Source organism: Heloderma suspectum, chromosome 2, assembly GCF_057233095.1.
Source record: "Heloderma suspectum isolate Gila_16-S chromosome 2, 16-S_ref, whole genome shotgun sequence".
In the NCBI taxonomy this organism is placed as follows: domain Eukaryota; kingdom Metazoa; phylum Chordata; class Lepidosauria; order Squamata; family Helodermatidae; genus Heloderma; species Heloderma suspectum.
This window is the reverse complement of record NC_139459.1, coordinates 33,263,295-33,335,383: the sequence shown is the minus strand read 5'-3', so window position 1 is coordinate 33,335,383 and position 72,089 is coordinate 33,263,295. Positions and strand designations below refer to the sequence as shown.

The following is a 72,089-nucleotide window of genomic DNA, read 5'->3' as shown; positions in this document are numbered from 1 at the left end:
CTTTTTAAATGAACAATGCAAAGAAATCGAGGAAAACAACAGAATGGGAAAGACTAGAGATCTCTTCAAGAAAATCGGAGATCTCAAAGGAACGTTTTGTGCAAAGATGGGCATGATAAAGGACAAAGAAGGCAGGGACCTAGCAGAAGCAGATGAGATTAAGAAGAGGTGGAAAGAATACATAGAAGAACTATACAGGAAAGATCTCAATGTCCCTGATAGCCATGATAGTGTGGTCACTGAACTTGAGCCGGACATCCTAGAGAGTGAAGTCAAGTGGGCCTTAGGAAGCATTACTAACAACAAAGCTAGCAGAGATGACAGTCTTCCAGCTGAGCTATTTAAAATCCTAGAAGATGATGCTGTTAAAGTGCTGCACTCAATATGCCAACAAATTTGGAACACTCAACAGTGGCCACAAGACTGGAAAAGGTCAGTTTACATTCCAATTCCAAAGAAGGGCAATGCCAAAGAGTGTTCAAACTACCGTACAATTGCGCTCATTTCACATGCCAGCAAGGTTATGCTCAAAATCCTACAAGCTAGGCTTCAGCAGTATGCGAACCGAGAACTACTGGAAGTGCAAGCTGGGTTTCGAAGAGGCAGAGGAACTAGAGATCAAATCGCCAACTTTCGCTGGATCATGGAGAAAGCAAGAGAATTCCAGAAAAACGTCTATTTCTGCTTCATTGACTACAGTAAAGCCTTTGATTGTGTGGATCACAACAAAATGTGGCAAATTCTGAAAGAGATGGGGGTACCAGACCACCTTACCTGTCTCCTGAGAAACCTGTACGAGGGTCAAGAAGCAACATTAAGAACCAGACATGGAACAACCGAGTGGTTCAAAATTGGGAAAGGAGTACGACAAGGCTGCATATTGTCACCCTGCTCATTTAACTTATATGCAGAGTACATCATGAGAAACGCCGGGTTGGATGAATCACAGGTCGGAATTAAGATTGCCAGGAGAATTATCAACAACCTCCGATATGCAGACGATACCACCCTAATGGCAGACAGCGAAGAGGATCTAAAGAGCCTCTTGTTGAGGGTGAAAGAGGAGAGTGCAAAAGCTGGTTTGAAACTCAACATTAAAAAAATGAAGATCATGGCATCTGGCCCCATCACTTCCTGGCATATGGAAGGGGAAGAAATGGAAGCAGTGACAGATTTTATTTTCTTGGGCTCCAAGATCACCGCAGACGGTGACTGTAGCCATGAAATTAAAAGACGCTTGCTCCTTGGGAGGAAAGCTATGGCAAACCTAGACAGCATAGTAAGAAGCAGAGACATCACCTTGCCGACAAAGGTCCGTCTAATCAAAGCTATGGTTTTCCCAGTAGGAACGTATGGCTGTGAGAGCTGGACTATAAGGAAGGCTGAGTGCCAGAGAATGGATGCTTTCGAACTGTGGTGTTGGAGAAGATTCTTATGAGTCCCCTGGACTGCAAGGAGGTCAAATCAGTCCATCCTAAAGGAAATCAACCCTGAGTGCTCATTGGAAGGACAGATACTGAAGCTGAAGCTCAAATATTTTGGCCACCTAATGCGAAGAGAAAACTCTCTGGAAAAGACCCTGATGCTGGGAAAGACTGAAGGCAAAAGGAGAAGGGGACAGCAGAGGATGAGATGGCTAGATAGCATCACTGATGCAATGAATATGGACTTGAGCATGCTCCGGGAGAGAATGCAGGACAGGAAGGCCTGGCGTGCTATGGTACATGGGGTCACGAAGAGTTGGACACAACTGAACGACTGAACAACAACAAAACCCCCAGGTCAGAGCCCTGTTGGGCATGCTGGGGTATTGCAGAGCTTGGATCCCTAGCTTCTCTGAAATTGTGAAGCCACTGTTAGAAAAAAACAAAGGCTGCAGCCCCAGAAGAGTGTGAATGGACAAAGCTTGACTCCCAGGCTTGGGACCAAGTAAAGCCTCTCCTTGTATCCGCTCCAGCTTTAGGTCTCCAAGATTATGCTAAACCTTTTATTCTATTTGTACATGAGAAAGGTGGAGTAGCTTCTGGGATTCTCTGTCAACATTTTGGACCTCATAGGAGGCCATTAGGATATTACTCCGGGCAATTAGACAGCACTGCGAAAGGCTATGCCTCTTGTTTGCACAGTGTCGCAGCCATGGCACTCATGTTGAAGAAAGTCCAAGACATCGTACTTGATCACCCTTTGTAACTCTGGGTGCCCCATGCAGTATCCGCCTTGTTAACCCAGTGAAATACCCAGCATTTTTCCAATGCCTGTTATACCAAATATGAGACTTTGTTGCTCCAAACTCCAGAATTAACTATTTCACAGTGTAACGTGTTAAACCCCACAACTCTTATGCCTGAGCAAGTTCCAGATCTCCCACATGTCTGTAAAGCAGTTATTCGTGAAGGACAAATGCCTAGAGATGATCTGAAAGACACACCTTTGCAAGGTTCTGAACTCATTTGGTTTGTTGATGGGTCTTCCGGGCTGGTGAATGGACTCTGTAAGACAGGCTGTGCAGTAGTGTCAAACACAGAAGTAATTGACTCTGGACCCCTGCCATGAAATAAAAGTGCACAAGCCGCAGAACTGACTGCTTTAGCCAGAGCTTATGAAAAAGCAGGAGAGAGATCTCTGACTGTCTACATTGATTCTAAATATGTCTTTGGAGTTTCTCATGCTACAGGTGCCCTATGGAAAGAGAGAGGATTCATCACAGCAGTGGGGAAACCAATTTCCAATGGCCCTGAAATCTACAGGCTGCTGAATGCAATCCATTTGCCTCAAGAATTAGCAGTAGTACATTGCAAAGCTCATGGGACTGATAATGACCCTGTCACCCAAGGGAATGCCAGGGCAGATAAGGAGGCAAAATCAGCCGCCCTTCATCCACTGCCTCCTGAACACCAACTCTGCACTGCAATACCAGCCCCACCCTTATTAACATGGTGGTAACTTGCCAGTGCAGAGGAGAAGGAAGTGTGGCAAGTGGCTAGAGCTACACAAGATAGCACTGGAGCCTGAGCTGTCCCAAATGGCAGGCTTGTTTTACCAAAAGCAGGTCTAAGGCCAGTATTACAACAGCACCACAGCCAGGGGCATGTGGGTAGTACTGGGTTGGCAAAGGGAATTTGCACAGAATGGTTTGCCCCAAGTATACATCCAATGGCTAAGCGGGTGGTTTCTGCCTGCCCTCAGTGTGTGAAGGAGAATGCAAAAGTCATACCGCCTGGGCCCCAAGGTGGAAGACCATGGGTGTAATGGCCATTTAAATCCATTCAAATTGATTTCGCTCATTTGCCCAAACCACAAGGATTCCAGTGGCTGTTAGTCATTGTAGATAAATTATCGAGATGGGTGGAGGCTTTCCCCTGCAGGAAAGCCACAGCCCTAGAGGTAGGGAAACATTTAATGAAGGACATTGTCCCGAGATTTGGCCCACCTTGGTGTGTGTTCTCAGATTAGGATCACATTTCACTGCTGCACTAACACAGGCCTTGTCAAAATGTTTAGGGGTCACCTGGCATCTCCATACCCCCTACCACCCCTAAAGCGTTGGGCAAGTAAAAAGAATGAATGCCACTCTCAAAAGGAGGCTGGCTAAGATCTGCAAAACTTCCCACCTCACCTGGCCTACTGCACTTCTTCTAGTCTCACTATCAGTAAGGACTACCCCACGACAGCCCATGGGTCTGTCTCCTTATAAGATTTTATTTGGAAGGCCACCACCAGCTAGCCGAGAATTAGCTGTTCCTCATGTCACACTGCTAGGAGGGGATGAAGACTTAATTGCTTCTATTATTCAGCTCCAGGACCAGTTCCAGCGTATCTGCAGACACGTGGGCGACACGCAACCGCTGCCCCTTGATGTGCCAGCTCATCCATTCCTACCTGGAGACAAGGTCTACATTTGCGCAGAGACAGCCGAAGGCCTCCAAGAACGTTAAACCGGTCCCCATCTTGTTTCGCTGACCACTCACACAGCAGTAAAGGTGAAAAGAAAGTCCACTTGGATCCACTGCACCTATTGCTCAAAGGGTCCGTTAAAAGGCTCTTCTGATCCTGCACTTGCAGGAGGGAGCGAAGGTGAGGACCACGCGCAGCAGGGGAACAGCACCGCTAGCCTTTCTCCGGACCCTGTGGATGAAGCAAGGCCAGAAGTAGAAGAAGAGAGAAACAGGCTCATCACGCAAGTACTGACCTGTCTGACTTTTCACAACTCACACATGCAGTGAACCATTGGGAAGCTGCACACGCCCCACTGTCTGACAGAGCTTGGTCAGCTCTGCCAGACTATCTGAGGGTCCACCCACAAACTCAGTGGGTGATTGAACATTATAACCAGCAGGATCAACCTTTAACATTTTAAATCAAAAGGAAGTAATAAAAATTGAACCTATGTGGTGATACTAGGTACTAGTTGAATTTGAGTTGCTAGTAGGGTTAAGCGTTACAGCGTGCATGTTAGAGAAGAGCTTGTATTGGCAGACTGTTTAGATGTGTTGTTTTAATCTACCTTCTATCTTCTTGTATAGGTAGTCTTCGTGAGCCAGTATTACGGACTGATCCTTCCCCCAAGTAGCGTTCTGAGTATAACTCAGAGCATCCAACAGACCTTTGCACTTTCAGACTGTTGGATCTGTTTAGCGGCCTCTAAGGCTACCTTGGCTCCAATGCCCTGGGAGGCCAAACCTTTTTTTTTTTTTAATATATTTTTATTTATCTTTATAAATGAAATATACAATACCAAACATACCAACAACCTGATCAATACTAGAATTTCCCAACAATACAATATTCTGATGAGGACAACATAACAACAAAAAGAGAAAGGAAAAGAAAGGGGGGGGGAGGAAAAAAGACAAAGGGAGGAGGAAAGGAGGTGAAGAAAAAGGAAAAAGATTCTTTCCCCTTCCCCCCCTCTCCCTCTCCCTCCCCTTAAAGAATTAAATTTAAACTCCAATACCCCCCAGCCTCCGATGCCATTCTATTTTACAAACTATATCTATAACCTTAACAATCTTACAGTTTAATAAACAACCTTACATTTCAATATCATATCATCAATCTTATATCCAAGAAACAGGTCTATGGTTCATTCCCAGCAGCCTAGATTACTACTACTACTACTACTACTACTACTACTAACTTTTAAAAAAGCAATATAGTGTTATATAATAATAAAACTTAAAATAAACCTTCAACAGTCAGTAATATATTTTATATTTTATACTAGATATATAATTACACATTGTACCCTCAAACAATTAATTTAAATATAGCATACCATATCTATTTTGAAATAAAGAATATAAAGAAAAGAAAAAAACAAAAGATGAAAGAGAATGAATATATATATATACATATATACACATACATACATACATACATATAATCATTTATCTTCTGACCTAGCCCGGATCATGTAGACTAAACCCAAACAGTTGACAAAGCTTGTTTAAAGATTCCAGTTCATGGGGTTGTAACAGGAATCTCGCACATTTTTACATTCAGCCATGCCTCCGCCATTTAATGATTTAGAAACTTCTTCATCTGACCTTCAGACACAATACAAAGTGTAGCAGGATATTTTAAGTAATATTGTAAGTTCATTTGTTTTGCCATATTTTTTGCTTTGATAAATTGCCTTCTTTTATTCGCCACCTCTTTGATGTAATCTGGAAATAACATAACTTTATCTTGTTTCCAGGAAAGGCTTCCACCCTCTCTTGCCAAACACAGGATATAATTCTTTGTGGAGACTTTTGCAAATTGGACTATGACCGTGTAATCAGTAGTTGAAGTATTTGACAATCGTACTGCAGATGCCTTAAGCCTGGTTGCTACTCAGATGACTCAAATGCAGGAAGCTGTCATCCAGAACAGAATGGGTTTAGACTACCTGCTGGCAGCCGAAGGCGATCTGTGTGAAAAATTTAATTGGTCTGACTGTTGTCTAAAGACTGATGACGATGAAAAAACTGTAAAACAATTGGCGGCAGACATTAGAGAACTAGTGCATGTACCTGTACAAGCCTGGAAAGGATGACATCCTATAGACTGGCTAACCGGATGGCTCCCAAACCTTGCCTGGTTGAGGCAAGGCTTTCTCGTTGTGTTGGGTATTCCATTTGTGGTATTGTTCTTACCCTGTATCTTTGTATGCTTCACGTCTTGTATAAAAAGACAAGTCAGCCAGCAATTTTTTGCTATGTATCAAGGCTTGCCACAAGAAGAGGTAAAAAATCGGAAAGAACTGCTGAAGCAGGGGCTGACAGCGCTATCTAGGTGATCCAGTATGAAGAATTCAGCTCCTGTTGGATCAAATGAGGGAATGTGGAAAATAACTAAGGCAAGGCTATGTTGTCTTGGCGTTTTTCGTGCCTATGTGGCAGATTCCTTAAAAGCCTATAACTGTTGTCTTTGTTTCTTTCGTACAAAAGAAGAAACTGTTAGGACAGTAGAGATAAGTTATCTTGTCTGCACAGCAACTCACCCCAGACCTAAGAGTCATTGTCCTTGCAAAAGTTGCAGGGCTCTGAGAAGAAGCCAGGGGTGGTGGTCCAGAAAACGTTTAGTTGATAATAAGCAGACATGAGCGCTAGGCTTGGCTGATGTCACTTATTTAGCCACATTATGATTATAAACATAACTGGTGAGTGTTGATCTGTGCTGCCTCTGGGTTGACAGAGCTGCCTTCGTTGTACACGAATAAACTCGAGTTGAATCTTACCCGTGTAACCAGAGCTTAATTGGAGGGCAGCTGGGCACGGACCTCCAAGTCCAGTTTGGACTTTTACCACAGTGGCGGTGCAAGAGATTTGGATTCTGGAACCATGGGCTATACTTCCTGGAAGATGGACTGTTGGCAAGGGATGGGATGCACCTCACAAAGGAGGGGAAGAATGTGTTTGGCCACAGCATGAAGAACTTGGGAGTTTTTAAAAAAGGAAATTCTCAAGGCACAATTACAAACAATTCCAACAAGAAAAAAAGGTGGAAGACAACAAAAGAAGCCAATGTGGCTTCACAAAAAGCTTAGATATGACCTGAAAACAAAAAAGCACACACATAGGAAGTAGAAGGAAGGCCAGGCAACAAAGGAAGAGTACAGGCAGGTAGCACAAAACTGCAGGGATGGCGTCAAGAAGGCTAAAGCTGAGAACGAGCTGAGGTTAGCGAGGGATGCTAAAAGCAACAAAAAGGCTTACTTCAGATATGTGCATAGTAAGACAGAGGAAGGAAATGGTGGTTCAGCTATTAAATAAGGATGGCAAAATGATAACAGATGACAAGGAAAAGGCAGAAGTGCTCCATTCCTACTTTGCCTCAGTCTTCTCCTGAAAGAGGGTCTATGACCCACCTGGCAAAGGTGAAGTACAGGCTGAAGGGGCAGGATTGCAGCTTGTGATTGATAGGCATATGGTCAAGGAACACCTAATTACTTTGAATGAGTTCAAATCTCCAGGACCAGATGAACTGCATCCTAGAGTATAAAGGAACTGGCAGAATTGCTCTCAGAACCACTGTCTATTATCTTGGAGAAATCATGGAGGATGGGTGAAGTGCCAGATGACTGGAGGAGGGCTAATGTTGTCCCTCTCTTCAAAAAAGAGGAACCTGGGAACTACAGACCACTCAGCCTGACATCAATCCCTGGGAAAATTCTGGAGCAGACGATAAAGCAATCCATCTGGAAGCACCTTGAAAACAATGCAGTGATTACTCAAAGCCCACATGGATTTGTCAAGAACAAATCCTGCCAGACAAATCTGATCTCATTTTTGGATCAAGTAACCTCCCTTGTGGACTGTGGGAATGCTGTGGACATCATGTTGTTTCCCGCCTCCCAGCTGAGCAAGCTGCTCCAGCTGGTCCAGGGACTACAGAAGCAAGCAAGCTCCCAGAGAGCAAGCAACCAGAGCGAGTGAACAGCGGGAGCAAACAGGAGTTGGCCAGGGGAGTTGCAGTGGTTGAAGAGACAAAGGAGACAAAGGAGATAAAGGAGACAGAGGCTAAGAGGTAAGTGGGCTGCAGGAAGCCCAGGGGGCTGTCCTTTATCCTTCTGATTGGCTGTGAGCTCACCAGGTGCTTCTGAGAGCTCCAACTGAATTGGGGGTGTGTGGCCTGAGTACTCCCAGCAGCTGAGTGGGCGGGAAGCTTCAGTCTGTTTCCCGCCTCCCAGCTGAGAAGAGCAGAGCAGAGCAAGCTGCTCCAGCTGGTCCAGGGACTACAGAAGCAAGCAAGCTCCCAGAGAGCGAGCGACCAGAGCGAGCGCACAGGGGGAGCAAACAGGAGTTGGCCAGGGGACTTCAGCAGGAGAGGTCAAGGGGGAGGCCCCTAACATTTTTAAAAATTATTTTTCTTGTAACACACACTTTCATACCAGTGGGACTCTGCTTTTAACCTCCAGTGAGTAGAGGACCAGGCACAGGCTAGTCTAGAACAATCAGAAAGCTAGATACAAAAAGGGAATAGAGGCTATGGAAGGACAAGACACTCCAGTGGTGGTGACCTGTAAGGTGTGTGCAATGTTTGTTTTCTTGCCTGAGAACAACATGGCCTACACCTGCAACAAGTGCAAGTTGATCACGCTGCTGGAAGAAAAAGTAAGTGGACTGGAGTGGCGACTGTCGACCCTCCGGGGAATAAGAGAACACGAAGAGTTCTTGGACAGAATGGGGGAACTACAGCAGCACAGGGAAGACCAGAAGCTTGAAGAGTAACAGCAAGATGAGGCAGTGGGAAATGCTGAGGTGAAGAAAAATGGAGTAGAGGATACTCCTTGGAAAAGGGTGACTGTTAGGAGAAGAAGAACTAGACGCCACTCTGCACCAGTGGAAGCAGTGGAACTGTGGAACCGATTCCAGGTACTTGCGGATGAGACTGGAGGACAGTCTACAGAGGGAGAATCACAGGGGAACCTACATGAGAGTGAGCAAGAGGCTGAAGGTCAGTCAAACAGAAGCGATGAAACCCAGGCCTACAACAACAAGAAGAGAAGAGTGGTAGTAGTGGGAGACTCCTTGCTGCGTGGCATCGAGACCCAAATATGTCGCGAAGACCCGTGGACTCGCCAGGTATGTTGTCTCGCGGGAGGACGAATTAGAGACGTGACTGAAAGGTTGCCTGCACTCATAAAGCCCACTGACAGGTATCCCTTTCTTCTCATCCATGTGGGAACAAATGATACCGCCAAGCAGAGGTACGAAGAAATCACGTCAGACTTTGAAGCTCTGGGAAGGAAACTCAAGAACTTTGGGGCCCAGATAGTTTTCTCATCCATCCTTCCAGTACTTAGAAGAGGGATAGAAAGGGAACGAAAAATACTCAGGGTGAATGACTGGCTACAAAGGTGGTGCCGACGAGAAAGATTTGGATTCTGGGACCATGGTCTATACTTCCTGGAAGATGGGCTGTTGGCAAGGGACGGGTTGTACCTCACAAAGGATGGGAAAAATGTGTTTGGCCACAGCATGAAGAACTTCATCAGGAGGGCTTTAAACTGAATCCTACGGGGAAGGGAGATGTAATGTTGGGGGTAACAATGGACGTAGGCGCATGCACGGCAATGGAGAGAACAGCTCTGATAGCACCCAATAATAGTCTTCAGACACATGTAAGAAGAAAGCCAGACTATGAAGCACATGGTCTTCAGTGTCTGTATACTAATGCCCAGAGTATGGGAAACAAACAGAATGAACTTGAACTCTTAATACAGGAGGGAAATTATGACTTGATAGGTATAACTGAGACTTGGTGGGATGACTCTCATGACTGTAATACAGCAGTTGAAGGATATAACTTGTTCAAAAAGAACAGGAGGAACAGAAAGGGAGGTGGGGTTGCACTGTATGTGAAAAATACATATCTCTGCACAGAAATACAGGAGGATGAGCTTGATAGCCCCATCTAGAGCATCTGGATCAAAATAAATGGAGCAAAGAATAAAAGGAACCTGGTGGTCGGAGTCTACTACCAGCCACCCAATCAAGGAGAAGACGAGGATGAAACTTTTGAAAAGCAAATTGCTAATGTTTCAAGGAAGCATGATGTAGTAGTAATGGGGGACTTCAATTTCCCTGATATTTGTTGGGAGACAAATTCTGCAAAACATGGCCCCTCCAAGAGATTCCTGACTTGTGTTGCTGATAATTTCCTCCTACAGAAAGTGGAGGAAGGAACTAGAGGATCGGTTATCCTTGACTTGATCCTAACCAACAGAGATGACTTAATGGATAAAGTAGCCATTATGGGACCTCTGGGGGAAAGTGACCATGTTATACTTGAGTCCTTGCTTCTAAAGGAAGCAAAAGCTGAGTGTAGCTGAACATGTACCCTGGATTTTAGGAAAGCAAATTTAATTACCTCAGAACAATGATCAGTAAGGTCCCATGGCAAGTGACTCTAATGAGAAAAGGAGTACAAGATGGGTGGGAGTTTTTAAAAAAGGAAATTCTCAAGGCACAATTACAAACAATTCCAACAAGAAAAAAAGGCGGAAGACAACAAAAGAAGCCAATGTGGCTTCATAAAAAGCTTAGATATGACCTGAAAACAAAAAAGCACACACATAGGAAGTAGAAGGAAGGCCGGGCAACAAAGGAAGAGTACAGGCAGGAAGCACAGAATTGCAGGGGTGGCGTCAGGAAGGCTAAAGCTGAGAACGAGCTGAGGTTAGCGCGGGATGCTAAAAGCAACAAAAAGGCTTACTTCAGATATGTGCATAGTAAGACAGAGGAAGGAAATGGTGGTTCAGCTATTAAATAAGGATGGCAAAATAATAACAGATGACAAGGAAAAGGCAGAAGTGCTCCATTCCTACTTTGCCTCAGTCTTCTCCTGAAAGAGGGTCTATAAGCCCCCTGGCAAAGGTGAAGTACAGGATGAAGGGGCAGGACTGCAGCTTGAGATCAATAGGCATATGGTCAAGGAACACCTAATTACTTTGAATGAGTTCAAATCTCCAGGGCCAGATGAACTGCATCCTAGAGTAATAAAGGAAATGGCAGAAGAACTCTCAGAACCACTGTCTATTATCTTGGAGAAATCATGGAGGACGGGGGAAGTGCCAGATGACTGGAGGAGGGCTAATGTTGTCCCTATCTTCGAAAAGGGCAAAAAGGAGGAACCTGGGAACTACAGAACAGTCAGTCTGACATCAATCCCTGGGAAAGTTCTGGAACAGATGATAAAGCAATCCATCTGGAAGCACCTTGAAAACAATGCCGTGATTACTTGAAGCCAACATGGATTTGTCAAAAACAAGTCCTGCCAGACAAATCTGATCTCATTTTTGGATCAAGTAACCTCCCTTGTAGACCGTGGGAATGCTGTAGACATCATATACCTCGACTTCAGCAAAGCTTTCAAAAAGTGCCCCATGATATCCTGATGAGCAAACTAGCTCAAAGTGGGCTAGATGAAACAATGATCCAGCGGATCCACAGTTGGCTACAGAATCGGACTCAAAGAGTGCTTATCAATGGGACCTTCTCAAACTGGGGAGAGGTAACGAGTGGGGTACCGCAGGGCTCAGTCCTGGACCTAGTGCTCTTCAATTTATTTATTTATTTATTTATTTAATTTATTTATTAATCGCCCATCTGGGTGGTCACCCAGCCACTCTGGGCGATGTACAACATACAATAAAACAATAAAATTCTACAATAAAAACATTTTCTAAAATACCCTAACCCACCCCAAATGCCTGCCTGAACAGCCATGTTTTTAATGCACAACGGAAGCTCATTAAAGAGGGGGCATGACGGAGTTCCCTAGGGAGGGAGTTCCACAGAGTGGGGGCCACTACAGAAAAGGCCCTCTCCCTCATCCCCACCAGTCTAGCTGTCCTGGCTGATGGGACAGAGAGAAGGCCATCCGAGGCTGATCTTGTTAAGCGGCCTGTCTGGTGTTGCTGGAGGCGCTCCTTAAGATAGGCTGGGCCGGAACCATATAGGGTTTTAAAGGTCAAAACTAACACCTTGAATTTGGCCCGGAAAACAACTGGTAACCAGTGCAACTCCTTCAGCACTGGAGTGATGTGATCTCGCCGGCAGCTGCCTTTAATCAGGTGAGCCGCCGCATTCTGTACCAGCTGCAGCTTCCGAACCGTCTTCAAGGGTAACCCCACGTAGAGTGCATTACAGTAGTCTAAACGAGAGGAGACCAAGGCATGTACTACCGATGGGAGCAGATGGTCGGGAAGGAAGGGGCGCAGCCGCCTTATCAGATGGAGTTGATACAGCGCTGTCCGGCTCACAGCTGACACCTGAGACTCCATGGGCAGCTGGGAGTCCAAAATGACCCCCAGGCTGCGGACCTGGTCTTTCAAGGGTAGCCGTACCCCATTCAACACCAGGTCAACATCCCCTAGCCTCCTCTTGTCTCCCACCAAAAGTACCTCGGTCTTGTCAGGGTTCAGCTTTAGCTTATTCCTCCCCATCCAGCCACTCACCGTCTCCAGACATTTGGACAGGGATTCTACGGCCAACCTTGGTGAAGATTTGAATGAGAGGTAGAGCTGCGTGTCATCCGCATATTGATGACACCACACCCCAAACCTCCTGATGATAGCCCCCAGCGGCTTCACATAGATGTTAAATAGCATCGGGGAGAGGATGGAACCCTGTGGCACCCCACAAGTGAGTGGCCACAGGTCCGAAACCTCCTCTACCAGTGCTACCCTCTGGTACCTGCCGGAGAGGAAGGACCGGAACCACCGCAATACGGTGTCTCCAATGCCCAACCCCTCCAGGCGATCCAGGAGGATACCGTGGTCAATGGTATCAAAAGCCGCTGAGAGGTCGAGGAGAACAAGGAAGGAGCATTCACCCCTATCCAGAGCCCTCCTCATATCATCTACCAAGGCGACCAAGGCCGTTTCTGTCCCATGCCCAGGCCTGAAGCCCGACTGAAATGGGTCTAGATAATCAGTTTCTTCCAAGTGTGCCTTCAACTGCACCGCCACCACCCGCTCAATCACCTTGCCCAAAAATGGCAGATTTGAGACTGGGCGAAAGTTGTTCAGAACTTGAGGATCCAAGGAGAGCTTCTTTAAGAGCGGTCTTATCACTGCCTCCTTGAGGGCTGATGGCATCACTCCCTCCTCAAGGGAGGCGTTCACCACCTCCCTGATCCCCTCACCCAGTCTCTCTCTGCAGCCCATAATGAGCCAAGATGGGCAAGGATCAAGTAAGCAGGTGGTCAGCCTTACAGATGAAAGCACCTTGTCCACTTCATCAGGAGGAAGAAGCTGGAACCGATCCCACAAAACCGGTTTGTCACTGGCCGCCTCTTGCTCACTAACTGTATCCACAGTGTGCAGAGTAACACACCTAATCTGATCAATTTTATCTACAAAGTGCCTTGCCAAGGCCTTCAACATTTTTATTAATGACTTGGAGGAGGAGGTGCAGGGAATGCTGATCAAATTTGCAGATGACACAAAATTGGGCAGGATAGCTAATACTTTGGAAGACAGAAACAAAATTCAAAGTGATCTGGATAGACTGGAGTGCTGGGCAGAAAACAACAGAATGACATTTAATAGGGATAAATGCCAAGTTCTGCACCTAGGAAAAAGAAACCAAATGCACAGTTACAAGATGGGGGATACGTGGCTCAACAACACTACAAGCGAGAAAGATCTTGGAATTGTTGTCGATCACAAGCTGAATATGAGCCAACAATGTGATGTGGCTGCAAAAAAGGCCAATGCTATTTTGGGCTGCATTAATAGAAGCATAGCTTCCAAAGCCTGGGAAGTACTAGTTCCCCTCTACTCAGCACTGGTTAGGCCTCATCTGGAGTCCTGTGTCCAGTTCTGGGCACCACACTTTAAGAAGGATGCAGACAAACTGGACAGGGTTCAGAGGAGGGCAACAAAGATGATCAGAGGACTGGAAACAAAGCCCTATGAAGAGAGACTAAAAGAACTGGGCATGTTTAGCCTTGAGAAGAGAAGACTGAGGGGAGATATGATAGCACTCTTCAAGTACTTGAAAGTTTGTCACAGAGAAGAAGGCCAGGATCTCTTCTTGATCATCCCAGAGTGCAGGATACGGAATAATGGGCTCAAGTTCCAGGAAGCCAGATTCCGGCTGAATATCAGGAAAAACGTCCTGACTGTTAGAGCAATACGACAATGGAACCAATTATCTAGGGAGGTGGTGGGCTCTCCCACACTGGAGGCATTCAAGACGAGGTTGGACAGCCATCTGTCAGGGATGCTCTGACTTGGATTCCTGCATTGAGCAGGGGGTTGGACTCGATGGCCTTGTAGGCCCCTTCCAACCCTTCTATTCTATTCTATTCTATTCTATTCTATTCTATTCTATTCTATTCTATTCTATCATATACCTCGACTTCAGCAAAGCTTTCGACAAAGTGCCCCATAATATCCTGATGAGCAAACTAGCTCAAAGTGGGCTAGATGAAACAGCTATCAGGTGGATGCACAGTTGGCTATAGAACTGGACTCAAAGAGTGCTTATCAATGGGAACTTCTCAAACTAGGGATAGGTAACAAGCGGGGTACCACAAGGCTCAGTCCTGGGTCCAGTGCTCTTTAACATTTTTATTAATGACTTGGATGAGGAGGTGCAGGGAATACTTATCAAATTTGCAGATGACACAAAATTGGGCAGGATAACTAATACCCTGGAAGACAGAAACAAAATTCAAAGTGATCTTGATAGGCTGCAGTGCTGGGCAGAAAACAAAAGAATGAAATTTAATAGGGATAAATGCCAAGTTCTGCACCTAGGAAAAAGAAACCAAATGCACAGTTACAAGATGGGGGATACTTGGCTCAACAATACTACAAGTGAGAAGGATCTTGAAATTGTTGTCTATCACAAGCTGAATATTAGCCAACAATGTGATATGGCTGCAAAAAAGGTAAATGCTATGTTGGGCTGCATTAATAGCTTCCAAATCCCTGGAAGTATTAGTTCCCCTATAGTCAGCACTGGTTAGGCCTCATCTTGAGTACTGTGTCCAGTTCTGGGCGCCACACTTTAAGAAGGATGAAGACAAACTGGAGAGGGTTCAGAGGAGGGCAGTGAAGATGATCAGGGGACTGGAAACAAAGCCCCATGAAGAGAGATTGAAAGAACTGGGCATGTTTAGCCTTGAGAAGAGAAGACTGAGGGGAGATAGGACAGCACTCTTCAAGTACTTGAAAGGTTGTCCCAGAGAGGAAGACCAGGATCTCTTCTCAATCATCCCAGAGTGCAGGACATGGAATAATGGGCTCAAGTTACTGGAATCCAGATTATGGCTGAACATCCAGAAAAACTTCCTGACTGTTAGAGCAATACAACAATGGAACAAATTATATAGGGAGGTAGTGGGCTCTCCCACACTGGAGGCATTCAAGATGAAACTGGACAGCCATTTGTCATTGACGTGGATTCCTGCATTGAGCAGGGGGTTGGACTTGATGGTCTTATAGGCCCCTTCCATCCCTACTATTCTATGATTCTATGTGCTTCCTTCCTACTTCCCCAAGTGGTGAGATGTTCCAGATGCAGCACAATCAGATTTAGGGCACAATCCTATGTGTGTTTAGACAGAAAAAAGTCATATAACTCCCAGCATTCCCCAGCCAGCTTGGGTCCTGATCTGGATTGGGGGCCCTGTACCTACTGTAGAGTAAAACTGAAAAGAAAGAAAAAGATGTAGCTACTAGACACAGATTTAAAGCCATGTATGTTTTGGCCCATGGTCTCTTGCCAAAACTGTGAACTGCTTCCTCATCCTCCAAGCTCTGATGGCTATCTCATTGATAAACACAGTGAGATCCCCCGGCTATTTAGGGGACCATCTCCTAACCATTAACTCTCATTGATGAAACATCAACACCCACTGCCCACTGCCTGTCCCCCGCCCCATCCGGACTGTTAATCAGCAATCTGCTTATCAATAGGAATGGTCATCCTGAGCAAAGCCACGTCTATTTAACCTGAATGTTGCCTGTCCAAAATTAGCGTGCATAGTTAATCTTCAGTTTTGCTGCACAGGATGGGACATTATTTTGTTAATTACTGGAAGGGACAAAAGAGAGGAATACCAGAAACCAAAATCTGCCTAAACACAGTTCGCTCTAAGGGCTATTTTGTACAATGCATAGCACAGCACCAAACCCAGGTTTGTCACTGACAATACACTCACCAGAGAGTCACAGCTAACTCTAGCAATCTGTTAAGCGAACCTATGTTTTACACAAATTTTCAAACACTTGTTTCTCACATTTTAGCTGACATATTAAAACAAAAATGAAACCTGCGTGAGGAGGCCCTAACTTGAAAGTCCTGCCTTATAAATCTAAATGAAGGGATAAAACAAGAGTTACTCTGCAAGGAGGGTAAATCATTCTGCACATGCTCAAGAGACATGCATGTTCAGGGCTTAAAACAGGTGTCAGAGTTTAATCCTGGTGAGCCCTTGGAATAAACTAAGTCTTGTGGTTTTGATATCCAGTAGAAAGTCTATCTGTCTTTACCTTTGGTGAGGGTTCTTAAGAACTGGAAGGTTGCCATCGTTGATCTTCTAATAATGATATGCAACTTGTCAGTAAAATCAACCTCTTTCCCAAAGGACTAATTGGAATCCAGCCAATGTTATTCTGAGTTTAAACTTGGGGTCCAAGGGGATCTGGGAAATTACAAGGCCATTAATTTTGGGGGTTGGAATCGATGGTCTTATAGGCCCCTTCCAACTCTACTATTGTATTATTCTAATTTAACATTTGTTCAGATAAATGTATTTATTTATTTTATTTATATAGAAATTTCTATCCTGCCCTTTTAGTGCAGCTTCCAGCAATTTAGGGCACAATCCAATGGGGATAGTCGGCCGCCTCCGAACTCGGAGGTGACCGACTATCCATCGCAGGGTGGGTGGAGCGCAGAGGGGATCTTCTCCTCCGTGCTATGGCCACCCCTCATTAGAGGCTGGACAGCTTATAGGAAGCAGCATAATGACATTTCCGCCGCCCCCAGGAAAGCCCCGTTTTCCCTGCCCCGTGCGGGGACAAACCGTGCCTCTTATGAGGCAGTGGGGGCGGGGACAGGGAGGTGGTTTTGGGGAACTGACCTCAGAGTGCTGGTTCCGAGGTCAGTTCCCATAAACTGAAAAATCCTACGGCTGTCTAGCGGCTGTTTAGTGGCCATAGAATTGTGTCCTTATTACTATAATAACATAAAAAACAAAATGTACATTTGATAAAAACACAGATATATATCAGAGAGAGGCAGAAACCAGAGATATAACAAAAGCTTTAAAGAAAACATCCAAAATTTAGCAATGCAAAAGCATGCCAGAATAAAAATGCCTTCCACAACTGTTGAAAGTCAGCCAAAGAATGAGCTGCCTGTACTTCATGGGGCAAGGTGTTTCATGGTATTGGTGCAGCGGAGGGTCGGACTAGATGATTCCCAATGCTAAGATTCTATGAAAAGGAAGCAGGAAAAGGTTGCTGTTGAACAGATGGTGCCTCACAGTGAACGATGCCTTACTGAACCTGCCATGGTTTTATCTAGACCTTCGTTTCCGCTCATGCCCTGTGCCTTATGTGGATCCATTTATTGATTCATTCCTAAACACATTTACTAGAGAACGTGGTCCACATTGGGCACTCCAGTAAAGATGGTACTGGACGGCAGCACTTTGCTTTGCAGCATGCCTGCCTCCCAGTTAAAAAATAGTAATTGAAAACATCTTAAGAAATAAATTTAAAATCAAGAGGGGTGGGGAGCCTAGCAGGTGCCAAAAGAAGTGCCCATGAGCACATAGGTGACTCTGAGCATCACATCAGAGACCCCAGATCCAGGGTTTCCATGCAGTATATCAACTTAGGGTGGCCCAGTGCCCTCTGATACTGAGGACAGTTCTCTATTTAAATGGCTGCCAGATGGCTGTCCTCTATTTGAAAGTGTCCTCTCTTTGAAGGGCCTTCTGTCCAATACTAGTTTAAAGATAAAGAACCAGAAGAACTGTTACCCATCACTGGTTTGCACCTGAACAGCAGACTGAACAGGCAGGTAAGATGTACTGTATTTCTACTGAAACGACAATAATTATTTCTAAATTTGCATCTCTATATTAGCATATATACATGTTATGCAAATGTTGCGCAAATCGCTGTCCTCTTTTTTTGGCGACACATTTCCTTTTTTTAGGCAGTTCATAGGGGGTCAACCTAGGCACAGGAGAATTTACTTCCAAGTAAGTATGCACAGAATATCAACATAAGAACCTGCCTTATATCTGGTCAGATTATTTGCCCAAATATCCTAGTATTGTCTACCGCAGCCTTGCCCAACCTAATGCCTTCCTGATGCATTGGACTATAACCTCCATCATCCCTGGCTGGGGATGATAGGGACTGTAGTTCAACACACCTGGAGGTCACTAGGTTCACTCCCTTATTCATTTATTTCATTTCTACACCACCCAATAGCCAAAGTTCTCTGGGCGGTTCGCAGAAATTACAACTCAAAAATACAACATCACAAAAACATAATATAAAATATTTCACATACATTTAAGACCAATTTAAAACAGCTAAAAACCAGTAAGATACCATGACCGGATAAAACAACTCATATTAAAAAAACAAACAAACACACCCATCATCTGTCATCAAATGCCTGGGAGTTGGGGAAAGCCTTAACCTGGTACCAAAAACATGACAATGTTAGTGCCAGGCAGACCTCAGTGGGGACAGCATTCCACAATCAGGGGGCTACCACTGAGAAGACCCTCTTCCTTGTTGCCCTTCTCTAAGCTTCCCTTGGAGGAAGCACTCGGAGGAGGGCCTCAGATGATGTATAGGTTCATCTCAGGAGAGGCGCTCCATCAGGTATTGAGGTCCCAAGCCATATAAAGTTTTCTAGGTCAAAACCAGCACCTTGAATTGGGCTTGGAAACATACAGGCAGGCAGCACAGGCAAGCCAGAATCCATGTTACATGTTCAGCCTTTCTGGTCCCTGCTATCAATCTGGCCGCTGCATTTTGCCCAAGCTGCAGCTTCCGAACCATCTTCAAAGGCAGCCCCAGGTAGAGCTCACGGCAGTAATCTCACCTGGAGGTCGGGCAAGGCCGACTGCCGGCCGCCCTCCATCACCTCCTCCCTGACCCTTTTTGCTGGGCATGCCAGAGACAGCCCCTGGGACCGCCCGCGCGGAAAAGCCCACCGGGCCACAACTCCTCGCCCATTCAGTCCCTCCGGCATTTCGCGTCAGGAAAGGCCCTGGGCTCCTCCTGCCCAACGGGAGAAGGGGAAGGCGGATTGGTTTTCCCCTCCCTCTGCGGCTCACGGGCCCAGCCGAGCGAACGATTCGCTGCTGCTGCTGCGGCTTCGCTCCGATTGACGTCAGGATCCTGTTATTAGCCCAGCCGCGTCAGGACAGCGGCAGCTTCAGAGACCGGCAGAGCGTCTGCTGCTGGCGCGGCGAGTAGCCAGTAGGGGCGCTGCGGAGGAAGGTGCCAACCCCGATTGCGGCGCGATCGCAGGCTCGTTCCGGCAGCGGCATGAGCTTCCCGGGGGCGCGCTCGGTCCCGCTCGTCCTGCTCCTGGCCGCGCTGCGCTTCTCGGGGGTCCGGAGCAGCACCCCAGGTAACGCGCCTCATGTCGCCGCCTCGGCTTCCGCCGCCCCGCGCCCCCGTTTGTCTGGGCGGCTGGCAAGGCTGCGCGAGCAGCAGCCGGGCGGGGAGGATCGCCGGGTCGCCTTCCAGGGTGCTCAAGCCACCTTGGGAAGGTTTGTTTCGAGCCCCCCGCCCCAAAGAAGCCTTATTAATCCCCCTCCTCTCGCGGGGGCAGGGGTTCGGGAGGAGGGGGCGCGTGCGGGAATTGATCTGGCGGTGCGGAGCACCATTCATCCAGCCTGCCTCCTTCGCGGCGTTCTGAGACCACCCCGCCCGCCGCTTGAAAGCTGCAAAGCATAGAGTAGTAGCCAACGCCAGCCCTACTCGGAGTAGACCCATTGCAATGAATGGGACTAACCGAAGCCCCATTCATTTCAATGGGTCTACTCTGAGTAGGGCTAACAGTGGATACGACCCGTGTGAGCATTTTTTAAATCACTTTGAGCCCTGCTTTCTTCTTCTTCTTCTTCTTCTTCTTCTTCTAAAATATTATTACTTTTACACGCCGCTTTTCTTCCAAAGAGCTTAAGGCTGCATGCGGGATTCTCACCCCGCCCCCTCTCCTCGTTTTATCCTCCGAACAACCCTGTGAGGTACGTGAGGCTGAAAGACATTGCCGGGGCCAAGGTTACCCAGTGAGTTTCCTGGCTGAGTGGGGATTTGAACCTCTGTCTCCCCGACCCTGGGCCAATACTTTAACCGCCAGGCCAAACGCGACCCCAGCCAGGTGCCTTCCAAATGTATCGGACTACAACTTCCATCCCGCACCAGCAGGCTTGGAACGGTGGAGGTTGTAGCCCGACGCATCTGGAGGGCACCAGGTTGGGGAAGACTGGTGTAAGAAGAGAGCCCCAAACCTCCCGCACCCCCCAAGGAACATTATTCATGAGTTCTTTGCAAAAATCTTGCTTGCCTTGTCTTAACTAGATTAATAGAGAAAGAAGGGAAGATGCCAGCAGGAGCAGGAGCAGACAGTACTTGTTTGGGGAAATCGAAGGGGGTACCCTGGAGGAACCATTTCCTGGGGGGTTAACTTGGCAATGTAAAGGGGATGATTGCTGTTGTGAATAGTCACTCTGCTGACTTCGCACACATTCAGGCACAGTCCTCCTGTTTCCTCAGAAGTAAGTCCTACTGAGTTCAGCTGGGGCCGATTGCCAGGTATTATGTGCGTAGGATTGAAGCCTTAAGCCTTAATTGAACTGCCACAGGGTATAACATTTTCGACATTTTCACTCGCTGCACCCCTAGTTTTCAACCCTCCCTGTACCTGCCAACAGAGGATAACACTTCATGCCTCTGATGAAATGGACCCTAGTCCATGAAAGGTTATGCGGTGCAGATGTGTTAGACTTTAAGGGTGCAATCCTATGCATGTTTCCACAGAAAAGAGCCCAACAACTCTCAGCATGCTGGGAACTGAAGGACTTTTTTTCTGTCTAAACATGCAGAGGATTATGTCTTAAGGTGCTTGAAGATTCCTTGTTATTTCCTGTGAAGTATGTTCTCGCTTTTTGGCCCCACTGTCTGCTGTAGTCAAATAGGCATTGCAGGTTTTGGAAGCACCACAAAACTCTTGTCCACTCCAGTAGGTGGTGCTTGGAGGGGGCAGGGAAATGCTGGTGATCATAATACCAAGCGTTCTTTGTACTAGACATTACTGGGGAGATACAGGCCCGAGACAGCCCCCCCCCCCCCCCGGACTGAAAACCAAGTCCTATGAGAAAAGGTTGAAGGAGTTGGGTATGTTTAGCCCAGAGGAGACAGACAATGAAGACAAGACATGGTGGCGATCCACAAATGTTTGGAGGGCTGCCACAAAGATGATGGAACACATTTGCTTTCTGTTGCATCTGAAATGGGACACAAACCAATAGGTAGAAATTACAAGAAGGGATGGATAGTTTATTTAAAATGAGTCCACAGACCATTTGTTTCTTTACCCATAAAAGGAAAATGCACACACAAACAAAACTACATGCTCTAGGAAGAACTTTCTGATGGAACAAGCTGCTTGATAGGGAACAGAGTACTTCAGATGGTGGTGGTCACTCCTTCAGTAGCAGTTTTTAAGTAGAGGTTGGGTGGCAGCCTATGAGGGATGCTGTAGTAGTGGATTTCTTGCATCAGAAGGGGGTTGGACTAGATGACCTTTGAGGCACCTTCCAAATCTATAATGCTATGATAATGTCTACTTTAGCCTCCCACTGTGCACTGAGGGCACTGCAGAACAAGGGCTTGAATGGATTTCAGTCCTGGGACATGCCAGAGTTTGGTACAGGTGCATGGGATTCATGAGGATAAAGACGTCTTGATGAGTCCCCTTAGTAAGAGTTCTTACAGTCTCTCTCTCCCCACCCACCCCCACCCCGCCCCAGTGCATTAATTGCAAACAGAAACTCTGCTTTCTTACATTAAGATGCCTCCGAGTCGGGACTCTTTAAGACGAACAGATTTTACTATGGCGTAAGTATTTGTGGACCAGAGTCCACAACAACAGATACATGAAGCATATTATCTACAGTTGGCATATGCGCACGCGTGCACGCGCGCGCACACACACACACACACACACACACACACAAACTATATACAGTGTACCTTGTATTCCTCTTGCATTTATGGCCATTTGACCCTACAGTGTACACAATGATTCTCTATACCCATTTGTGAATGTCTATAAATATATATGCCAACTGAAGTTAACAGTCCACAAAAGCTTCTGCTAAAATACATCTGTTACTTTCAGGTGCCTCAAGACACCTTTATGTCCTCCCCTCCCCCACAGTTTAACATTGCTTCATTTCATGTTGGGCTCCTTTGGTACACCCATTGTTTGCTCGATATCTGGCAATCTCACCCCCCCCCCGCCCCCGTTTGCATCATAATGCAACTCCTACTGGCAATCTCCCCCCCCCCCTTTGCATCATAATGCAACTCCTAAAAAAGTCTCATTAGTGCTGGTCTGAAAGTGAATTGAGAAAACCTGTCCCTGAATCACTCATTAAGTGATACAAAATAAAACAGTTCCCCCCCTTTATGGACCAAGGTCTGTTAGAATTAGCTTTATGAAGTCATTATCGGACCACTGGGAGGGAAATTATGTGCACCAAAGCAGGTGTACACCCCTCCCGCCCATGCCTGCCTCCCCCCCCATCTCATTGTGTGTGTCTGGGGACCGGGAACCCTCATTGCCAGAAAAAGCTGAGAATAAAAGAATATGGAAGAGGGGGAGTAATAATGGCTCATTTCATAATCTGAAATATCTCAATTGTTCCAATTTTTCACCTCCCCAAAAAAAGTATTTTTGGGTAAAAAACAGACCCTCCCCTTCCCCCATTTTTTCCTGTTTTGCCCCTGGCCTTCTCAATTCTACTTCTGAGTAATCATGTATAGGATTATGCTGTTTATTCATGTTGAAATCAACGGGGCTTAAATTAGTCACCAATTTAGCCCCATTTATTTTAATGGGAACAAAGTTGGATCCAGCTTCAGAATTTCTGAGAGGGGATGGGATTAGACTTGCCCTTGATCCAGTTGCTGCTGAAAGTCCCACCAGTTGGATCACTGTCCCAAACCACAACTTTTCTGTTGGGGGAATGGGTGAGCTAGAATGGTGCTAGCAAGTAATATTTTTCTAACAGTTGTATTTTTAAAATCAGGGTTGTTTGTCAAAAATTCAGCACTGCATCTGGGTTCAGTTATAGAATTGTTGGCCATCTTAAGGTTCAAAGTCTCAAAACGATTCATCAGGCAGCATTGAAAGATAGCTGTTGAGTCTGTGCTAAAAGGCATAATACAGGCAAAAAATAAGCATGTGCCTAATTCTTCCATTTGGACTAAGGTTTTTTTTTTTAAATGCCCAATTTTGACTGGATCATGTCCACAGACAGCAAAGCTATTGAGAAATTGCTCATCAGTCTTCAGATTATCCTAAACAGTCAAACCTGGAAATACTTTTAGGTGGGAAGCATGGAGGGGAATTAACTACTTATTAACTACGAGGACGTAAAGTGTGGTTCAGGGGCTATCTAGCTTAGAAAGAAAATGACCAGGGATTGGGACACCATGGAAGTTTATGAAATTATACATGGTATGGGCGGAGAGTGGACAGAGAGATGCTTTTCCCTGTCTCCCATACAATACTAGAACTCAGGGTTATCCAATGAAAACAAAATTGATTGGCAGCAGATTCAGGATGGAGTACTTCTTTATAAAAGTGATAATTCATTGATGGGATCAGTAGATTTTCTCTCCACCCCCTTGTTTTGTTTTTGCTCCTTCTGCAAACCAAGCCCGCTGACACCTTCCTGTTGTGTGTGTTTGTGGATATAGTGCTGTTTTGGCTACATATAAAGATGCACACTTGGTGAATGAGTTCACAAGTGGTATAAAAGGGGATTAGACAGATTCGTGGATGATAATTCTATGACTATGACTCATTTTATTTCATTTATTATATTTCTATACCGCCCCATAGCCAAAGCTCTCTGGGAAGTCCACAAAAATTGAAACCATTAAAATACATTATATAAAATATAAAACCATTCATGTAATAACATAGAACAAACAACACACACACACACACACTGAAATATATCTAAAACAAAACAATCAGCCAGAGACAATCAAGAAACTCACTATACACAGCCAAATGCCTGAAAGAAGAGGGCAGTTTTAACCAGTTGCTGAAAAGATGGCAATGTTGACGCCAGGCGGGCCTTGTCAGGGAGATTATTCCATAAACGGGAAGTCACCACTGAGAAGGCCCCCTCCCTCATTGTCATTCTCCGAGCCACCTTCGGAAGAAGCTCCCGGAAAAGGGCCTTAGATGCAGAGTGTAGTGTGCAGGTCGGTTCATGCCAGGAGAGGCGTTCCATCAGATACTGTGGTCCTGAGCTGTGTAGGGCTTTGTAGGTCAAAACCAGCACTTTGACCTGGAAGCATATAGGCAGCCAGTGCAAGCGGGTCATGATGGCTATATGGAGGCAACACACCGCTGAATTCCAGTTTCTGAGGAGCACGAGTGGGCAGGGTTATTGTCTTCATGCCCTGCCTACAGGCAGCCCAGGGGCGTCTGGCTGGCCACAGTGGAAACAGGATGATGGACTAGATCAGGGGTGCAGAACCTCAGGCACAAAAGCCAAATCCAGCCCTCTTAAGATCCTAATTTGGCCCTTGGAGGTTGCCCAGATGACCTCAACCCCTCTCCCCCAACCACTGATCACTTGATGGTTTCCTGACTTTTGTGCAGGTTTTCCCCCATTCTACATATTGTAATGCCTCTCCTAAGTCTTAGTCTCTGGCAAGAAGAGCTTTAACCTAAAACAGGCTGGTATTTTATAGTATCTGGTATTTTTGGCCCTGCCTCTTTTGCCTTCACTTCCCACCCACCACTGGAACGTGGTCCCCGAAAGCTTCTCTGAAATGGAACTCAGCCCTCGAGCTGAAAGAGGTTCTGCACCCCTGGAACTAGATGGACCTTTGATCAGTACCCAAATTATGTGGGTGGAAAAGGTAAAGTAATCTACAAGCCCCATCCCCACCTAATTCCCCTCAATTTGACTCAAATAATGAGCTCATAGCCTTTTAAGAACAGTAGCTAAGGGTTCAGTCACAATAGCTGAGCCCCTCTCCAGCCCCCACTAATCTGAGCCCTGCCTTTGGTGTGATCCAGCAGGATTTTCCCTAGTAAGAACCTAAGAACAGCCCTGCCTGATAAGACTAAATACCTATCTAGTCCAGCATTTTGTTCCAAACAGAAGCCCATGGGAAGCCTACAAGCAGGACAGGAACATGATAGCACCCTCCTCCTCATGTTCCCCAGCAACTGGTATTCAGAGGCTTAACTCTAACCTGTTTTGTTTTTTTGGTTGTTTGTTTTGGAACAGTTCGCCTTTTTATTTTAAAGGAATGCATTTTAAATAAGAGCTGTGGGTGAAATAAGATCCGAGGCTTACAGGCTGTGTTTTGCCTCTAATGACACATTAATTTCAGCAGCTTTAGGTAAGGCCAAGATAATCTGAGGAAAATCATTCACCTTGCTGTGCAATGGCCTTTGTGTTAGACTGTAGCTACAATCCATAAACCAGTAAAGTATTTGGGTTTAAGGCATTATAATCCCACTATTCCAATGTTAACAATGCCCAAACCTTAAAACACTTAGTTGTTGTTAAGTCGTGTCTGACTCTTCGTGACCCCATGGACCATAGCACGCCAGGCCTTCCTGTCTTCCGCTCTCTCCCGGAGTGTGCTCAAGTTCATATTCATTGTATCCGTGATGCTATCTAGCCATCTCATCCTCTGCCATCCCCTTCTCCTTTTGCCTTCAGTCTTTCCCAGCATCAGGGTCTTTTCCAGTGACTTCTCTTCACATTAGGTGGCCAAAATATTGGAGCTTCAGCTTCAATATCTGTTCTTCCAATGAGCAGTCAGGGTTGATTTCCTTTAGGATGGACTGATTTGACCTCCTTGCAGTCCAGGGGACTCGTAAGAGTCTTCTCCAGCACCACAGTTCGAAAGCATCAATTCTTCGGCGCTCAGCCTTCCATATAGTCCAGCTCTCACAGCCATACATTACTACTGGGAAAACCATAGCTTTGACTAGACGGACCTTTGTCGGCAAGGCGATGTCTCTGCTTCTTGGCTGTCTAGGTTTGCCATAGCTTTCCTCCCAAGGAGCAAGCGTCTTTTAATTTCATGGCTACAGTCACCGTCTGCATCTTGGAGCCCAAGAAAGTAAAATCTGTCACTGCTTCCATTTCCTCCCCTTCTATATGCCAGGAAGTGATGAGGCCAGATGCCACAATCTTAGTTGTTTTAATGTTGAGTTTCAAACCAGCTTTTGCACTCTCCACTTTCACCCTCAACAAGAGGCTCTTTAGATCCTCTTTGCTTTCTGCCATTAGGGTGGTGTCGTCTGCATATCGGAGGTTGTTGATAATTCTCCCAGCAATCTTAATTCCGACCTGTGATTCATCCAACCCGGCGTTTCTCATGATGTACTCTGCATATAAGTTAAATAAGCAGGGCGACAATATGCAGCCTTGTCATACTCCTTTCCCAATTTTGAACCAATCGGTTGTTCCATGTCTGGTTCTTACTGTTGCTTTTTGACCCTCATACAGGTTTCTCAGGAGACAGGTAAGGTGGCCTGGTACTCCCATCTCTTTAAGAATTTGCCACAGTTTGTTGTGATCCACACAATCAAAGGCTTTAGCATAGTCGAAGCAGAAATAGACATTCTTCTGGAATTCTCTTGCTTTCTCCATGATCCAGCAAACGTTGGCGATTTGATCTCTAGTTCCTTTGCCTCTTCAAAACCCTGCTTGTATATCCGGTAGTTCTTGGTTCATATGCTGCTAAAGCCTAGCTTGTAGGATTTTGAGCATCACCTTGCTGGCATGTGAAATGAGCACAATTGTGCGGTAGTTTGAACACTCTTTGACATTGCCCTTCTTTGGAATTGGAATGTAAACTGACCTTTTCCAGTCTTGTGGCCACTGTTGAGTGTTCCAAATTGGTTGGCATACTGAGTGCAGCACTTTAAAAGCATCATCTTTTAGGATTTTAAATAGCTCAGCTGGAATACTGTCATCTCCACTAGCTTTGTTGTTACTAATGCTTCCTAAGGCCCACTTGACTTCACTCTCTAGGATGTCCGGCTCAAGTTCAGTGACCACACTATCATGGCTATCAGGGACATTCAGATCTTTCCTGTATAGTTCTTCTGTGTATTCTTTCCACCTCTTCTTAATCTCATCTGCTTCTGTTAGGTTCCTGCCTTCTTTGTCCTTTATCATGCCCGTCTTTGCACAAAACGTTCCCTTGAGATCTCTGATTTTCTTGAAGAGATCTCTAGTCTTTCCCATTCTGTTGTTTTCCTCGATTTCTTTGCATTGTTCATTTAAAAAGGCCTTCTTGTCTCTCCCTGCTGTTCTCTGCAACTCTGCATTCAGTTCGATATATCTTCCCCTTTCTCCCTTGCTTTTTGCTTCCCTTCTTTCCTCAGCTACTTGTAAAGCCTCCTCAGACAGCCACTTTGCTTTCTTGCATTTCTTTTTCTTTGGGATGGATTGAGTTGCTGCCTCCTGAACAATGTTACGGACCTCCGTCCATAGTTCCTCAGGCACTCTGTCTATCAGGTCTAATCCCTGAAATCTATTCCTCACCTCCACTGTATATTCATCAGGGATATGATTTAGGGCATACCTGAATGGTTTAGTGGTTTTCCCTACGTTCCTCAATTTAAGCCGGAATTTTGCAAGAAGAAGCTCATGATCTGAGCCACAGTCAGCTCCAGGTAGTTTTTACTGACTGTATAGAGCTTCTCCGTCTTTGGCTGTAAAGGACATAATCAATCTGATCTCGATATTGACCATCTGGTGATATCCATGTGTAGAGTCGCCTCTTGTGCTGTTGGAAAAGAGTGTTTGCTATGATCAGCATGTTCTCTTGGCAAAACTCTATTAGCCTTTATCCTGCTTCATGTTGTACACCAAGGCCATGCTTGCCTTTTATCCCGATGATTTCTTGACTTCCTACTTTAGCATTCCAATCCCCTATGATGAAAATGACATCTTTTTTTGGTGTTAGTTCTAGAAAGTGTTGTAGGTTGTCTTAGAACTGATCAACCTCAGCTTCTTTGGCCTCAGTGGTGGGGCATAGACTTGAATTACTGTGATGTTGAATGGTTTGCCTTGGATTCATACTGAGATCATTCTATCATTTTTGAGATTGTACACCAGTACTGCTTTTCCCACCCTTTTGTTGACTATGAGTGCTACTCCATTTCTTCTAGGGATTCTTGCTCACAGTAGTAGATATAATGGTCACCTGAATTAAATTCGCCCATGCCTGTCCATTTTAGTTCGCTGATTCCCAAGATGTCAATGTTCAGTCTTGCCATCTCATGTTTGACCACCTCCAGCTTACCTTGATTCATTGATCTTACATTCCAGGTTCCTAAACAACATTGTTCTTTACAGCATCGGACTTCCTTTCACCACCAGACACATCCACAGCTGATTGTCCTTTTGGCTTTGGCCCAGCAGCTTCACTCTTTCTGGCACTACTTGGAAATTCCCTCTGCTCTTCTCCAGTAGTATACTGGACACCTTCCGACCTGAGGGGCTCATCTTCCGGCGTCATATCTTTTAGCCTTGTGATACGTTCCATGGGGTTTTCTTGCCATGAATACTGGAGTGAGTTGCCATTTCCTTCTCCAGTGGACCACATTTTGTCAGAACTCTCCACCATGACCTGTCCATCTTGGGTGGCCCTGCATGGCATAGCTTATGGCTTCACTGAGTTACGCAAGCCCCTTCACCACAACAAGGCAGTGATCCATGAAGGGGTAAAACACTTTACAGGAGAATAAAACCCATTGGGGTTTATTCATCTGAATAATGTATTTAACCAAGGGAGCAATCCTATGGACACTAGTCAGTGGCTAGACAGCCATAGGATACATCAGTTTCCAAGAACCAACCTTGGAGCCTGTGCTCCTGAAAACCGACCTTCCCCCGATCCTGCGCTGCCTTGTAGGCAGCACAGAGCAGTGAAAAAGGGGCATTCCTTGGGGTGTTCCGGGTTGGGGAAGGTGGAAATGCTGGTATGACATATCCAACGTGTTGTCCAGCAGTCACTTCCCCCGCTCCACCTTCCTGCGGCTAGACAGCTGAAATCGGCTGTCTAGCCGCAAATGCCGGGCGGCTGAAGCGTGGAGGGGATGATCCCCTCTGTGCTTCTCCTGCCCTGCGTTGGATAGGCGGTCGCCTCTGAGTTCAGAGGCAGCTGTCTACCCTGGTAGGATTGCGCCTTAAGTGGCATGAACCAGTTCAAATACAAGAGAAACACAATGCATTGTGACTCATGCATCTTTATTGGTTACAGGGCCTACATTTCCATTATGTTGGGTCTTCACTTTGGGCACGATTCAATAGGACATTATCCTGAGGACAGATCTCATTTGAAGTGAATAGCATCTCTGCAAAAGGTTACAGGGTTGGGTTTTGCTGTTCACTTCTCTTATATAAAAAGAAAGCTATTCACTTTGGATTAGAGGGAAATGTGTATTTTGAAATTAACATTTCAGATGTTCTTAAATGAGTCAGCATACCCCCATGGAAGTGGCATGGTTCTAGACTTCATAGCGTGGCCACTTATGAATCGCCAACAAAGAGGACAAAAGAGGACAGTGGTTTGCATAACATGTGTATATGCTAGTTTATTTGCATAATGCAAATTGAGAAATTATTGTAATTTAAATAGAAATACAGTGGATCTCACTATAGTGTGGAAGACTGTGATGAGGTGACCTGTGTGCCTGCCTCTTCAGCCTTCTGTCCAGGCGCTAACTGCTGATGGGCAACAGTTCTTATGGTTCATTATCATTAAACTGGAATTGGATAGTTCAGCCCATCAAATAGAGGACTGTCCTCTGTAAAAGTGGACATCCGGCCATCCTGTCAGTCAGCATACCAACTCTTATCATCCCTTAGCCCAGCCTTCCCCAACCTGGTGCTCTCCAGATGTTTTAGAACATTAGCCATGCAGACTGGGGCCGATGGGAGTTGCAGTCCAAAACATCCGAAGGGCACCAGGTTGGGGAAGGTGGCCTTAGTTTATTCAGATGTTATGACTGGTACAGCGAATCCACTGGGGAGCAGGTCTGTCATGGCAGGACTTGCCTCCAATGTAGGCATGTTCAGTTGGCCACCTGAACAGGCCCTACGCATGCACATGCATGCTGCAAACCCTGTTTGTTTTTTGCATTTTTACCCTGCTCTTCCCCTAATGTACTCATGGTGGCAGACATGGTTTCTCCCTTTCAGTTGCCTCCTCTGGGCCTTAACTGTACCTGCTTACAGTCTGTTGTGGGGCTAGAAAGTACCTCTGCAGCGTTAATGGGATGGAGTGTGGGCAGACCTCCTAGAGCAGTTGCTCTAAGATGGCACCATATTGGACAAAGCAATGCCACCTAGAGCAAGCCCTCTGCATGCAATATCCATGCCTTGTGCCATCTTGGAAGCACTTCCCTGCTTGAGGAAGCCAGCTAATGTGTGGGAGCAGAGGAGGAGGCCAACCTGATGAACTGCAGCAATAGCGTGAGAGGTGTTTTTGTTGTTGTTGTTATGTTCTTATGTTTTTTAAAAGTTAAGTGTTGCTCAGTGATTATTAATTATCTCTCTCACAAGGCTGTCATGGGGATGAACATGTTGCAGACTGTAAAGCAGTTGTGTACTACTAATACTGTAGAAATGGTAAATAGGAATCACTAACACAGAACTATACATACAACTTGGTTTCTTCACATTCCATCTCTCCTGTATGTTATGTCAATCCTAATAGTTTTGTGTAGTGCAACCCTATACATATCTACTCAGAAGTAAGCCCCATTACGTTCAATAGGACTTACTTGTATATAGTAAGTACATATAGGATTGCAGCCTTAATCAACACTCCGCAAGACATTCTGTTCCTGAAAAAATACCGCTAGTGTTACAGGGAGTAATGAATTATTAAAAGGTGGCCTTTAATATCTTTCAGCTGAAGCATTTTAAAATCTCTACTAAACTTCAGTTTCTTGCAGAAAGCTATTGTTCATAATAATTTAAGTTTGGTGTTTTTTTTTCTGGATCTCTGTACTTCATATTCATATATATATATATATATATATATATATATATATATATATATACCCACACACACATACACACACACACACACATATATATGTGTGTGTGTGTATGTGTTTGTGTGCGTGCCATTTCCTGGGTTTCATCTGCTCATCATACAGATGATGTATGTATCACCAAGAAGCAAAACACAGGATGTGGTTATGAAGATGAAGATATAGGACGATGCAAATAGAAGTCAGTTTAATTCTAAATGGATCATATTAAGATCTATGGGACTTGCAGTAAGCAAAACATTTGGGGAAAAGGAAAAACTTACCATCCTCACCCACAGCCTCCACAAGAAACTGTAGTCACCAGGAATAGAGGTAAGGTTAAAATCTTGTTTGCATGTAACAACAAAACATAGTTTAATTAACCATGGTTGAGCAGTGGGTTGTGTTATGTGTGAGCACAGAACCATGAGAACTGTGGGTTGTTAACCATGAACAACCCATGACAAGAACCCCTAGTTTGTTATTCAGTGTGAACTTTGGGTTGCTTAAACCATGGGTTGTCATTATGTGTGAACCCAGAATTGTGGGTTGTTTATTGGTTGTTTTGCCTGGCTACAGAGGCAGTAGGCAAGAGTAGTAAAAAAAAAAAAACACCAGCCTCTTTACATGCCTATAGTGCAGTGCTGCAAAGGCAGTTGGGATACAGAGAGGGAGTGCAAAGGCAGAGGGAAACAAACTACCCAGGGACTGAGAAAACAAATAGTGTTATGTGCAAACCAGTCTTAAGTCTCTTCTCCAGTATTTGTTACATATGTAATATGCATTGATGTTCATAAAGTCATCTCATTTCCCTCTAGCCAGATCCCTAGAATATATACAGCCTTCTTTCCATCCCCCCATCATAATAAACACGTCGACCCAGTTTGCACGTAATGCCAATTCATGGGTTGTATAACTCATGAATTGGTGGGGCCGCACAGAAGTGAGCAAGTGCTCTGTCTCTCATGTGCTCACTGCTTCCCCTTTTAATGTGCTTTCAACAACAACCCAGGAATGCCCTGTTCCTGGGTTGTTTGATGTGACATGTGAACCCAGATCTCTGGGTTGTTGAGGGACAAACAACCCAGAGTTTGAACCCAGGGTTTGTTGTTAGGTTAAAAGTCTGGGTTGTTTGTCATTCAACAACCCAGAGTTCTGGGTTCACATGTTGCATCAAGCACCAAAGGAATGGGGCGTTTCTACGTTGATGATGAAAGTGGATGCAAAGTGGAGGGCGGGTGGGAGGCAGCATGCGTGCACACTCCAACGCAGCCCCAACAACTCACAGTTTAAACAACCCATAGGTTCTTATTACATGCAAACTGGGCCACTGTCGCCATTAATAATGCAAAAGCTATTTATTTCAGACCTCTAATATGTATCAGAATGAAGCCAGTATATAAGAGCTGTAAACAACAACGACAAAACAAATAAAATCACAACACATCCTTAATACAGCAATTTGATCATCATATCTTAATTTATGTATTACCTTTTTAATGCTTCTTGAAAGCCTCTCAGTTATTCTAGTAATGTACCGAGCTCTTAGGAAAACAACGTATGAACTATTCTGAGATGCCCTTCTGGTTTCCTCTATTTTTATTTTCTTTTTATTACTCTGTTTTTTCCAAGGCTGGTTCACATGTTTCACCCAACATTCATAGCAGTGAATCCTTTGGGCTTGCCCATCAGTTCATGAGGGCTGTCTGCTTTTATATTTGAAAGTGTGAAATGTATCTATTTACCCATTTATTTGTTGCCTTATATATTTAAATGAAACCATAAAGTACAAAGCAGCTGGGGAGGAGTGTCTTCGTGACATCATGGGCACCAGCCAATCAGTGCCAGGCACAGCCAGATTCTGCTACAAACTAGTAGAACTATTGTTTTTACAAAAACTGACCCCAGAATTGAATGGGATTCATGTGGCCTGAATGCAGCAAGGAACTTCTGAAGCAGCCACACTGCTTAAAATATATCGTGACTGTCTTCACATTTTCAGACACATGAGTACAGGTCTGTAAAATCAGAGCCAGCTGTCTGACTATATACCTCAGCGTCCCCAAGCTGGCAGCCTCTGGATGAGTTGTGAATAGTGGGACTTGTAGTCCAGCACATCCAGAGAGTGCCAACTTCGGGAAGGCTGGTGGTACCTAGTTACCTACTATGCCCAGCTTGGTTAATTCTTCCTCTGAATGAGGAACCTGAAGCATGCTGAGGCCTCAAAACCAACTTAGCTCCATGGGTGAGGGCCAAGCTACACGTTATGCTAATCACGTAGCATGTAGCTGAACCTGATAATCTGATTTGCTCTAGTGTAACTGTACATGGTCCTGATGTAGATTGGGACCAGCATGCTCTGGAAGGGGAGGATTAAATCCCCACCACCCATTTTTCCCCAGAATTCACCTGCAAGGGGCATCTTTAAAACACACACACACACACACACACACACACACCCCTCCCCATGGGGGAGGGTGGAATTTTAGGCAAAAATGGGGGCGGGGAGGTTGAATCCTTTCCTCCTTTCAGTGTTGGTCCTGACCTCAATCAGGACTATGTGCAATTACACTAGAGTAAAACAAAGGGCAAGCAACTGCATGCTCCACAATTAGTATAATGTGTGATTTGGCTCTGAGATCTGCTCAGAAGCATTTCTGAGCCAGCCAGTGTCATGCCAAAATGAAGATCCCCACAGGTTTTCCTTCTTTCTCATTCCCTTTTTTTTGTGCTTTTGCACTCTTGACTCTCTCGTTCTTGCCCACAAGTAGGGATGTACAGATTTTGTCAAATCTGTTCTGTCTGTCTTTCAGAGATTGTTAGGTGTCTTCCTTCCATTGTCAGCTCATTGACAGAATTGGATATTGCGTAAGAGAATTTTGTTGTACTCGCATTAATTTGCATGTGTGCTAGCACGCACTTGTGCAAATGTGCTAATGCACACTAGTTAACATGGATTAGCACTAATTCGTTAATGGGAATTTGCGCGGATCTCCCCCAAAGTGGGAAAAAAACCATGAAAATGCGCAGTTCCCCTCCCCGCAGTCTGCATTTTCACACTTTAGCTTATGGGGGAAAATGTGCATTTTTGGTTGGTGTTTTTCTTCTTCTTTGTATTTTCATATGACTAAATTTGTGTACAGTTCTGGACAGTAAAAACCCAGTATGCAAGTCCACAGAATCCGCACGACTCGGAAAAAGCTGATCCACTGCGGAATCTGTGGGTCAGATTAATAGAAATCCAGATCCGTTCGAATCCATTGCGGATTTCTGCAACAGCCCTACCCATAAGTGGCCAATTCCCTTCTATGATAAGTTGATCTATAGATAGCAGACAACTGTTTTCCTTAGAAGCCAGCAGGCATGAATAAGTCCCAAGGACAGCACCAGGCTGATAGTTTCCCAGTCGGTTATTGACAAAGGCATCATTGGCTGTGATGATCTCAGATAAGACACTCTGCCTTCAGTCAGGTTTTGGGGACCTGACTGAGATGATCTCATCCATCTGATGCTGGCACAGAATGTTCTTTGTGCGTGGCTGAAGAGAAATGGAGAAGGGTCTCTGACATTATATGGAAAAGAGACTCCTGCTGACAGGGGCGAATGATTCCATCTGCTGTGTGATGCTACAACGCAAGGGCAATTGTCTAAATCCAGCTAGCATGCAGGCTGCCCCTTGCAAAAGCAGTGCAACATTGAAGGATTCCTTCCATGGCTCTTTGGGAAGCCAAAGGAAAGCAGATGAGTGGGGAATAATATTTTGGAAACCCTTTAAATGATAGATACCTGCTTTCCCCGTATCTTGTCTCATGTAGAAGACTCTCTGGCAGCATTTCAGGAAGTAGCTTGAAGCAAAACGGAAGGGAAAGAAAATGGTGCCCAGTTTGGAAGGGAAGAAGGGCGTGAACATTAAGGTGAAGTAGCATCCAAGGGAATACGCATGGCACTGCACAGGGATTTGGAATTTCTGAGACTCAAGCAGAAGCTTAATGCTCATGTTTCTTATTTCATTTTTATCCAGCCTTTTCTTCAAGGAGCTCAGGACAGTATAAATGGAGTCAGTGAAGGCTGGTGTTTCCGATGTTATTGGGGTGGTGAATCCGTTCCAGGTTCCACTCAGAACCGCACCTTGGCTAGGGCCTTTAGAGTTCTGGTTGGTTCTGACTGAAACCAGGAGTGGATTTACTGCCCCACTGACATTGAAGCCACCAACCTCCCTTTATTCTTTTTAGCCTCACAGGAGCTATGACAAGGTAGGTAGGTTGAAAGATCATGACTAGCCTGAGATCATCCAGTGAGCTTCTTTACTAAGCTTGCCCATGGCTTCAGATCTTCTAAACAGGCCCTTCTCCAAGGAGCCTCTTTAGCAGAGGTGTGTTATTAGGCTGGCTGTGCAGCCTACTTTAGAGAGGACAGTCCTCTGTTTCAAAGCATCTTCTCTTTAAAGGGCTGTCCAGTCCAACTCTGGTTATATTTCATTTCATTTATTATATTTCTATACTGCCCCATAGCTGAAGCTATGGGGCAGTATAGGTGGTTCAGAAAAATTAGAAATAATTAAAATACATTATATAAAATATAAAAACCATTCACATGACATAAAATAAATAACACACACAACAACAACGTATATCTAAAACAGTTTAAAAGAATCAGCCAGAAACAATCAAGAGACTCATACACTGCCAAATGCTTGAGAGGAGGGCAGTTTTAACCTGGCACCGAAAAGATGACAATGTTGGGCCTCATCGGGGAGATTATTCCATAAATGGGGAGCCACCACCGAAAAGGCCCTCTCCCTTGTTGCCAACCTCCAAGCCTCCCTCAGAGGAGGCTCCCAGAAAAGGGCCTTAGATGCAGAGAATAGTGTATGGGTTGTCATGCCAGGAGAGGCATTCCGTCAGGTACTGTGGTCCCGAGCCATGTAGGGTGTTATAGGTCAAAGCCAGCACTTGGAATTGGGCTCAGAAGCATATAGGCAGCCAGTGCAAGTGGGCCAGAATCGGTCTTATATATTCAGACCTTTTGGTCCCCGTTATCAGTCTGGGTGCTGCATTTTGCACAAGCTGCAGCTTCTGAACCGTCTTCAAAGGCAGCCCCACATAGAGTGCATTGCAGTAATCTAACTTGGAGGTTACCAGAGTGTAGACAACTGAAGCCAGGTTATCTCTGTCCAGATAGGGGTGTAGCTGGGCCACCAACCGAAGCTGGTAGAAGGCACTCTGTGCCACTGAGGCCACCTGAGCCTCCAGTGACAAAGATGGCTCCAGGAGGACCATCCAGCTATGGACCTGCTCCTTCAGGGGGAGTGCAACCCCATACAGAACATGTTGAGCACCGTCCATCCAGTCAGCAGAAGCACCCACTAACAGCATCTCAGTCTCATCTGGATTAAGTTTCAGTTTATTAGCCCTCATCCAACCCATTGTCACAGCCAGGCACTGATTTAGTACATCCACAGCCTCACCTGAAGAAGATAAAAAGGAGAAATGGAGCTGTGTGTCATCCGGATGACCATGCTCAACGGTTTCATGTAGATGTTGAATAACATGGACAAAACTGACCCCTGCAGAACCCCATACTGGAGAGTCCATGGGGCTAAGCAGTATCCCCCAAGTACCACCTTCTGGAGCTAATCATCCAAGTAGGAGCGAAACCACTGCAATGCAGTGCCTCGCACTCCCAGCTCAGACAATTGCCCCAGAAGGATACCACGGTAGATGGTATCAAAAGCCACTGAGAGATCAAGAAGAATCACCAAGGTCACACACACCCATCTCTCTCCTGACATAGGTCATCATACAGGGTGACCAAGGCTGTTTCCATGCCAAAACCCAGCCTGAACCTCGACTGAAATGGATCTAGATAATCTGTCTCATCCGAGAGTGTTTGGAGCTGGTTGGCAACCACCCGCTCAAGAACCTTGCCCAGGAAAGGAACATTTGCCACTGGCCTAAAATTATTAAGATTTTCTGGGTCCAGGGAGGGTTTCTTTAGGAGTGGTCTCACCACTGCCTCTTTGAGGCGGCCCGAGACCACTCCCTCTCCAAAGGAGGCATTTATCACCTCCCTGGCCCAGCCAGCTGTTCCTTCCCTGCCAGTTTTTATCAGCCAAGAGGGGCATGGAGCCAGTACAGAAGTGGTTGCATGAACCTGTCCAAGTACCTTGTAAACATCCTCAAGCTGTACCAACTGAAACTCATCCTGGAGAACAGGAGAAGGCTGTGCTCTCTGGATACCTCACCAGATTCACCTGCTATAACGCTGGAGTCCAAGTCCTGGCAGATGCAAGAGATCCTGGAAGTGTCTAGAAAATGCATTACAGCAGGCCTCAGAGAGATCTACAGTGTCCTTAGGGCCAGCATGTAATGGCCCTGGACAGCTCTGAAAAGCTTCACTGGGAGGCAGATAGACGATTCAATAGAGGCAGCAAGATGATGGTTTTTTGCCGCCCTCACTGCCCCTGAATATACTTAGGCACATACCAGCATTCAATTGCATCCACTAGGAGTTCTTCGCCATCCGTACTCAAGCCATCTCCTATTTTGTTTCATCGCTCTCAGCTGTGGGGTGTACCACAGAGCAGTTCGAGCTCTGCTCAGGAGAGGGTGCTCAGGAGCAATCATGTCAACCGCCCGGGTCATTTCTGCATTCTATAGATCAACCAGGGTTTCCACAGGAGAGCCCGCCATATCAGCCAGAAACCTCCCCAGAGTCCTCTGGAAACCATCTGGATCCATTAACCTCCGGGGGTGGACCATCTTAATAGGTCCCCCACCTTGCAGAGGGGAAAAGCTGCTGTAAGTCTAAACCTCAGTAGGTAATGATCTGACCATGACAAGGGGACTGATGCAAAGTCCCCCACCTAGATGATGATGTGACCCTCCAGTTTCACCTATGTTTTTAAACAGCACTTTTGGTGAGTTTTTTTAGAGTGGGGAACCAGGGTTTCAACAGGAGAGCCTGCCATATGAGCTGGAAACCTCTCCAGAGTCCTCTGGAAACCATCGGTTTATTGATAAAGAACCATAAGAAGTTGTCCATCAATGGTTAGAACCTGGACAGCAGACTGAGTAGGCACACAGGCCTCCCAGTCAGTCTTCTCCACAGTGGTGTAATATATTGAATTTCTATTTTAATTATAGTAATTATTTCTAAATTTACATTTATACATATACATTAGCATAAATAAATTTTATGCAAATCTGGGTCCTTGCAGGGAGGGGTGAGGTATACAGATATTCCCTGGACAAAGTGCGGTAGAAGGTGCTGGACTGTACATATAGAAAGGATCAAACCTCCGAAGTTGCCTTGTTCTTGAGGGATGAGAAAATGGAAGCATCTGTGTCAGTGACCTGGTTCACATGTCACGGCAGCAATTCCTGGGTTGTTTAACCCAGGAATTGCAGGAACAAGCAGAATTAACAAACCATGGACAATTGTTGGGTTAACTCTGGGTTGCTTAACCTATAAACAACCCAGAGTTTCTGGGTTCACACATCACGAAACAACCAGGAATGGGTGTTCCTGGGTTGTTAATTAAAAGTTGAAACAACGAGCATGTGGCTCACATGCTCTGCTTGTCCCCACAGTTCTTGGGTTAAACAACATGCAAATCAGGTCAGTATATTTTGACTCATTTTGTGCATTTCCCAGGAAATGTAGGAGTGCCCAGAAATAGTTCTTTCCATTCCATTTTTTCATTGCCTTGATTAATATAGGGGGAATTTTTTTTCCTCATCTCTAGCCATAATAGAGAGTCACGGCACCAATGCTGCACTTTCCATATTACTCATAACCATTAATTATTCACTATAGCTTTTAGCTCTTTAAAATAGCTTTTATATTCCCTGAAAATAAATTGACAGAAAAAGCCATCTTCAGGAATAGCCTGAGGTCTTCTGTTTTGAGAATCCAGGATGTGTTCTGAATCTCCCAAGACTATGTCATTTACATCTGCCAGTAAAGCCATTCAATTAATTTCTTGCATTGCAAGTTGATTAACAGCACAGTCCTAGAAATGTCAACTCAGAAGTAGTGATCCGCCAAATTTTATAATTAGTTGGTTCATTGGTTGAAACTTGTGTGTTCATAATCTCACCTTTGTAGTGGGCTTGGATCTCTGTCTTACAAATATGTTACTAATATCAGAATAGATTGTGAGCTTCAGAGCATGCACAGTCTGCATCTAAACAATAGCATTCCTGCGCATGTGCTGAATTGGTTGGTTTAACCTTTTTTCTTTTAGGAGGAAATGTGATGATGTCACTTTAACCCTTTAGAGGAAGGTTGGCATTTGAAATATTTCCACAAATCAAGCATGTTTGAAGAAATGGCTGTATAGGTAGTATACACCTTCATATACCAATCCATCTCTCTTTCTTCCAAATACCAGTTGGTGATGGCAAGTAAACATTATGTAGAAAGGCCACGTGCAAACAAGGGGTACATAACATGGTGATGAATGACATCTTGACACATTGCACGACTCCAAATTACAGCTCCCAAGATGCAATTTGATATTTGTGCACTCCCCCTGAAAGACCAAGTGCGCAGTCTGGGAGTCCTCCTGGACTCTGAGCTAACTGGGGAATCCCAAGTGGCTGCGGTGTCCAGGAGTGCATTTTACCAGCTTAGGCTGGTACGCCAGCTGCGGCCCTATCTGCAGAGGACAGACTTTTCCTCAGTTATCCACGCACTAGTCACGTCCAGGCTGGACAACTGTAATGCGCTGTACGTGGGGCTGCCTTTCAAGATGGTTCGGAAATTTCAGCTGATGTGGCCACCCAAGTATTGGTGGGGCTGAGGCAATTCAATAACCTAATGCCTATACTGCACCAGCTGCACTGGTTACCAGTGTGTTTCCCAGCCCAATTTAAAGAGCTGGTTTTGACCTTTAACGCCTTAAATAGTTTGGGACCAAGTTACTTGAAGGACTGCCTTCGCCCATATCAGCCTGCCTACACTTTAAGATCAGAAAGAGAGACCCTTCTCATCTACCCACCTGTGAGAGCAGTTAGGTGGGTGACCACAAATTAGAGGGCCTTCTCTGTAGTGGCCCCACACCTTTGGAACAAGTTGCCTTCCGAGGTCTGCCATGCTCCATCATTGCAGGCTTTTAAGAAAGCCTTGAAAATGTATTATTTTACCGTGGCCTTCTCTTGATAGGATTGCTGTTGTTGCTGTTTTTGCTGTTGTTAGTTTAATGTTGGCTTTTATTGTTGCTTTTATCCCTGTGTTATTGTATTTATGTTTTTATCGCTTTTAATATTTTAACTGTTTTTATATATTTTATTCCTGTGAGCTGCCTTGGGAGAGCTTCTGGCCTGAAAGGTGGCCAACATTTTTTTTAAAAAATAAATACATAAATAAATGTACAAAATCTCATATACACAGAACAAGATCTTGAATTAAAGGAGAACTCTGATCCAAGATTACACAGATGGATTTGTTACTTTCTGAGGAAATAACACATTCATTTGGGGTACATTTGCCCATTACTACTCATACGTAAGTCCCATTGAGTTCAGTGCAGCTTACTTCCTGGTAGGTGGGCATAGGATTGTAACCTTAATCTCACTTTCTTTCAGATGTTGTACCCATTTGGAGTACAACGTGTCACTTCAGTTTTACGAAATTCTAAGCCAAGAAAGCTGTGTAACCCCATTCTCTTCAGTCTGACACTTAGCCCCTTCACCATAGGATTAGTTGGTGACCATTATCCATAACTTTATCACAGAATTTGGAGGCTTGCTTGACATATCTGGATAAAGGATATTTCTGTTCACAGGATATCTTGAACCCCTATGATTCTGTTTTGTGTGTGTGTGTGTGTGAGAGAATAAGCACAATTATGCCATCTATACTGTTTATAACTAAAGTATTTTTGCTCTTCTTTTTTTTTAAAGCTACTTCTGTGACAACAGAAAATATCAACCAGCAAAATGCAGAGCACATTTCCAACAATCCAGGATTCCGTACAGAATATACCACCGCAGGTAACAATCAGTTACTTTTTTCCATATAACTACTTTTCAGTTGTCACATGTATATTTATAGCAGCAGTGAGGACTGTACAGCCGGGGTGGAGAACCTAGGGCCCTCCAGAAGTTGTTGGACTACAAGACCCAGCATCCTTCACCACAGGCTATGCAGATTGTGCCTGATGCGAGTCAGAGACCAAGGACAACTGAAGGGCCACGAGTTCCCCACCCCTGCCAAGATAATCCCACTCCTTGAAAGTTTATACACTCTCAATTCTCCTGTTCATCAGAAGAGAAAAGTAAGGCTCAGGAATGCTTTTTGCATGACTTTTGTCTTTAAGAGTATTATCTGTTTGTCACTCATACCAGGAGAAGCGTTCCCCTTGTCATGGATTGACGGACTTGCATTTTTCAGTCCAGTCAAATACACCAGTTAGCTTTGCTGTAAACATTATACAGGAAAAAACGGCCTGTGATGCAACCCTTAGCAAGTTAAAAACAGCACGTAGCTAAATTCTTAAAGCTGCAATTCATACACCGTTTCAATTGGAGATTGGCACATCACCACCATGTCCTCCTTGCCTCTTTACAAATGTAGAAAAACCAGATGTTTTACCTGGATTTTCACTGGCTTGGAGGCCTCAAGGTCACAACACACCCTCAAGGACATGAATCAGGAGCCAGCCTGCTTGGCCTCTCCCCATTATCCTCGTCACCCCCACAAAAATACTGAGGGTATATGGAGAGCCCAATCGGTGGCAAGAGGACATAACGTGGGCACTTGTGAATCACCAAAATAGAGGACAAAAGAGGACAGCAATTTGCATAAAATTTGTATATGCTACTTTGTATGTGTAGATATCAATTTAGAAATTATTATTATAATGTAAATAAAAATACAGTGCATCTCACCATAGTGTGGAAGACTGTGACCAGGTGACCTGTGTGCCTTGCTCTGTCTGCTGTCCAGGTGCTGTTGATAGGCCGCTTCAAGGCCCAGCTCTTCCTTCTGAATGGTTCTTGAACTTTAAACTGAATTGGACTTGACAGCCATTCAAAAATAGAGGACACCTTCCAAGTAGAGGACGGTCCTCTGGCAGCCTTTCAAAGAGAGGACTGTCCAATGTGTAAAAGAGGACACATGGCCATTGTATGACACAGCAGGCCTAAAGCTTCTAGGGGAGGATCTACATTAGAACCCCTTCCATGTGCGAGTCCATGCTGTGGCAGTATTTCTTCAAAGTGCAATAGATTCGGCTGAGGCACACACTCATGAATACAGCACTGTTGTATTGGGCTTTGGGTCACCTCGAGCCCCTTCTGAGGTGAAGCGGAGGGGGCATGAAGCACCCGGAGGCTCTCCAAAGCACCTCAGTGCATTTTGGAGTTTTGGCACCCGCAGCCCAGCTGCGCCGGTGCCTCCAGGTCCTTACCTGAGCCACCCCTCACTGCCGCCGCCTCCGTCAACCGCTGCCATCATCTCCGTCATTGCTGCCGCCAGCTCCTGAGGCCTGGACATGCACCAGCTCTTATAGCAGGGAGTTGCCATTTTTAAAATGGGAACTTACAGGAAATTCCAGGAAATTGCCATTTAAAAAACAGCTACTCCATGCAATAAGAGCCGGTGTGCGTCCAGGCCTCAGGAGCTGGCGGCGGCAATGACTATGGCGATGGCAGCAGTGGAGGAGGAGGAGAAGGCCACAGCGCTGGAGGAGGCCAAGGAGGTGGAAGTGGTGGCAGTGGCAGAGGAGGTGGCAGCGATGGAGGAGGAGAAGGCAGCAGCGACAGAGGAGGAGCCAGCGATAGAAGAGGAGGAGGTTGAGGAAAGGTAAGTTGCTGGGGTTTTGTGTGGGGGCATCAAGGGGGACCTGAAGCAGGATTTGGCCATCCGAATCCTGCTTTGGGTTCAGGGCCGAATCGGGTTGGAGGTCCCCCAAATCAGCCCGAGCTGAATCGGGCCTGCCTCCGAAGCCATGAAGCAGCTTCCGAGTCAGATGGGGGGCCCCTGCACAGCCCTTGTATCTACTGTGTTTATAATGCAATCACATACCATACAAACGTACATCTTGTGTGACACTTGTGAGTTGCAGTTGTGAGAAGCAAGGTGAGATTGAAAGGTCATGCGAGCCTAGTTGTGCCATACGTTTGTGCCACACGTTTGTGCCACATGTTGCTTTGTGGAGCCTGGATTGCATTAGAAGTGGGAGGGGTGAGCTGTGGCCTCTGGTTCCTTTTTGTGTGTGACTTGGCTGACAGAATGCGCAACTGAGCTGCTGCAAAGCAACAGTATAAAATGTACAATTCAGAGCTCTGCTGTACTATACGTACGCAGCCAAAAGTAGATGCAAAAGAAAAAAATAGAGGAGGAAGAGGAAAACGATGGGGGGGGGAGCTATTATTGCATGCCAGTGCCCAACAAAATGGCTCACCACTGCTGCCCTCCCCCATGTGTCTGTCTGTCTGTCTCTTTCTCTCCTCCTCTTCCTTTTGTTCCCTGCTTTTTCCTCAGTAATGGCAGCAGCGAGGGGCCATTTTGCTGGGCAGTCATGCAGGAATGAGTGAGAAAGAAACAGGGCATGGGGGGCAGGGGTTCCTGCCCACAAATCCCATTAAAATCAGTGCATGGAAAGTGCACAGAACAAAAGGAGGAGAAAGCAGGGGTGGGGAAAAAAGCTACTACCAGTAAGAGTTCTAATACCACTCAGTTGAAACATGCATGTCTTTGTAATGCACGGAAATGGCAAACACTAGAAAAAATGTTATAAACCTCATTTGAAAAACAGTGGAATATTGAGGGTGAAATAGCATGAGGAGGGCGGGTTGGGATATGTGTTGTGTGACATGCCAGCAAGCCAAGCATGACAATGACAATAAAAACCCTTCATGTAGATCAGCCCTAGGTCTCAGAATACTCCCACTGAGTGAGTGTTCAATCCTTCAGGTGGCCATGCAGCCTACTTTACAGAGAACAAGCCTCTGTTTGAATGCTTCCTCCATTTGAAGGGTTATTCAGTCTGGTTTCATGATAAAGAACCATGAGAAGGGAGAGCAGCAGGGCCTTGAGGTTCCCATTAACAGCAGAATGGAAAGGCAGGCACACAGGTTACCTCATCATAGTCTTCCCCATCAGAGTAATTGTTTCTAAATTTGCCTGTATTCATACACATGAGCATATGCAAGCATTATGCAAATCTGTATCCTCTTCTTTTTGATGATGGACTTGCATTTTTCAGTCTGTGCAAGTGTGCTGGGTAGCTTTGCTGTTAATATTGTGTAGGAAAAAAACCTAAGGGGCCTAGAGGTTAGTGGGCCTACAGGCCTCTGGGAATGCTATGCCCTTTTAAACCCATGTGGTCCCATTTCTGAAGGTTTTTCACGAAAGTGGCACAGTCCAAGGAAAAGCTTCATGCATTGACTGTGCTTATTGTGTAACCTGTTCCTCAGTTACATTTACAGGAAGTTCAAATGTTTGTTTCTCAACTTAGAGGCTTCCTGTGGTGGTGCAGGGCCTCCAGGCACTGCTGGAGGTCTTCCAGGAAGTAGCTATGTGAAACAGGATGTTGGACTTAGATGGCCCTTTGCTTTGACTCAGTGGGGCTCTTCTTAAGTTCTTAAACTCCATTGTACAATCCATTGGGCGTCTCTTCCCCTGCGGAACCGTTAGCCAAGGTGTCCAACAAACAATTGCCCTTCAAGCCTCTCCTAAATCAAGAAGCCTCCCTTGCTCCCAAACATTTTGTCTCATCTACAGGAAGGGAGGAGCTTTTTAATAGCAATCCAAATATTATGTAAAATTAAGTCTTAAAAGCAGCCAGTCCCTTGCAAAATCAGAATACTTTTTTTTTTTTTAACAATCTAAAACTGGTTTTCTAAACTAAGGCTGCTTTCCGCGTTCCTATTATTAAGTATATTTCTGTCCTACCCTTACTCCAGGCACCACAGGGGGGTATCAAAGGATTCCCTACACACAATGTTATCCTCACAACTACCATGTCAGCTGGGTTTGGCTGAGAGTTCCCAGGTCACCAGTGAACTTCATGGCTGAGTGGGGTTATGAGCTTGGGTCTCTCTGATCCTGTTCCAACTCTCCAAGCACACATACCAACACTGGGGTTGTTATCGTCAGATGTGACTGAATGTGTGGAGAAGCCAGTTGGAACATAGGAAGCTGCCCTATACTGAGTCAGACAATGGGTCCATTCAGTCCAGTATTGTCACCGCTGACTGGCAGCAGCTCTGCAGGATTTCAGGTAGGAGATTTTCCAGCCCTAGCTGGAGAAACCAGGAATTGAACTTGTGTTCTTCTGCATGCACACCGTGTGCTCTGCCACTGAGCTGTGGCCATTCATTCCCTCCATACACACAATGAATGTGTGTATGGTGGGAGCAGCAGGCTTCGTTCACTGCTGTATGTGTATTCCTTCACATGCTTGCAAGTTGCTTACTCTTGCACATGCAGGGTTTCTGATGGAGTGGAGAGGTGCTGATGTACATACATCATATATGCGTAGGCATGACACGGATGTGCCAACGAGTGTGCGTGCAATGGGGGACGGAGCATGCCACTCCCCCTTCCCTGTATGTGCGTTGATTAAATGCTGGCCCTAACGTCTCACAAGGGCTGTAGCCAAACTGAAATTGGTCTTCTGAGCATGGAACCATACCTTATGAAGAACACAGGGCTGCCCCTGAAAACCGCAGTTAGTGTGGTGTGGTAATTTAGAGTGTTGAGCCAGGGTTGAATAGACCCAGGTTCAAATCTCACTCAGCCATAAAGCTCACTGGGTGACCTCGGACCAGCCATTCTCCCTTAGCCTGTCCTACCTCACAGGGTTCTTGTGAGGACAGAAGAGGAGAGAACCATGCATGCCACTCTGAGCTGCATGTAATAGGTCCACTCCCACAACGCCGCACAACATCTAGTAGAACTTCCCTAGCACCATTACATGTAGCTCTGCTCACATTTAATGCTAAATCATAGTTTAGAGTTACAAAGAAGAGCCATAGTGGTCTTTAGGCTCACTTGCTCTTCTCTCCTCTTTCGCTGTGGTTGTGAGGCGCTCAGAAGCATTCACTTCCATTTCATGCTAACTGCAACTTGTCATGACGATGAATCTGAAGAAACTGTGGTTCATTTTTATTATGGTTATTGGAAATAGGCCAACTTCAAACCATAGGTCATGAAGCTGGCCTTTTTTGACTAACCATAGTTAAGATTAGGGTTCAGATGCAATGGTTCTGCTATCCTCCACATGGCTGCACTGGTGAAGTGTACAAATCACTCATCCTCGTAACGCTAAACTATGGTTTAGCATTATGTGCTAACCAGGCCATTGTGTTTCTTTGCCCCCAGCAGAAATATTTATTATTTAATTATTTAATTTCATTTCATTTCTATACCGCCCAATAGCCGAAGCTCTCTGGGCTAATGGGTTGGATCTGGATCAACTGTGCTGGCAGAAGTAGACTTCCCTGCCCCCTCCCTCCTTCCCACAGCAGCCCCTCTAATCCCCTGAAAATGCTACACAAAGAATCAGGAGACCGTGCAGAATGGAGTTGTGTGGTGTACTGCGGACAGGGGGAGCCCCAAAGATTGGGTGGAGGGACCTTCTGTGAACAGAGCCCTTCCTCTTGCAGAAGGCCCCTTTCCTTTTGTGAAAGGCAGACCATGGGTCCAACCCAATGTGCAGAGGCAAATGGATAGCATAACAATATCATAACGTGGAGTAAATTGAACTAGGCAATACCGAAGAGTTGGGAGGAACTCTTTAAGATGGGGCTGATGTTTTCCCCAACAGCCCTATGTTCTTTGTAAAATGTGTACTTTCTCTTTGTCTTTTTCCCCCTGTGGTCTTTATATTTTTTGTACTTCTTTCCCTGTTTGTTTTTTCAAATAATTCAATGTATAACTGGACAAAAAAAATACTATCCTCTACAGAATTCTATCTATATGAATGTAAATCTGAAATATGGATATAAAAATGAATATAAATTAATCTGAATTTGCCTTTTTTGCAGATCCACTCACCACTGAGCAAAGTTTTTCCCAAACTGAGAAGATAACTAACTTCATATTCATGAAGGATAATATTACCATAAGCGGTATGTTTTTCATTTTCATCTTGAACATTGGTTGGCAGCAGAGAATATATGCTATTTTTTTTAATTTAAAAATCATCAGTAGGTTTCTAGCTCATATGAAGGTAAGTTTTGAAGCATCTGATTAAAGTTTGTTCGTATAGCTGAAAGCCAGGGTACAAATTGAGCACAGGGGGATGCTTATATTCAACGCTGAGCTGCATTTGTCTGCTTCAACTCTCATGTTGATATTTGCATTTTTAATACAAGAGAATTATTTTGTCAAGCAGGTATGCAAATCACTTTTCACTATATTTGTCAAAATACAAGGTTCTGGATACAAAGTACTGCTTAGAGGCAGTTGTGGACTTAACCACAAGACCTCTGTTTCCTGCAAACATATATTAGCTCTGTGGTTTTCTCCTTCCCCTTTCTGGGTGAATCTCTCCTAAACCAGTTTGTCAAGTTTCCCCTATCTGCCAGGACAGACAGAAAGGTAGTTTCACTCTCCTTTCTGTTACGTTGGGAAATTGCAGACGTTTTTCACAGACAAAGAATGACCCGTGTGAGGAAGCATTGCTTAACTTCACCCGGTGCATCTGTGGTATTTTATTTCCTTAGTTACTTTTATTTTATTAAATGATTTATATTCCACCTTGCTGTCAGAGAGAAAAATCCGAAGAGGCTAACAATAATGAAATTAAAGGCAGGCATACATCAGAAAATAAATAAAATGAATAAATCCTACAACACAATCAAAACTGAGATCAGAATCCAGTGAGGTACTTATGCCATCACCAATTTCTTTCCACCCCTCTAATTCCCTTCCACAAGTGGTGAGTCCCGCCAAATCCTTTGTGCAAGCAGGACCCACCACTTTATTAATTAATTAATTACATTTATATCCTGCCTTTTTTCCTCTTTAAGGAACTCAAGGTGGCGTACATAATCCTCCTCCTCTCCATTTTAGCCTCACAACAACAACCCTGTGAGGTAGGTTGGGCTGAGAGTCTGTGACTAGCCCAAAGTCACTCAGTGAGCTTCCATGGCCAAGTGGGGACTAGAACCCAGATCTCCCGACTCCTAGTTCAACGCTCTAGCCGCTACACCACGCTGGCTCTCTCTCTATACACACACACACACACACACACACACACACACGGGAGATTTAGCACCTCCTCGGTGAAGCCCCCAAATGAACGGAAATGCTCATTTCTGGATGGAGGCAGGTGAGCTCTGCCAACCTGCCTCCTTCCCGAAATGAGTGTTCCTGCTCATTTTGTATTGCCCCGGAAGTGCTAAATCACTGTTGTGCAAGCGGTAGGTGTCACTTGCACAACAGAATTGGAGAATTGGTGGGGGCATAAGTGCCCCATTGGATTGTGCCCTGAGTAGCACGATCAAGCTGTGTGGAGCCAGGGATTTAGCAGGTGCTGGGAACAGCGTCTGTTTTGAACAGTCCTGAAGGAAGTGGCTGCTCTGTCCAGCATCAGCAGAGTCCCTTTCTCCATACTGCAGAAAGGCAAAATGGCCAGAGTGAGGGGCAGTGAACTCAGTAGCCATGGCCACACCCTTGACTGTCATCTGTCCCATGGAGGGTCTGGTGGGTGGCAATTGGCACCCCCTTCTGAACCCCTAGTCTAGGGCAAGGGTCCCCAATGTCTTTGGGTTGGTGGGCACATTGGAATTTTGAGGGAGTGTCATGGGTGCTCATGGAAAATGTCTGCCATCCGGGGACTTGCCCATTCATAAATTGGTGGGCATAGCCAGTCACAAAACACTCATTTCCCAGAAGACACCTGGTAACACTAAAAGTAAAGTCCCTCACCCCAAAACCTAAGTACAAGGCAGAGGTAGGGTCAGAGCTCCAAAACTAGAGTGTTGGACTGGGAGTTGGGAGATCTGGGTTTGAGTTCCCATTCGGCCATGGAAACTCACTGGGTGATTTTGGGCCAGTCACAGACTCTCAGCCCAACCTACCTCCCAGGGTGGTTGTTGTGAGGATAAAATGGAGAGGAGGAGGATTATGTACACTGCCTTGGGTTCCTCAAGGAGGAAAAAAGTCGGGATATAAATGTAAGAAATGAATAAATAAAACTCAAAAACACCCTTTTGAACTCTATTGGCACTGGAGGGCAGCCTTTTACTTTGCAGCATGCCAGCTGCTCAGGTAAAAAATAGTAATTGAAAACATCTTAAGAAATAAAATTAAAATCAGTGGGGGCAGGGAGCCTAGCGGGTGCCAAAAGATGTGCTCATGAGCTCATAGGTACCTATGAGCATCACACTGGAGACCCCAGGTCCAGGCTTTGCCTGCAGCAGATCAACTTAGGATGGCCAGGCATCCTCTTTTACAGAGGACAGTGGTTAATTTGAAAGACTGCCAGAGGACCATCCTCTATTTGAAGGCATCCTCTATTTGAAGGGCTGTGCTATTCAATTCCAGTTTAAAGATAAAGAAGCATAAGAACTGTTGCCCATCAACAGCTAGCACTTGGAGAGCGAGCTGAACAGGCAGGAACACAGGTCACCTTGTCACAGACTTCCATAGCATGGAGAGATTTATTATTTCATTTATTTCATTTCTAAACCGCCCAATAGCCAAAGCTCTCTGGGCAGTTCAGAAAAAGCTGTGTTGTACTGTACTGTATTTCTGTTTAAATGCTAAGAATTCTTTCAAAATTTGCATCTATACATATGAATTTGCAAATGTGAATGTTATGCAAATCACTGTCCTCTTTTTGGCATGACGCATTTCCTCTTCTTTGGCAATTCATAAGTGCCCCCTCCCCCCAGATAAACTGGAAGATCTCATTGTACCATTCAGATATATTGAGGGGAAGGGCAAAACAACAGCTTCTTTTGAGATCCCTTCCTCTCCTTATACCATGTCAAAAGTAGGCCACATCCAACAGGCCAGCCATGTTTCCAAGTGCAAAATGAGATGATTCTCCAGATCAGTGTAGGGGCATTTGCCAGGTTGGAAGCTGCTTTTGGCTTGGCAGTGTAAAAGAGACTTGCATCAATTTCCAGCCTGACAGGCACCTCTCCCAATGTGAAAGAAATAGAGTATAAAATTACCTTCTTAGATTTCCACTTGAAGAAAAAGAGTTAAGGGTGTTTGTTTTGTTTCTGTGACCTGAACCTTAATCGGTGATACAATAAAAGGGCATGTTCTAGAATTAGGTGACATGAAAACGGTAAACATACTCATTACATTTGTTCCGGTTTTCTTCCACAACATGAAAATGCAGCTCCATTTTTATTTTAGTTTGTATAGTCCCTCTGAAACAACATGTAAAAGAATGTAAAAGTGAACCCTTCAAGGCAAGGGACATAGCTCAGTTGGTAGAGCACATGCTTTGCATCCAAAAAGTCCCAAGTTCAATTCTTGGCATCTCTAGGTAGGGCTTGAATAAACTCCTGTCTAAAACCCTGGAGAGCTGCTGCCACAGCAGGCAAAACTAAGGTAGATGGACCAAGGATCTGATTCAGCATTAGGCAACCTCCTGTGCTCATAGGAAACATGCTTCTTTCTCAAACAAAAGTAATGATGATGAGATTTCAGCGTGAGTACTTCTGAGCCAATAAATATTAAAGGTTCAACAAGGGAACTGATTGAGCAAATGATTTAAAAAATCATTTCAATATGTTAGTGGTTTTTTTCAACTAGCCACAGTCATTTCTGAATATTTGGCAAGTTGATTTCAAATATGTTTGTTGTTCCTTTAAGATTGGGAAACATGACAAAGCGGCATAGGCCTGATTCACTTAGAACACAATTCTCGCTGTTCCAGCAAAAGAGATCAATGCATTGAAACCGGCTTCCATGTGCAGATCCCCAAACGCAAAGTGGATTGCAAACTACATGTGCAATAGGACGTTGTACACTTTGATCACATGGCTGAATGCCTTCGTAGAACAGTTGTTGCCTTGAGAAGGTGGGGTATAAGCCTATTAAATGAACAAAACAAGAAACTGGAGCTGTGTATATGGTTTGTCTGGTTGGCTGTATACATGCAGATCAGATGCATATGTGATACACGGTATCCTCATATAGTGAACAGGTAAAGCCCAAATCTGAGTGCTCAGAAGAGGAAGCTTCATGCCCTGTATTTAAGTCAGGTTATTCAAAGCAAAGAGTTGAAAATATCATCACCAAGGGTGTATGACTAGTGATTTTATATCTCGAATTACTTTCTTTTAATCAGATAACTGTTTTAATTATTTCCAGCAGGATTTCCCCAAGATTCAATGACAAAAAATATCACATTAGTGAGTCCAACTGAACTGGAACTGCTGTGTAGTTTGCCTCTTACCTCTTCCACAGAAATGGAAAAAATTGAGGTTGTTTGGAAAATGGGTAACAAAACCATCCAAGAAGACAGCATCCACAGGAATGAAACCAAAACTAAATGGTGCTCTCGATATACGTGAGTGGCTTTTGAGATTTGCCTGGTGTAGTTGTAAATACAGGGAGGAAGTAAAATGTTACAGACGGGATGTATGATACAGACAGGTGCATCTACATTGCTTGCTTTCCCCTTAGTTAATTATTCAGCACATGATGCCTCAAGTAGAATATGAAAAATGACTGCTATAGTGCATTGTGTTTGGAGTGAAGTGAGATGAGGGCATAACTATGGGAGATGCAAGACTACTGCCAAAAATGACATCTCTGTGTCAAGTTTTTGCTTTTTTGTTCATAACATGTAGTAACATTTACACTGTGTCATAATGTCAAATATTTCCCATCAGTGGCAGCCAATTCCGTAGCTATGACATCATCACATAGCATAAGTGTTACTACATGTTAGCTGTGTGAGGGGGGAAATTCAACACAGGGCTGCCATTTTTTATGGCAGCCACATGTCTCCCATAATATGTTCAGTCTGTAGTATTTGATCTGTGATGGCCCATTCATACTAAATATTTCAGCCATCAACTGATGAACCTACATCTATTTGAACAAGCTACAGTATATCACCCTCCATAAATATGAAATACTACTGTTTTAGCAATGTTGCTTTCATATGGTCATACTACTGTTTTCAGTTTTACTTTTGCAGTTTAATCTTGCTTTTATCATCCTATTTGGTTTTTAAAAAATCAGTTGTGTGGTATTAATTTTGTAACTATTCTTTTAAGGGTATACGTCAGAAACAAAGACCAAATGGGAAATTACACTTGCATTTTTAAAACTAAACAGGAAGTAAGTGCTACATTTCGTTTACGGGGTAAGTTCCCAGAATTTTGCTTCTTTTATTTTTGAATTGATTCATGTTAAAATCCTGTGATTCGATTTTGTCAGTATTTGGCTAACAGTGTTGATGGACACTGTGTCAAATATGCTGCTATTGGAGCACAGAAATATAATCTTATAGATAGAAACTAGGCACCGCTAAAACACTTATGTAGGTGAGAAACTGTGGAAAGAATGAAAAACAGCTTTTCTATTCTTTTTAAATAAAAAAGGCTAAAGTCCGGCCCATAACTTTGTTTCACTGATCATCACATGTTTTGTGACTATGAATGCTGTGAGAGTTCATCTGAGCCTGGCTCAGAATCAAACCCCAGTATATCTGCATACAGTTTGCATGTGCTAATTTACATATGTAGATGCAAGTTTAGAAATGGAATTGAAGGGATCCTGTAGAGCTTGGGAGACGGTAGGTGCAGGCTGTTCATATAGGGAGAAGAACTGATGTATGCATGTATACAGGGCACATTGATTTATTCATGTATTTAATGTTGGCTGCAAGCTAAGCATTATGCAGAACATAGATAGGGAGGGCACAGTTTGTGCCCCAAGAATGGCATTTCTTTGCCTTTGTCCTGGTCAGATTGGACTGTTTGGTTGAACAATGTAAATGAACGTAATGCACATATCATCTCTCCTAAAATGAAGGCAGCTTGCGTGAATTAAAACCATATTACAAACTAATTAAAATAAGACCAGTATGAAACTTATTTGCAAAAAGGTGGCAGCTGAAACTATGGGTATGAAGAACATTGCATAGGAAAAACTGGAATGGTATTTCTGCAGGCCCTCTTTGCACATCTGTGCAATGTGGCAGTTATTCTTCCTTTCCATGGGTATTTAATCCAAGCTCAGGATACATAGACTTTTCTCTACCATTTTATTTTCACAACCCTGTGAGGTGGCCTCAGCTGAGAGATTAGCCACAAGTTCACTTGGCTGCAGTACCTGCTACATTACACTGGCTCATGGGGTCACTGGTCATTGTTATGCCCACATATGCAAAGGTGAATAATATGATAAACGATGTAAAAATGTGAATTCAAAAGTGTTTGCTGCTGAGAATGGTCCAGGCAAATGTGTAGCTGGAGTAGATAAGTGGCTAGAGCTCATTAGCCATATGTCAGGGCTGCAGAATGAGAATGAGGTGGGAGGCTGAATTGCATCTCTGCCTCAGACCCCCTGTGGCCCAGATGACATCAGTGACCACACCCATTAGCATCATCTGCCTCTCTCAGCATGGAGATTTGGCTGGCACTGGGCTGAGTGCCATGCCATGCCCCCTGGAGAAACCCAAGGACATTCCGTGGGCCAGTTGCTGAATCACAGCAGGCCAGATTAGTGTGCTATGCACAGTGCAAGATTTTAAACATTTTTGTTGGATTTTTTGGACATAGCCTTACATTTAAAAAGAAAAAAAAAAACAGTTCCTCTATTTCTGTCTAATTACCTGACCTGTTTTTGTTTCTGTCCTGTCCTTGAAATCTGCCCAGGATTTGCAACAGTTTTTACTGATGCTGTCCCTTTTTACTGAAATGGGATAGTAATAAAAATACCCTGATGTAACGTGATATTTAACTGAAAATGCAAGTTGCTGAATTATTAAGATGTGACTAAATATAGAAAGATGATACACATTGATGGATGTCACTTAAATATTAATGATGTGTTGCCTTATATATAGTAATGATTCTTAGTTTAATGGGTATGTTTTGAAGAACTTTCACTTAGGCTGTAAATACATTCACTATCTATGCTAGTTCCATGGATCTTTATTAAAAATAACATCCTGATCATTTTCTTGAAATGGAACAGCTCTGCAGGGTTAGTTTCATTGTTGCACAGTCAGATTTTGCATTTAAGCTGTAACAAAATGGCAGCCAACCATGGGGTTTTAGTTACATTGTCCATTTATTTGGGTTAGCTGTTCAAACGTTTTTCTGAGTCTGAAGATGTTGCAGCAACAACGGAATTTCTTAGTTGTGCTTAGAGTAGAGCCACTGAAATAAATGGGACAAGTTAATCATGACTAACTTAAGTCTCATTGATTTCAGTGGGTCTGCTCTAAGGATGACTAAGTCTGGATCCAACTCGGTATCTGCGAGTAAGGTCTTACTTCTGAGTAGACATGTATCGGGTTGTGCTGTTAGCCACTTTTCATCCCCTAGTGAACTTAAACTGGCTTGCACTTGGTTCCCGCTGGTCTCCCATCCAGGAGACTTATATGGCCAGACTTGTTTAGCTTCCACAGTAGGCCTGTGCCAAAATGAGAAAAAAATGATGGGATGGCTGTGTGCTTGTCATGCTCACCCCATTATGGCTTCCACCTGCACTGATCTTTGGTCCATCACATAGTCTGAGCAGCAAAACAGAGTGGAAATTTCATTAAAATAAAGAACCATTACAAAAGAGCTTGTGCTCTGCTGACAAACATTAATCAGACTGAAAAGTGGTAATAATAATCATATATATTTTGTTTCATGGTTTATTTGCTCAGCTCTAATATATCAGTTAGATTCAAGCAATATGTTTACCTTTGCTCGACTTCTCAGTTGGCTGAGCCTCCCAGTTACGTGAGCAAAGGAAATGCAGTAAGGGCTCTTACTGAATGGATTGCTCATACTCAGCATCATGGAGCCTGATAATGCTTTTTTGTTTGGCCCTGGTTCATACATTCAACTGGGAGCCATGTTGCAATCACATGGTGGAGGACTGACATGACACCCCTCTTCACCAGCATGCAGATCATTTCCAGTATGAACTGGTCATCTGTGTGAGTGACCAGTTTGATGGAGAGCCAGTTTGCAGAAGTGCCACCAGTTTTTTGAAGGAGGCCGTGGGGCTCTTCACAAGTTCCCCCCGCCCCAGAATGCTCTCACTAAGACATAGCATCTATGTGTCTCTCTTTTTTCATTTTTACTCTAGAGTAGGTACAGGGGGACTGATCAGGATCTTAGCATGGGGTGGGTGGGTGGAATTTTAAGATCTGGATTGGGCCCCCTGTGCCTACTGTAGAGTAAAAATGTAAAAACAACAAGTAGCCTGCTAGATACGGATTTAAAGTAATGTTGTTGCTGTTGTTGTTGTTATTATTATTATTACTAGTACTGTTGTTGTTGTTGTTCAGTCGTGTCCGACTCTTCGTGACCCCATGGACCATAGCATGCCAGGCCTTCCTGTCCTGCGCTCTCTCCCGGAGTGTGCTCAAGTTCACATTCATTGCATCGGTGATGCTATCTAGCCATCTCATCCTCTGCCGTCCCCTTCTCCTTTTGCCTTCAGTCTTTCCCAGCATCAGGGTCTTTTCCAGAGAGTTTTCTCTTCGCAATAGGTGGCCAAAATATTGGAGCTTCAGCTTCAGTATCTGTCCTTCCAATGAGCACTCAGAGTTGATTTCCGCTAGGATTGACTGATTTGACCTCCTTGCAGTCCAGGGCACTCGTAAGAGTCTTCTCCAGCACCACAGTTCGAAAGCATCAACTCTTCGGCGCTCAGCCTTCCTTACAGTCCAGCTCTCACAGCCATACATTACTACTGGGAAAACCATAGCTTTGACTAGACGGAGCTTTGTTGGCAAGGTGATGTCTCTGCTTCTTATTATGCTGTCTAGGTTTGCCATAGCTTTCCTCCCAAGGAGCAAGCGTCTTTTAATTTCACGGCTACAGTCACCGTCTGCGGTGATCTTGGAGACCAAGAAAGTAAAATCTGTCACTGCTTCCATTTCTTCCCCTTCTATATGCCAGGAAGTGATGGGGCCAGATGCCATGATCTTAGTTTTTTTAATGTTGAGATTCAAACCAGCTTTTGCACTCTCCTCTTTCACCCTCAACAAGAGGCTCTTGAGATCCTCTTCGCTTTCTGCCATTAGGGTGGTATCGTCTGCATATCGGAGGTTGTTGATAATTCTCCCAGCAATCTTAATTCCGACCTCTGATTCATCCAACCCGGCATTTCTCATGATGTACTCTGCATATAAGTTAAATAAGTAGGGTGACAATATGCAGCCTTGTCGTACTCCTTTCCCAATTTTGAACCACTCGGTTGTTCCATGTCTGGTTCTTACTGTTGCTTCTTGACCCTGGTACAGGTTTCTCAGGAGACAGGTAAGGTGGTCTGGTACTCCCATCACTTTAAGAATTTGCCACATTTTGTTGTGATCCACACAATCAAAGGCTTTAGCGTAGTCAATGAAGCAGAAATAGACGTTTTTCTGGAATTCTCTTGCTTTCTCCATGATCCAGCGAACATTGGCGATTTGATCTCTAGTTCCTCTGCCTCTTCGAAACCCACCTTGTACTTCCGGTAGTTCTCGGTTCGCATACTGCTGAAGCCTAGCTTGTAGGATTTTGAGCATAACCTTGCTGGCATGTGAAATGAGCGCAATTGTGCGGTAGTTTGAACACTCTTTGGCGTTGCCCTTCTTTGGAATTGAAATGTAAACTGACCTTTTCCAGTCTTGTGGCCATTGTTGAGTGTTCCAAATTTGTTGGCATATTGAATGCAGCACTTTAACAGCATCATCTTTTAGGATTTTAAATAGCATAGCTGGAATACTGTCATCTCCGCTAGCTTTGTTGTTACTAATGCTTCCTAAGGCCCACTTGACTTCACTCTCGAGGATGTCCGGCTCAAGTTCAGTGACTGCACTATCATGGCTATCAGGGACATTAAGACCTTTTCTGTATAGTTGTTCTGTGTATTCTTGCCACCTCTTCTTAATCTCATCTGCTTCTGTTAGGTCCCTGCCTTCTTTGTCCTTTATCATGCCCGTCTTTGCACAAAACGTTCCCTTGAAATCTCCAATTTTCTTGAAGAGATCTCTAGTCTTTCCCATTCTGTTGTTTTCCTCGATTTCTTTGCATTGTTCATTTAAGAAGGCCTTCTTGTCTCTCCTTGCTATTCTCTGGAACTCTGCATTCAGTTGGATATATCTTCCCCTTTCTCCCTTGCTTTTCGCTTCCTTTCTTTCGTGAGCTACTTGTAAAGCCTCCTCAGACAGCCACTTGGCTTTCTTGCATTTCTTTTTCTTTGGGATGGATTGAGTTGCTGCCTCCTGAACAATGTTACGGACCTCCGTCCATAGTTCCTCAGGCACTCTGTCTATCAGGTCTAATCCCTTAAATCTATTCCTCACCTCCACTGTATGTTCATAAGGGATATGATTGAGGTCATACCGGAATGGTTTAGTGGTTTTCCCTACGTACTTCAATTTAAGCCGAAATTTTGCAACAAGAAGCTCATGATCTGAGCCACAGTCAGCTCCAGGTCTTGTTTTTACTGACTGTATAGAGCTTCTCCATCTTTGGCTGCAAAGGACATAATCAATCTGATTTCGATATTGACCATCTGGTGATGTCCATGTGTAGAGTCGCCTCTTGTGCTGTTGGAAAAGAGTGTTTGCTATGATCAGCGTGTTCTCTTGGCAAAACTCTATTAGCCTTTGTCCTGCTTCATTTTGTACACCAAGGCCATGCCTGCCTGTTATCCCGGTGATTTCTTGACTTCCTACCAACACCTTCCTTAGTTCTAGAAGGTGTTGTAGGTCTTCATAGAACCGATCAACCTCAGCTTCTTCGGCATCAGCGGTTGGGGCATAGACTTGAATTACTGTGATGTTGAATGGTTTGCCTTGGATTCGTACTGAGATCATTCTATCGTTTTTAAGATTGTCCCCCAGTACTGCTTTTCCCACCCTTTTGTTGACTATCAGTGCTACTCCATTTCTTCTAAGGGATTCTTGCCCACAGTAGTAGATATGATGGTCACCTGAATTAAATTCGCCCATGCCTGTCCATTTTAGTTCGCTGATTCCCAAGATGTCAATGTTCAATCTTGCCATCTCATGTTTGACCACCTCTAGCTTACCTTGATTCATTGATCTGACATTCCAGGTTCCTAAACAATATTGTTCTTTACAGCATCGGATTTTCTTTTCACCACCAGACACATCCACAGCTGAGTGTCCTTTCAGCTTTGGCCCAGCCGCTTCACTCTTTCTGGCGCTACTTGGAAATACCCTCTGCTCTTCCCCAGTAGTATATTGGACACCTTCCAACCTGAGGGGCTCATCTTCCGGCGTCATATGTTTTATCCTTGTGATACGTTCCATGGGGTTTTCTTGGCAAGAATACTGGAGTGGGCTGCCATTTCCTTCTCCAGTGGACCACATTTTGTCAGAGCTCTCTGCCATGACCTGTCCGTCTTGGGTGGCCCTGCATGGCATAGCTTATGGCTTCACTGAGTTACGCAAGCCCCTTCGCCACAACAAGGCAGCGATCCATACTACTAGTACTACTACATTGATATTCCATCTTTTTTTTCCTCTTGCAAGGAACTCAAGTCGGCTTACATAATTTTCTTCCTCTCCATTTTATTCTCACAACAAGCTATGAGGGAGGTTAGGCTGCGAATCAGTGACTGGCCCAAAGTCACCAGTGTGCTTCATGGCTGCGCAGAGTAATCCCTGCTCGGATCTCCTGAGTCCCAGTCCAACACCATTACACCACACTGTTTTGGCCCACAGTAACCTCTTACATCAGAGGACAGGGCCTGGAACCACACTGGGTCTCTGTTCTTGGATGTAGGTGCCCAAGTTCCCTCCTACAAACCCCCTGATCTTTGCCAGAGTCGTCCTTCTTTGCCGGCACTTTCAGTGCTATTCCTCGCAATCTTTCCCCATCCTTCCCGTCAGTTTTCCACCTTCTCTCTCCCCTCCTCCCCTTTCTCTGTTGTTTATGAAGTGAAAGCTGCCTCTGCTTTCCCATCCCACGCTTATCCAGTCCAGTTAATTTCAACCAGCTTACATGCATGGAAGCCAGACTTGGTGTCTCCGTCTCTCAGGCTCATGACAGGGAAACAGCATGAACCAGGCCTTCACATGATTGGCTGCTCACCCAGGGTCACATTGGTGCTGGTTACTGACATGGTGGCAAGCAGGGTCTTGTGCCAGTCCTCCACCATGCTATTGCAGGGCCATCCTGGGGTGAATTATGAATTGGGATATAACTTGAAGGCATGTTCCTTTCTAACACATGCTGGGACGTTTCCATTCTTGTTGGAAATTCGTATATGAATTTTCACACAAACCTTGATTTAAAGAAACTCATGCACCACACCTAACCATGCTAACTTAGAAATTAATCCTATTAATTTTAGCCAGATTTAACTTCTAGGTAAATACGTTTAGGACTGTAGCCTTCTGTGGACATAACCCTGCTGAGACCAGGTAGGGAAGTTATTCCCAAGGAAATGTGGAAACAAAATATTGAGCCAGTGTGGTGCAGTGGTTAGAGTGTTGCCCTGGAACTCGGGACTCCCAGGATCTAGTCCCCACTCATAAAGCTCACTGGGTGACTTTGGACCAGTCTCTGACTTTCAGCCTGACCTACCTCACAGGGTTGTTGTGAGGGTAAAATGGAGAGGAGGAGGAAGACCATGTAAGCCGCCTTGGGTTCCTTGCAAGAGGGGGAAAAGTGGGGAATAAATCTCAAAATTAATAAATAAATAAAGACTTGCTACCACTTGGTGGAGGTGGGTGTAAGCCAGAGAAAGCAATGCATACTTAAGGATGCTATGACATGAACTCATTAATAAATCACTTTATCCTTTTGAATGGCACCACCCCTCCCAGAACTGATTCCAGGGCTCCATGGGCACCAGGCCTGTAATGGGTTTGTTGCCCTTTCTGTGTTACTGAGCCTCCTCCACCACAACTGTTGCCTGTTCCTTCCCTTCCTAGCACTAGTTAGTGCTGAATGTGTGCACCGACTCCATATTTTACAGCAGGTGTGGGCAGACAGTAGATTGGGGAGCTACTGGTAGATCTGTAGTAGATCTGGTGATCTGCAGTAGATCAGCCAGGATTTCCAACTCCCAATGGTTTAACAATAGCAAAAACAAACCATAATTTCCCCCACCTAAATTAGGCTGTTAAAATGAAGACAGAGAGGAGGGATAGAAACAGGATTAAATTTACATGTGAAAAGGATTTGTGTGTCAGCTCCACTTCTGGTGCTGAAAACAAATTCCTTGTGTTCAGAGGCACCTTGTTCCTCAGTGCTTTGTCTACTTGCCTGAGCATTAAGCTGCACAACCTGCCAGAAACCCTTGTCAAACGTTCATCCACTTTTTAGCAGAATGGCCTTGAAAGAGTTAAAAACACACACACCAAAAAACGGACATTGAATTTTCCTTCCTGTTCTCCACATAAACAAATGGACTCTAGTATTCCAGTCACCTTCCATATTACTTTGGTCAGATTCAAGCCTTTTTAGCTTCAGAGAGAGAATTATGTCAGAACTGGACTACATGTTACATGTGGGATGTGAAAGCAGTTTCACTCTGCCTGTTTAAAAGCTTAATGATTCCCTCCCTACGCCCAAAGACAGCTGGGGGGACTCATGGCTAATGTTCCCTGCTCCTCCGTCTCAGATTAGCTATATGAGAGGAGATAACAGAGGGGGAGAATGCCATTACGTCTTTGCGAAGGCAATCTCTCCTCAAAGCGTGCAGAAAAGGGGCCACTTTAGGCTAGCGGAGAGCTCACATGTTTCCCCGAGTTCTGCTGGCTCCTGGAAAAGTTGGGAGGAGGCCATTTTGGCAATTTTTGGAAGTATGGGATGAACTGTTCAAGGAAGGCTACCAGTGGTAGCGCTCCTCTTGGTCGTTGGGGACTGCCTTTTTTTCTCCTGAAGACAGTGGGGAAAATCCAACATAAGCCCTAATTAGAAATGAAATTGAAATGAATGGGACTTAAGTTAGTCATGATTAACAAGTCCCATTCATTTCAATGAGTCTACTCTATGTAGGACTTACACTGGATTTTACCCGGTGCTATGCAAGATGTCTTTCCTAGGAGTCTTCGGGGGGGGGGGAATACCAGCCCCCAGTCACTGAAAGGAGCAGCAGCAGCAGAAGCATCATCACAAGGAAAAAGTGGCGGCAGAAAGTGGGAGTCACATCACCACAAAATAATCAAGCTGAATGTTTTCACAGGAAACTTACTTCAAACCCCTCTAGGTCCTCCCCTCCTATGGGGAAAGAGTCCTCAAGGTTCTAAACTGGGGCAGGCAACTTCAGGGGGGTTGGGGGAGCACTTTACATTCCTTGGACACCCACCACTGGCTGCATTTCTGCTGCCACCACTGTGTCACTAGCACAAAAAAGCACCTTGCCACCGAAAACTGGCAGCAAGTTGCTACAGAGCCTTAGAAAGGCCAAATGTAGCTTGAAAGCAACCTAATTTGGCCTTTCTAGAGCTCTGTAGTGGTTTGCCACAGAATATGTGTGTGCTTCCCACCCCTGTTCTAAACAGAAAGAGCTCAGCTGCTTGTCAAATGGTAACTGCAGTATGCAGCCCACCTTCAGTCCAGTCTCCGAGGCCATTTTACACCATACACATTTCATGTGCATTAGTTTTTTTCCCTTACTTCTCTTTCCCTTATTTACAGAATTTGGATGATTGTTCCCAGTTGTGAATGGGGAGAATTATTTGAACTTTAGATGCTGCTTTTAAAGTGCTGCTCATTTTCTACTTGCCAATCCAGACATGGAAATGATTTCCCAATCTCATGCAAAGATTAGAAATTATGTTTAGTTACAAGCACAATGAAAAACTGATGAAGAGAATGGGATTGCTTATTATGTGCTTAAATCCAAATAACTAGATATGGCCCAGGCAGTGTGGATGTTTGTAGATGTTTGATATGTCACTTCACAAGTGTTCTCTGTTTTTTTCCCTTAGTCCCTGAAGTACACATAAAATCCAACAACGTAATCACTTATGTAGGTTATTCTGTGATCCTGACATGTTCAGTTGGCAATGAGACAGTCCATTATAACCCCTCTTTTTGGACTTGGTATAAAATGAATGGAAGTGAAAAGGTAAAATTCCATTTCATTGATCATAGAGGGGAAAAAACCTATTATCTGAAGACATAACAAAAGCAGTACTTTTCTTGTATAAAGCTAATTCGAATCTAATTTTAATGGTGAAGTAGTTTGATCCAGATTTTAATGTGTTGTTTTTGTTATCTGTCTTGGGCCTGCAGGATGGACTGGGCTACTTACAGTGGAGGTTGGTGGCTCCTATTTCAGTGGAACCACCAGCTTCTTTAGAGTTCTGACTGAAACCAAGAGCAGATCCACAGCCCCACTGAAATAGGAGCCACCAGCCTCCACTGGCTATATATTCAAATAAAGTAATACAGGGCTCCAATGGGAGGAATGGTGCAGATGGAAGAGTCCATAAGAGACTGCAATAGCCTGTGGGATCCCAAACCCCATCTATGCAGCCTAGTAGGAAGGGTGTGAGCCTTGGATTGCAAGATTGGTGTTCTTGTCTGTGTGAGCACCCCTGATCAAATTGCTGTAAGTAGAATTGAGGCAGGCATAACCCATCATGAACAGGTGTCCCCCCCAATTCTGCTTGCATTCCTTCCTCTTCCTCCTCCCCCAAGGCCAAACATCTCCCCTTGAGTAAAGGCAACCGAGGCTAAAACAGACATTACTTCCAATGGGTGTCTAACTGCTAGACTCTAGCAACTATGATTTTGGTTCATTTTTTACTCTACAGTAGGTGTGTGTGTGGGGGGGGGCAAGTCTGGATCTTAAAAGCTCCCTACTACCCATGCTGGGGTCTCAATCCAGATCAGTCCCCATGCACCTCCTCTAGAGTAAAAACATGTGTGTTGGGGTAGGGGGATGTTACTTCTAGATACAGATTTAATCTCTGTTTTGGCCCAGAGGAGAGCAGGGAATGAGGAATTCATCAACAATGGGAGAAAGTTATCTGGCACTCTCTCCTCTAGCTGGAAATGATGCTCTGATCATCTTCATATCGCATGGGGGGTGATGGAGCTTGTAGTCCAGCCATTCTCCCCTGCAAGATCATTGTTTCCAGCTGGCGGAGAGGCGAGATGGGCCTTTCCCATCATCGCTGGAGTGCTCCTCTACCTGCTGCCCATTCCTCATCCTTCAAAGTCTTTTTTCCCCATGGAGAAATGGACAGCGATAGAAGATGCAGGGGCAGAGAGGGAGGAAGCTGGCATTGCACTTGTGTGCATCAAAAGAACCTTTGAACAGTATTTGGGAAATTGCATGAAAACTATCATTTGGAAGTTTGTTAGGACTGGCTGCTGAATGGCCCTAGCAGCCCTAATACTAAAAATAGATCCCTCAGAATTGGGCAGAGGCACCTTCCATTGGGCACAGACCCTTCCGTCCATGGAAGACAGATCCTGAATCCAATCCATGGGTCAACACTTGATGACAGCCTTCATGAACTAGGTGCCCTCCATGTGGGTTGGACTACAACTCCCACCATTTGGCTGGAGACAGTGGGACATATAGTCTGACGTGTCTGGAGAGCAATTGATTGCAGGCAATGAAAATATTGGCTTACATTCAAACACCCTGCCTAAACTAGGCTGTGGATCAAGTACTTGCGGTTCATGCCATGTTTTTCTTTTCTTTCTGCGTCTCCATAGCATATTTGTACTTTTCCTGCTAGTATATTTCATCTATCCCCATGTCTCAAATTCTACATTTCTAAATTTCAAATGATATAGGAGTTCCTTATCTAGCACACTATCAACGGTTTTTAAACTGGCTTTTCTCTCCTATCAGGTTGTTATTAATAGTACTGCAATGCCAAAGAAGTATGACATTCTCCAGGAAGAAGCCAGCATAACCAAACTGAAGATCTTGGAACTCTCTGAAGATGACAGTGGCTTTTACTGCTGTGAAGTTGGATTTCCACCAGGTGAAAGCAAAGGGCAAGTGTCCCTCAAAGTCCTCACTTACATGGCACCACTCAAGCCTTTCCTTGCAATAGCCGCTGAAGTTATTATTTTAGTTGCTGCTATTTTCATCTATGAAGTATGCTCCAAAAGGAAAGAGGCTCATGCTGGTAAGACAAGTGGACTTTGTAATGTGTTTCTTTTATTTTTAAACTTTCTCCTGTGGACATGATGTGAACCTGCTGATAACAAATCAGACCAATAGACCATCTAGTCAAGTTATGTCTACTCCAGCCTTCCCCAACCTGGTGCCCTCCAGATGTGTTGAACTCTACAACTCCAGTCATCCCCAGCCAACATGCTGACTTGGGGATGATAGGAGTTGCAGCTTAATACATCCTGGGGGTGGGGAAACCAGGTTGGAGAAGGCTGTCCTAAGGCAACGACTGCTTTTCCTTTGAAAACCTAAGACCCAGCAGTTACTCAACTCTGTCTCTAGCACTAATCGTAACTTATGGGTTCCTTGTAAGGTAGAGAAGTTAACAAAAATGTGATTGGACAGGATTGAGATCAAGTTAGTTGCACTTAGTTGCATCAGTTTTATACATCACTATATGGATGTTTTAATTGTTTTATTATGTTTTGGAATTATTAATTGAAATTGTTTTTAGCTATTTTATATTTTGTATGTTTTAATCATTTTGTGGTAAATTGCCTTGGGTCTTTTTAAAGAGAAAGGTGACTAAGACATTCTATTATTATTATTATTATTATTATTATTATTCCCACTGATATCACTGAGATTTAAGTTTGAGTTATGACTAAAGTCTTACATTGATTTCAATGTGAAATTGACTGAACTGGGGGACTGAAGTGCAGGTGATCCACCCCTTCCAAAGCCTTGCCAGCTCATGTGAGCCAAAGTAGGAGGTGGAAGGAGTGGTTTTCCCTAGAGAGTTCTCTGGCAGTTCTCTCCCTACCATTTCCTCCTCATGTGGTTTTAATGGGGAGGAAATTGTGTAGGCCAGCTCCAATCCTGGGACCTTTTCAGGGAATGGAGGGGCTCTGGATCCGGTGGAGACACACACACACACACACACACACACCACCAGCAGAGAGGTACATCCACCCATCCTAATCCCCTCCAGCCAGATCTGAGAGTTAGGTTAGCGCTCTTCATCTGGAATCATCTGGATCCAAATGTATAGTCTTTAAAATAGCAAAGCTGGAGATTAATTTTAGATGACACCTTGAATAAATAACCAACAGAAGCCAAATTGGGTAGTGTTATCTAGTGCATGAAGGGCATGCTTTCCCCCTTAGATGATTCATGACATTCGGTCGTTAGAGGTAATCTTCCTCCAGTTGTAGGATTCATCTCCTAGATGGTGAAGGCTGCAATCCTATACGCACTTAACTGGAGTAAGCCCCATTGTACCCAATGGGACCTGCTTCTAAATATATGTGTATAGGATTCCACTATAAATTTGGTTCTTTCCAAAGCAGATGAACAATTATCACTAGGTAATTACCTAGTAACCTGTAAGTTTTGCTCTGCCTTGTAACTGTGTCTCAGACTGCCACCCCTTTTCCTGTGTGTGAAGGGGAGCCATTGAGAATGGAACCTACTTGTCTGTTGATGTGATACATATCTTCTTATGTCCGTATTATTGAGACATTCAATAAAATTATAAACACGGGGTTTTCTTTGTTTCACAGAAGTTGAAAAAGAATTTGAACAAACAGAAACACTGTAAGTCATCATTTTATTCTGTATTTGTATATAATGTGTTATAATGTTTAAACAGTATCAGGGGAAAACCAGCTCCATTAAAATGCAGGTGTGTTTGGCCATAGAATTCAGTGGGTGTTAGATTGTAACCACCATCCATTTCATTTCCATGGGTTGAGTGGGGAGAAGCTCTGTTCTTACTTTTGCCAATTTGTAACAAAAGATGTAATCCTATGCATGTTTAGACAGAAAAAGGCCCTGTGGCACATAAGCTGTGTCCTCCAACACTCCCTGACCCCCAGTATCTGTGGCCTGAGGTGATTGCTTCATTCTGCCTAATGGTAGGGCCAGCCCTGCACACCACACATGAAAGAGCTGAGCTACACCTTTTTGTGAACAGCCCAGAGAGCTTCAGCTACTGGGCAGTTTAGAAATGTAATAAATAAATAATCACATGGGTGGAGAGCATCCTAGCTCTGCTTGTTTAAGACTCTGAAGGCTCCCTCATGTCACTGACTATCCCTCAAGGCAGAACAGGCAGCAGTATTGTGAAGCACAGGATTTGCCTCACCTTACCATGCATTTTGGGGAAATGACAGCAGCAGTGACTGCCTAAGTTGGAAAAGTGGCCGATTTGGTTTATAAATACATACATGAATGCCATGAACAGAAGCCGCCTCTTTCCAGAAGGCAGGAATTGCCCTCACCAGTGACCGGGCTTTTGTTAATCTCTTTATCATTTCACATGCGCCTGCTCTTCTCTGGTTGCTAGGAAATATTAGCCACATGAGAGTGGGACCATGGAAAAACCCAGCCAGAGATGACAACTCCATGCATCAGTAAAATAATTAGTCATGATCTAAGGGACTGAATGTAATGCCACTTCTCCTGTACAGGAAATCAGAAGACAGCAATGGTATGGAAAACAGTACCACCAGGCACAGAAAAGTTTAAGTCCTTTGTGGAAGGGTGGTAAGTTCAAATGCCGTTTGAGAGATTCTGAGATGTCTACAAAAAAAATGGAGAAAGACGTACTGTTCTCCTTCAGGATAGGCTGTTTGCACTGCAGTTATAGAAGGATGGCATTTCATGAATTGCCACCATGATGTCCAGTTGATTGAAAATGGTTACCAAGGAAACATTCCATTGTGGGAGAGGGTGGGACAAAGAGAAGAAGGTGACAATAACCCATGAACGGAGGGAATTCCCATGTGGGTGTGCACTTAGTTTTGTTGATATGTTTGATCTTTACCAAACTACACTTTCCATTGATCTGGAATAGGATTTCATCAGCTCTATCTAAATGGAGGACTTTTTATTTTATATTGTTCTCCCCACCTCTGCATGCTTCTCAAAGTATTCTTACTAATCTCCTGTCATTCCTTCTCCCCTTCTCTTTTCACACTTAACTTGTAACCTACCTCCCACCCAATACCAGTTTCTTTAATACCTCCTTTGTACTGGCGGTACTTGATGGGCTTCAGCACAGAGGTCCCCCTGAAAGTGGGCTGAGACATACTGATGGTCCCTGGCCTACAGTTTGAGAAATGCTGTCCTAGAGATTTAAGAAATGATGGGCATTAATCAGTGATTAGAATTAGGGTGGCCATTTATGAAAAAAGGACAAAAGAAGAGTGATTTGCATATGCTAATGTATATGTACAGGTGCAAATTTAGAAATTATTATTATAATTTAAATAGAAATGCAGCACATCTCACCATACTCTAAAAGACTGTGACCAGGTGGCCTGTGTACCTGTCTGTTCAGCTTGCCGCTCAGGTGCTAACTGTGGATGGGCAACAAATCTTATGGCTCATGATCTTTAAACTGGAATTGGACAGGGCAACCCTTAAAACAGAGGACAGTCCTCTGGCAGCCTTTCAAATGGAGGACTGTCTTCTGTAAAAGAGGCCACCCTGCCACCCTAAGTGATGCTATTTTGAATCCATTGGTAGTGCTAAATACATTTATAATATGTATTCTCTTTAATTTAGGCAAGGCGAAGGAAACAGATGGCTATCTGTCACATCAGAAAACTTCAGAAAGATGAAAACGGTGGAGCCATAGCTACTCTGCTTCTGATTATGGCCTTTTTAGATGTGTTAAGAGAAAATAATACTGCTTAAAATGCCTTTTTATTAATGAATTTATTAAATGATGCAAAAGTCTTGCCCATTGTCACACTGTGCTGAACCTGCATTGTTGTCTGCTTTCCATTGGTTATACTCTGTAACATCCATTTGAGCCTTTTAGCTCCAGTTAGCAATAACTTTCAGCCATTGGTCTGAATGTGTATGTGATTTTGGATATGAGGCCAGCTATTACTTCAGGCTCCCAGTGATTCTGCTGGTTAGGGAAAGTAGTGCAGCATCAGAATAATACGTGCCAGCCCAGCTATGATTCACAAGCTAAAAAACAAGCATTCGCTTTGAGAATTTTATTCTAATATAGTATTTTAGCTCTTCAGTTTCCTTAACCTAGAATCAATTAATGTAACAAAGGCCTGCTGATGCACATTTTAGCTGCTAGAAGATTTTGTGTAGACCAGGGCCTCCCTTAGAATCTTGAGAACCCCCGTCTTTCTTTTTATACAGAAACATGTTGCTAGCCCTCATGTTTGGAGAGATTATTTGAATGTTAGGATAGTAACTGTAATGCTTGGTAACTAAAAAAATAAATAGATGACATCTTCGGAATTTTAAATTGTGATGTTTAAGCCAATTGAACGGCTTGTGAATATTTGCATGTAGTAAGATGAGAGCTCTTGACAGGTCTATCTGGGTAGAAGTATTTTCTGCTGAGAGTGGGCCAAACATTGTACATTGAAAGCAATAAGCCCTGCTAATTATGGCTACATTATTTGTTGGACTTCACCGAAGAGGTGGAAAAGTATCAAAATTCTCCATAAAAATGAGTAGAGTCACATTTCTTACATATTTTTAAACACAATTTTAAAGTATTTCCCATTCCTCTCATCATAGCTACAGAATTTTCCATCCTGAAATGAATCTTTTCTAATTTGTCATGCAAATACACACATTGAATAAAGACCGGATTATTGATCAACAACCCATATCTTGCTTTTAGATGTTTGCAAGGTTTTTGTTAGTCTGGTATTAAAAACAAAACTAATTTGCTCTGAACTTAAACAAGGGGCACCCCCCCATCAAATAATCTCTTGAGTGTTACATTTGATTAAGTTTGGATGAACAATTGGCACAATCCAGCCACCATAGTTAGGCATTTTAGGAGACATTAGCCCCCTTTGAGCATGAATTATGTAAATAGAGGCATCACACTATTACCATGTCATGTCCCCTGTTTCAGAGGTTCCACATTACCCTGAGGAGGATTCGGAATCAGCTGAGTCACACAGGTCACCCCACTTCATGGGGAGTTCTTGGCATTCCGTTCTATACCATCCTGGCCTGAAGACGTAGCTCTCCCATCAACTGACTCAGAGGATGATTTGCCTGCAACTTCTCCTGTCCTTCAGCCATGCAGGAGTATGCTGAAACAGACACCTTTAATAACTGCATCCAGTAAGGATAGGGCCTCTGAAAGACTGGGCTCTGACAGCCCTCCTAAGGCCTCAGATGACTGCAGTCCTTTGCTGGGACAACAGTTCCTTGTGGAAGAATACTCCAGCTAGCACGTCCTGCAGTGCGCTATCCAAGGTCCTGCCTTGACTCCTGCTTTGCTTAGTATGACTGAGAACAGACAGTGAGTGCAGCTGTGCAGTCTGCTTCCCCTGGGCCCCATGCTTAGCCAGGCTGAGGGCTGTGCTTCTATTTCCACCCCAGTATTGGACGCATTGCTGGTCCCACCCCAAGACTTCTTTGTGTTCTCATTGACTGCCTGCATTGAGAAAACCTATTCATCAGAAGCTGGCAGACAGTCTTCACCAATGCAGGGATATCTGGGGGCAGGGCCAGCAACATGACCCAGTCCTGATGATTACATGACACCCACTTTACATGACTCAAGTGTGAAGGGGGCTAGTGATGTTAACTGGCAAAGCATAAGTTTCATTCTCTCCAACTGGAATCCACCAGACTTAATTGTGTTTAACAGTGGCTAGATCAACCCATTTTAAATTATCAGCTATCCAGTCATGGAACATGGAAGTACTCCAAAGCCTTCCATTCCAACAAGTCCAGTGTTACAGAATTGGTCTAGACCAGCCTTCCCCCATCTGGTGCTCCCCAGATACATTGGGTTAGAACTCCCATCATCTCCCAACCAACATGGCTATTGGCCATGCTGGCTGAGGATGATGGATATTGTAGTTCAACATCTGGAGGGCATGAGGCTGGGGAAGGTTGGTCTGCCTGTAGTTGATGCATGGGTAAATATGGAGGGGAAGGAAACTAACAGTTGGACTGATTGTCTAAAACTTGTATACTTCCAGTATGTGTCCAGTTCCAGTACTTTTCCCATCTTGCAGAGGTGGCATCAGAGGACAATGTTTTGTCATTCTAAACTAAGCAAATATGATGCTAATAAGCCATTTATTTCAGTAACAGAAGGACCAAAGTGGAAATATATATCACAGTATTACTGAGGATGCATAAATGTCTTAAAATCTACCTGTATTGTAAATAATGTCATCTGCTTTTGGTGTAGTGAGCTCTGGAGAGTTCACGATATTTGATGGTGCAAAACTCATGTGCTATGAAGACTATTAAACATCCATTTCTGATTCTGTATATCCTGTGTGTGTATGTGTACGTGTAAGTAAAAGTGTAGCTGAAGGGGAGAAGGAGAGAAATTGTCAGGAGTGCCCTAGCTGCCTCTTACAGTCTACTCCAATAGCCAACTCAAGACACAGAAAAAAGGATTCTTTTCAAGGCTTTAATCCGTTTACAACTTAATGACTCTTTCAGATGCTAATTACCAGCAACTAAGCAAGGAAAAGCACTGGGGAAAGATAGCAGAGTAGCCTATGCTCCAGGTTAGGCAGTTGGTCCCCATTTGAAGGAGAATCACAGGACGACCCTGAACTTATGGGCTAGGGAGAGATCCTCCCTCTTTCCCTTGGGTTCTCTGGACGTGACTCTTGCTTGCTCGCCAAACGAGCGCTACGCCTCCTTTCCACGCCCTCCATCTGTCGTCACTCCCTGCATCGGCGTTGAGCATCCAGCAAGCCCCCCTCCAGCACTCTCTCACTGCCAGGGTCACTATCTATCCCAGGAAAGCTGGCAGGAGGAATCTGCCAGCTGCTGTGCCTGTGAGAGATGAGCACGCTCCTCTCCCACGGATTGCTGTTCCTCCTCAGAATCAGAACTGCTCTGGGGCTCTATCGGCTCAGTTTCCAGCCTGACAGAAATAGGAAATGTATTTCAGAAGAATACATAAAACACATCCTCCCTTTAAAAACAAACACATAAGCAGATCTGTTTGTAAAAATAAGCCATTAAACTTGCCCTTAATGTGGCTGGCTGAACACATTTTGCTGCGTGAGGCAAAGGACAAGAATAACCTTCATTCATTCTACATTCAGAAGCTGACTGGCAGTTGAATCTTCCTTAGTTACTAGTGTCCTCCATCACGTCTTAGGCCGGGGATAGGCAATGTTTTGGTCCCATGGGCACATCTGGAAATTTGAGAAACTGACCTAAGCACAGCCATAAAATGGCTGCCATGGGTGGGCATGGCTAGTCACAAAGGACAGGTAACCTGCTCAGAGGTGTCCATGGGAAATTAAGATGGCAGCAGCTAGTAGCTCCCACTTCACTTTGAAGTAATCCCAGCTGCCACTAAGAAAATACGAAAAATATATTTTTAATACAAATATAAAAGGGTGTCTCAGTGGGCACCAAGGAAGGTGTCTGTGGGCACATTGGTGCCTATTCTTGCCTTGGGCACTTGTCTAGTTCATGGGGCCCAGCTCAGGCTTTGTGACATACAGAGTTCTGCCCTCCAACAGAAGGGAATAGCTTGGGGCTCAGGGGGAACAGCTGGGGGTGGGGGGGCTGCCA

The 72,089-nt window shown here is 44.6% G+C and overlaps 1 protein-coding gene across 4 annotated transcripts; it reads left to right on the top strand.

The window, feature by feature from the left end:
- Positions 1 to 19,411: 19,411 nt before the first annotated feature.
- On the top strand, positions 19,412 to 70,817 carry EMB (embigin). 4 transcript variants are annotated; one of them, XR_014787581.1, is made up of 11 exons: positions 19,412 to 19,613; positions 41,225 to 41,314; positions 47,318 to 47,401; positions 51,615 to 51,810; positions 52,526 to 52,614; positions 62,380 to 62,519; positions 64,263 to 64,545; positions 66,095 to 66,128; positions 67,004 to 67,079; positions 68,103 to 70,281; positions 70,430 to 70,816. XR_014787581.1 is itself a non-coding variant. In XM_084833189.1 (10 exons), the coding sequence occupies exons 1-9, from the start codon at positions 19,529 to 19,531 to the stop codon at positions 67,059 to 67,061; spliced, it is 1,059 nt and encodes a 352-aa protein (XP_084689315.1). In that variant the 5' UTR covers positions 19,412 to 19,528; the 3' UTR covers positions 67,062 to 67,079; positions 68,103 to 70,817. The 4 variants fall into 4 exon arrangements, 2 of the variants coding, with proteins under 2 accessions (XP_084689315.1, XP_084689313.1); XR_014787580.1 differs by having other exon boundaries at positions 51,612 to 51,810; XM_084833189.1 differs by having other exon boundaries at positions 68,103 to 70,817.
- Positions 70,818 to 72,089: the final 1,272 nt, after the last annotated feature.

What these genes read in the sequence shown, in the direction of transcription:
- EMB (XM_084833187.1), top strand. Translation starts at nt 19,529, where the DNA reads ATGAGCTTCCCGGGGGCGCGCTCGGTCCCGCTCGTCCTGCTCCTGGCC. An exon ending in AAATGAATGGAAGTGAAAAG is followed by an intron (nt 62,520 to 64,262) that starts GTAAAATTCCAT and finishes CTCTCCTATCAG; the next exon opens with GTTGTTATTAATAGTACTGC. An exon ending in AAGGAAAGAGGCTCATGCTG is followed by an intron (nt 64,546 to 66,094) that starts GTAAGACAAGTG and finishes TTTGTTTCACAG; the next exon opens with AAGTTGAAAAAGAATTTGAA.